At 42.0% G+C, this 64355-nt stretch overlaps 2 protein-coding genes across 2 annotated transcripts; one reads left to right on the forward strand and one right to left on the reverse strand.

Annotated features, from left to right (window-relative positions):
- Positions 1-17896: 17896 nt before the first annotated feature.
- On the forward strand, positions 17897-58693 carry LOC128014081 (uncharacterized). The gene is made up of 15 exons (XM_052597305.1): positions 17897-17988; positions 18109-18298; positions 20166-20258; positions 20867-20959; positions 38162-38254; positions 38655-38747; positions 39687-39779; positions 40617-40709; positions 42221-42313; positions 43089-43181; positions 44248-44340; positions 45106-45198; positions 45758-45826; positions 57472-57555; positions 57944-58693. The coding sequence occupies exons 1-15, from the start codon at positions 17897-17899 to the stop codon at positions 58001-58003; spliced, it is 1425 nt and encodes a 474-aa protein (XP_052453265.1). The 3' UTR covers positions 58004-58693.
- Positions 23516-33097, reverse strand: LOC128014498 (uncharacterized). The gene is made up of 2 exons (XM_052598116.1): positions 32616-33097; positions 23516-25170 (listed from the first exon to the last, which is right to left on the reverse strand). The coding sequence occupies exons 1-2, from the start codon at positions 33056-33058 to the stop codon at positions 24354-24356; spliced, it is 1260 nt and encodes a 419-aa protein (XP_052454076.1). The 5' UTR covers positions 33059-33097; the 3' UTR covers positions 23516-24353.
- Positions 58694-64355: the final 5662 nt, after the last annotated feature.

The following is a 64355-nucleotide window of genomic DNA, read 5'->3' on the forward strand; positions in this document are numbered from 1 at the left end:
TCTGGATCTAATCATCAGTAGGGCTCTAAACATTTCATCCATTGTTATTAAGGACGTAGCACTATCTGATCACTTCTGTATTTTCTTTGATATATTGATCTCTGCTACCACTGAATCTAGATCTGTCTCTGTCAGAAGGAGATGCATAAACGAGAACACAAGTGTACTATTTATGGAGGCTATATCTTTAACACCAAGCATTTCAGCAGACTCTGTTGATACTCTCCTTGATTCCTTCAACTCAAAAGTTAAGAATATTATTGATGATATTGCACCAATAATAGTCAGTAAGAAAACAGACAGAAATCAGTTTGGAGAAGATCAACAGCAGTTCAGACTATGAAAAGACAATGCAGAAAAGCCGAGCGGATGTGGAGGAAGACGAAACTTGAAATTCACTATAGCATCTATAAAGAGAGCCTTCATGCTTTTAATGTGAAACTAGCCACAGCTAGACAGAATTTCTTCTCAAACCTTATAAACAGTAACTTAAATAACACTCGTACTCTTTTTGCCACTGTTGAGAGACTGACAAACCCCCCAAGTCATCAATCTGGTTTTCGACCGCATCACAGCACAGAGACAGCACTCATTAAGATAATAAATGATATTCACTTAAATTGTGACTGGTAAAATATCGGTGCTGGTATTGCTAGATCTCAGTGCTGCGTTTGACACTGTCGATCATAACATACTACTAGAGAGACTGGAAAACTGGGTCGGGCTTTCTGGGATGGTACTTAAATGGTTCAGATCATACTTAGAAGGGAGAGGCTATTATGTGAGTCTAGGAGAGCATAAGTCTAAGTGGACGTCCATGACATGCGGAGTCCCACAAGGGTCAATTCTTGCACCTCTCTTGTTTAGCCTGTATACACTTACTAGACATCCAAAACGCCGCTTTTACCGCCACTCCTACCGCTGCCGCAGCGGTGTAAAGTGCATGTGCAGCCTTTTTACCGCTGAGTGGCGCTTTAACCACAAGTTATAAAACAAGCGCATCAAAGCACATTTTCGCAAATAGACGTCAGTTTTGTCTCGCTGATGTGTTACATTTGACTGCTTCAGTCGCGGAAAATGAAAGAAAAACACTATAGTTTAAATATTTAATATTTAATACTCACAGAAGAAAGTTTGGTATTTATGAAGTTATATGCATTTCTTAGAACGAGAAAGAGAAAGAGTCTGTGCTTATATTTTCTAATCTACATGGTATTAAACCATATTTTAGATTGGACACATTTAAAAGGTGTGCAGTACTATTTATATTATATTAATTATGCGTTATATTATTCGAAATGAATTGTGGTTTACTTTGCATCCGAGCATTAAAAGTGGTAGCCTATTTTAAGGGGTAGGCTACATGGATTAATATGCAAAATGTCTAATTTTAATTTATATTTTAAATATAAATATATTTTTTCCTTTAATAAAACAACATGCATTTTTGTTATTCGTTACCTGCCCTTTATTTTGACATAACCTATTGGGAAAAAGACATTTGTCTGTTAACTGATTAAGAAATTGTTGCATGTTTAAATGTGAAGCACTGTATAATTCCGTTCCCATTATTTAGGCCTAATTTGCCTAAAACAAGAAACGAATAAAATTAAACCTGCACGATTAAATCTTTGAAACTCTAAAGAATTAATAAAACGTCCTCACAATTAAACGCAAGTTCTCTCATTATAATCAGCAACATTCACACGGTGTAAAAAAAAAAGCTTTAGTAATTGATAACTAAAGTAATTTTAAAGGGAACCTTCTTTACTTGCTTTTAAAGTAGGGTAATATCATATGGCCTAAAAAAAAATCCCAGTTTTTTTTTTTTTTTTTTTTTTTAGAAAAATCAGATTTATGATTTAAACCGATTTTTAAATCAATATTCAAATGACAAAGAAATTTTACAAAACAAGTTTTAATATAGTTCTTTATCATTCATTTAGCAGTCAAATTTATAACTGCAACAAGATGATTAATTTAATACTAGCCCATCATGCATTTAACCATCCACTCAGCTTTAAGAGCTGTTCAGATTAAAACTGGCAGCTCAGCAGTGAGTCAGTGTCATGGATGGAGGACCTGTTAATATTTTTTCTAGTTTATATTTCCATCTTGTTATGCCGCTGGTTTAGTTGTCATCTGTGCCCCAAAGCAAATAGTGTGTCTAAACTTGATGACATCACACTATAGTGTCAAATCATTTGAACGCAGTTTCAGAACATTTCATCATAAACAGAACGAGCATCAGTTCACTGATGGGGATCGTGTCCAGTGTATCCATCACTGTGTTCTGCTGTATTTGGTTCGATCGTTCCACTCCAGACCGGTGTAGCTAGACCTGGCATGCGTTTTTTATTGTTTTTTTTTTTTCTTACAGCCCTGCTTGTTTTAACATTTTTATTAAATACCTGTATTGACTGCATGGTCATATTATCGAATTATTTACTGCCATGCGACCTACAAAAGTAAAGCTTGGCGAGTCGATGCAGGAGCATTGCTGCAGGTTGATTTTTGGCGGATGTTCGTTTCGTCAGGTGAAACATCTCTCTCACTCGCAGCAGAGTCTGTGAGCAGCAACAACTTCCCCTCCGCGCGCACTGATACCAGAAACACGCTCCGCCTTCACCAGTGAATAAAGTATTTCAGTATGTTTGAAATGTTATGTTCATAACAAAGCATATAAAATAAAAATAATAATAATAATTAAAAAATAACAGGAGAGTTTCAAAGTGGCTTATGCTATGTGTAAACTTTTTCCCTATATCACATGCCAAACTAATAACATTGTAAGCATTAGCTACATCTTTAATTGCTGCTTTCTGCTGTGAAAATTTTGTTTGTGATGAAAATAACATCTTTGTCAGTTATTTTATCTAATAACATCTTTGTCAGTTATTTTATCTTCAAGATTTAACTTCTTCAAGATTTCAAAATCAGATAGCATGCTGATAATGTAGCACTGTAAGCAGTGTTGTGCCTGAACGCGTTCATTGAACGATAGTTCATGAACTCGTTCGTATTTTGGGCAAACGTGAACTGAACGTGCTGAATTAATGCCCGATGAACGTTACTGTCAACTGTTCATTCTGGTGTCTGTGAACGGCACTCTCTCTCAGGTTAACTTCGTTCAATAGGGTGCCAGATTTCTATAGAGCCTTCCAGACGAAAAACCGGCTAAAACACACCGTAAACGGGTCTTAATATGTAGCGGAAAAACACCCAATCTGGCAACAACGTCCGCCGCATGCGTGACGCGTCATCAAAAAAAAAAAAAAGGCATCGAGGCGACAGCAGCATGTAGAAAGAAGGCGTATGATCATTATAAAGAATTTTATGATGTTTATGACAAGGTCGGTGAGAATGGGAGACAAAGCATTAAAGCAACAAGGGGGAAGTGCTGTCCCCTCAATGCTAATGTAAACCCTTGGATAAGGATTCAAAATTGGATATGAAGATGAAATCTGACGCATAGTTTCATTGTTAAAACTGATAAAATAATTGCTGTCTGTGATTCTATATGGGCTGTTGCAATAATTTTGAAAAATAATAGCTCGCAGCAACATATGGAAAAAAAAGAACTATGAACTAGTTCATTTTTGGAACTGTGTGAACTTAGTTCAACATTTTGTGGTTTGAACTATGAACTGAACTAGTTCATTTTAAAATTTGTGAATTGAACTTTGAACTAGTTCATGTAGAAAGTGAACTTTCCCAACACTGACTGTAAGATTACATTTGTTTGAACGCATTATTGCGAAAGCGATTGAGTGTGAATCTGTTTAAATCATGCTGTAACCCGAAAATAATCAGTAAAAGAAACAGACTAACTCTTAACATCCCGCTCGACTCTTGCAGTCAACCTTCTGATCAAGCTAAATATGTTGGCTATTGGCATTAATTTTACTCGTGATAAGAAGCTCATATTCAAGTGTTTGTGCAAAAATTATTAATGTGCATTAATGACAGGGAGGTGCTGTCTCATCACTTTAATTTTTCATGATAATGATAATTTTTTAATTAACATTATATCGTGGTGTCTCACATAGGTACATTAAAAATATATCTACAGAAAGCTTGAAATGTTTTTAATGGAAAATGAATAATGTAATGTGTGAATGTTGCATTTCTCTCGTCAGAGAGAGCCAGCACTGTGAATATAACCAAAACAACAGTCCTATATAAACCGGTTCAGCAAGTGAAAGCCTCATGACACTATCCATATGAAAGAGCAATTCACACCTTTATCTCGATCCCACAAGCCATGAATAACTATCCAAAATCCAACCCCCTCCAGCTGAACAGAATTCGGTCTGTGTTTTGGCTCTGAGGAACGGTGTGTTACTGAAACATGCCTGCACTCAGCAGCACTACTATTTGTATTCATAATTTTCTCGCAGCCCATATTATTATTTTCACAAGACCATAATGATAATAACAAATCAACAATTAATAATTCATCATTATTTTACGAAAATCATTGTTATTTGTGATCGTGGATGTTTGCGGGAGGCTTTAAGACCAAGCGGAATCCTCTGTTCTCGCCTCACAGCGCGCGGGTCTCCGAGGCTTCACTGTCTGCGGTTTGACTTTACTGAATCAGATTGAGGCAAACTTATTGATCATGAGCCCAACATTTAGTAAGGCAGGAGAAGTCTAACGGAAGGAAGACGTATATCATTGAGCTAATGCTGTTAAAGAGAGTGTTACGCGCATAAGCGATTTGAATAGTTTGAGCATTGCGAATGAAAGAACTCGAGCTGAAGGCTCGTGAGGCTGGTGCTCTATTCAACGCAGATCAAGTTGACATAACCCGTAACATTCGCCTTGTTCCACCTTTTAATGAGAACAAAGTTGATAAGTTTTTTGCACATTTCGAACGTGTAGCGACAACATTTAAATGGCCCAAAGAGATTTGGACCATGATGTTACAATGCGTTTTCACTGGAAAAGCGCAGGAGGCTTATTCCTCGTTAACTCTTGAAGATGCAGCTGATTATGAAAAAGTTAAACATGCTGTTTTACGCATTTATGCTCTTGTGCCAGAGGCTTATCGACAAAAGTTTCGCAGTTATCAGAAACCTGACGATCTCACATTTGTCGAGTATGTTAGAGAAAAAGAAATGTTATTTGATCGATGGCTTAGCTCTCAAGAAGTAAAAACTTTTCAATCTCTTCGTGATTTGATAATTCTTGAAGATTTTAAAAACGGTCTTCCTCAAACAATCGCTACTCATGTTAGTGAGCATAAGAATTTAACTCCTGCTCGTGCAGCTGTGCTTGCCGATGAGTATGTACTCACTCATAAGCGTGTTCCTTCTAATTCTAAATTCGCACAAAACGCTTCAAGTCATCCAAATGTGTCCAAGATGTCTAGAGAAACCGTGCCTGTTTCTGCCCGCCCTCTAGATCGGCGTCCGTCGGTACCTAATGTTACAGCTCCAACCTGTGCTTATTGTAAGAAACGTGGTCATGTTTTGTCTGAGTGTTATTCGCTACAGCGTAAAAATAAGGCAGCGAGTCAATCCGCTTCTTCTAGATCAGAGGTGGGTTTGTGTGTTTCGAACTTGCCTGTGAGTAGGGATGACACCCATACTAACAATCATAGTTTTGCGCCTTTTATAATGGATGGCTTTGTTTCTTTGCCAGGTGAGCACTTAAAAATTCCCGTAAAAATTTTGTGTGATACTGGTGCTTCACAGAGTTTTATTTTGCAAGATGTGTTGTCTTTCAGTGATAAGACTTTTACTGGTGATAGTATTCTTGTACGTGGATTTGAAATGGGTTATGTTAGTGTCCCTCTGCATGAGATTTCTCTTATGTCTGACTTGGTTACTGGCAATGTTACCGTGGGTGTACGCCCCTCCTTGCCTATTGAAAACGTAGCTGTTCTACTTGGTAACGACTTGTGTGGTGGAAAGGTCTTGCCTTGTCCCATAGTGTCTCATGTAGCTCCAAAAACCTGTACTGATGACCTGTCAATTAACTTCCCCAAGGTTTTTTCGTCTAGCGTGGTTACTCGTGCTATGGTGAGAAATGAGAAAAGGATGAAATTGAGGATCAACTTAATCTTAGTGACACTTTTATTGCTCAACCTCCACTCTTTAACGATAGTGATTTACCTTTGAATTCTGCTTCAGTATCGTTCCCTTCTGATGTTCTTAAATTTTCTATGAGTCTAGAGCAGCTTATTAAGGAACAGAAAATTGACCCATCTCTTGCTGCTTTCTTTTCAGAAGCTATGTCTGAAGAAGACATTGAGCATTCGCTGCATGGCTATTTTTTACGAGATGGTGTCTTAATGCGCAAGTGGAGACCTCTTATGGCCTCAGCACAAGATGAGTGGAGAGTTTTCTTACAAATTGTTGTCCCAGTCTCCTTTCGTGATAAAGTCTTGGGTTTAGCTCATGACCATCACTTTGCGGGTCATCTTGGCATAAATAAGACCACTGACAGAATTTTACGCCATTTTTTTTTTTTGGCCAGGTATTAAAAGAGATGTCGTGAGATATTGTAGAACATGTCACTTATGTCAGGTAATTGGCAAACCTAACCAGGTGATTCCACCTGCACCTTTACAGCCGATTCCGGTTACGTCTGAGCCTTTTGAAAATGTTATCTTAGACCGTGTTGGCCCATTGCCCCGAACAAAGTCTGGGAATCAATGGTTACTCACCATAATGTGTAGCGTGACTCGTTTTCCAGAAGCTATTCCGCTCCGTAAAATCACAGCTCCTGTCATCGTTAAGGCCCTGATGGGTTTTTTCTCTCTTTTTGGTCTTCCGAAAACCATTCAGACTGATCGCGGTACTAATTTTCTGTCCAGTGTATTTGCTCAAGCTATGCGCCAGCTCGCTGTCCACCATGTTACGTCCAGCCCGTATCATCCGCAAACTCAAGGTGCACTTGAGAGGTTCCATCAGACTTTGAAAAGTATGCTCAAGTGTTTTTGCCTCGAGTTTCAACGTGATTGGGATGAAGGTGTACCGTTTGCGTGAGGTAGTACAAGAGAGTTTGAGTTTTAGCCCATCAGAACTTGTTTTCGGTCACATGGTTCGTGGGCCTATGAAGCTGTTGAAAGAGTCATGGCTAGTTGAGCCTAAGGAGCCTAAGGAGTCAGTTTGTGTGATTACGTGTCCAACATGCGTAATAGGCTCAGTCGTGCATGCCAGTTGGCTAAAGAGAATTTAGGTCTCTGTAAAAAAACGAATGAAGCAGAGGTTTGATCAGAAGGCTGTTTTTCAAAGTTTCAGTCCTGGTGATAAAGTTCTTGTGTTGATTCCTGTGATTGGTTCTGCTTTGCAGGCTCGTTACACTGGGCTTTATTGTGTTGAACGGCGGGTGAGTAATTTGAATTATGTCATTTCGACTCCTGATCGAAAGAGAAAGACCACACTATGTCATATTAACCGTTTGAAGTTGTATTGTGGTCGAGAAGATTCAATTTCTGAGCTCAAATCTCCTTGCTCTCCAACTGTCAGAAATAGTGAGGCCTGCGTAACGACCGTGCCACCATCCAAGAAGTGTGACACTGGAGTTGTTTCCTCGTTGGTAGTTGAGGCACAACCTGAAAGTGCATTTTCGTCGGTACAACCGGGTGCTGTGGTCAGTGCTTTGTTTGAAGATGAGGGTCGTATTCCATCGATGGAGGTAATTGAAGGGAGAATGAAGAATTCTGAGGTTCTTAATAGGGGTGTAACGATATTTCGCAGTACGATATTTCGCGATGCAAAAATGTTACGATATGTATCGTAAAATGGTGGCGATACTTTAACGATATGACGGCAGTCTAATCCTATTGGTTGAGCTGCTGACGTGACTTACTCTGCAACAGCGCCATGTGTGGTTTCCTCAAAGTTGAAGAACTCGCTCAAGCTGAACATTAGTTGAGAAACATGAGTTCGGTTGAAACTGAAATTGAAGATGCCCCATCTTCTTATAAATCCGAAGTCTGGCAGCATTTTGGCTTTCCAGTCACGCGACAGGACGACGGTAAAAAAATTACAGACAAAACACAAACTGTTTGTAAACACTTTAAAACAAGACTGCCATACACAACGTCAAACACTTCGAATATGATGTGCCATTTAAAACGGCATCACAACAACAAACTTCTGCAAACTCCTTCGACAAAAAGAGTAAAAGAAGGCCAAACATCTATACAAAGCAGTTTTGCTGCAACATGGTCTCAGTCAAGTGCGAAAGCTCAAGAAATAACTAGGTGCATCGGAGTTTTTATTGTAAAAGACATGAGACCATTTTCCGTTGTCGACAATGTTGGATTTCGTGAATTGGTCAGGGTACTGGAGCCCAGGTATCATATTCCGTCACGCCCGCACTTCAGTCAAGAGATAGTTCCAGCCCTGTACTGCGAAGCTAAAGCAAAGGTGGTCGACGGTCTGAAAAAAGCAGAGAATGTGGCAATAACAATGGACGGGTGGACTTCGCGGGCTTGTCAGAGCTATATTACAGTCACTGCGCATGTTATTACAGCGGAGTGGGAAATGAAAAGTTTTGTGCTTCAGACTCGCCCACTTTTTGAGTCACACACTGGAACTAACATAGCCGGAGTTCCCTTTCGATACTTCACTCATACTGCGTATGGGAAAAGCTCCTTTTTTCCTCGATACTGAAGCCTTTTTTCAATAACGCAGTGCAACTGCACTGCCATTGGTTTAATCTGTAAACTTTTTTAAACCAATGACAGCGCTGCGTAGCTGCGCGAGCCTGTGGCGATGCAGCGCGCCAAAGCCCGCCAGAATGGGCGGGGCGAATGGCTATATAAGCAGGCAATCGCCAGAGGAAATCAGATCTTACTCCTTCAGCGACGACTTCACTTCGTTGGATCTCTGCTGAACGCCTTCGCCTGGAACGAGCTCTCGCCGTCGAAGAGGCACCGCAGCGGACCAGCTGAGACCGCCGACCGCCTGCAGCGCCGGCGTACTCGCAGACAGCCGCTCTCAGCGCCGATCTCGGGCCGCCCGCTTCCCGCTTCCGGCCGCTTCTCAGCGATCTCCTGCCGCCATCCGGCGATCCTAAAAGAGCTTTTTCCAGCGGTTTTCACCGCTCTAAAAGAGCGTTTCTAACGCCGTTTTAACGGCGACGGCCATGCCGCGCCACAGCTGTGGCACATGCAGAGCCCCTCTGCATGAGGACGACGGCCATGGTGAGTGTGTTTTCTGCCTGGGTAAACCCCATGCTGAGGCTGCACTCACTGAGACTTCATGCTGCTTTTGTGAAAGCATGAGTCTCGCCTCTCTGCGCTCGCGGATTGCTTTCTTTAATGAAAGTAATCCCGCCCCTCGCGCCCTCCCGTCTTTTTCCTCCCGCGAGCCGGCCAGGAAAAGACAACGGGGAAGAGGGGCCCAGCGCCCGGATTTGGGTGAGCTCACGCCGGCTCAGCGCCCGCGTGCCTCACCCTCTCCAATGAGAGAGCCGTCCCCTGTCCTCTTCTCACGCCCAGAGCAGCGTCCCTCGGCTGAAGCGAGCGACCTCGTCTCTTTTGGCGGATCGGAGGACGAGCCGCTTGACGACTCCATGTCACTCGCGGCTTCTGAAACGGAGGACTGGGCCGGCGATTCTGACCCCGCCCACCTGCCGTCACTGGAGCCCATCGACGCCAGAGCTGGGATGGATGCCGAGCTTCTCCGCATCCTCTCCAAGGCCGTTGAGGAACTCCATTTGGAGTGGGCCCCCCCTGAAGAGCCGACACGCAGCAGGCTGGACGAGTGGTACCTGCCAGGACGCCGCCAGGCCCCCCGCCAGCGACCTGCCCCATTCTTCCCTGAGGTTCATGACGAGCTGACAAAGTCGCCCCCTACTCGGCCCGCCTACGCACTTCCTCTGCAGCTCTCAGCTCAGTAGATGGCTCTCAGGAGAAGGGCTATGAGCAATTGCCGCCCCTGGATGAGGCCGTGGCTGCTCACCTCTGTCCCCCCGCGGCTGTGGGGTGGAAAAATAAGAGAGCCCTTCCTTCCAAGCCCTGCAGGACGACCTCTGCCATGGCTGGCAGGGCCTACACTTCTGCGGGCCAAGCCGCTTCATCTCTGCACACCATGGCCATATTGCAGGTGTTCCAGGCAAAGCTTCTCCGTTCCCTGGATGAGTCTAGCTCTAGTGAACCTGCTTTCCGTGACCTCCGCAGCGCCACTGATTTGGCTCTGCGCGCCACGAAAGCCCCGGCCCAGGCCATCGGACGATCCATGGCCAACCTGGTTGTGCTGGAGCGCCACCTCTGGCTCAACCTAACAGAGATTAAGGAGAGCGACAAAGTGGCCTTTCTCGATGCCCCAGTCTCTCCATGCGGCCTCTTCGGACCAGCGGTAGAAGGGTTTACAGAACGCTTCACTGCAGCACAGAAGTCGTCCCAAGCCATGCGACACTTCCTGCCCAAGCGCTCCACCTCTGCCCCGAGTCGCCCCAGGACTGCGCCGACTCAGCACCAGAGCAAACCTGCCCCTTCTACCCCCCAGGCGGCACCCCCTAAGGAGCAGCACCCAGCTCGCCCCACTAGGCGCGCTAAACCGCCTAGACGTCAGGGCCCCCGGCAAAGGATTGTGCTGGACCCGACGCCCTCTAAATCCTCCTGATCGTTGGGGAAGAAAGAGGAAGGGGCAAAGTCCCGCCGCGGCCGGACCACCCCAGAAGTTCTCTCGCCTGTCTGCTGTGCGACCTGGGCCCACTGTTGTTGCGTCCACGCAAAGCGCCGTTGTTATGGCGAACACAATAAATATTTCACATTTTCAAAAAGAGAGCACTTTTCCTCTTCCACACTCGTCAGTGTTCAGGCCCCTGATCAGCGGTCTGCCATCCGACACTATCCAGCCCCTTGTCACGCGGGCCGAGGCCTGGCAGGCCATCCCCGGAGTGTCCAAGTGGGTGTTGGGGATAATAAAACACGGATACTCACTGCAGTTCGCCCGAAGACCCCCGCGTTTTCGCGGAGTGATTCCCACCTCGGTAGAGCCGGACGATGCTCAGGTCCTCCGCACCGAAGTGATGATGCTGTTAAGGAAGGGAGCCATAGAGATAGTTCCTCCCTCAGACAGCGGGTCGGGGTTCTACAGCCGTTATTTCCTTGTCCCCAAGAAAGATGGCGGTCTCAGACCCATCTTAGACCTCAGACACCTGAACCTTTCCCTCATGAAACGGAAGTTCAAGATGTTGACACTGAAGCAGATCCTCACGCAGATTTGCCCCGAGGACTGGTTCTTCTCGCTGGACCTGAAAGATGCTTACTTTCACATCCAGATAGCCCCCCATCACAGACGATTCTTTAGGTTCGCGTTCGAGGGTGTGGCTTACCAATATACAGTCCTTCCCTTTGGGCTGTCTCTAGCTCCCCGCACTTTCACGAAGTGCATGAACGAGGCGCTCTCCCCTCTGAGACAGATGGGAATTCGCATTCTGAACTATCTCGACGACTGGCTCATTCTAGCCCAGTCACGAACCGAGCTAGACCACAACAGATCCATGCTCCTGAGCCACTTACAGTGCCTAGGACTCAGGGTCAATTTCGCCAAGAGCTCACTGCTCCCCAGCCAACGTATTACGTTCCTGGGAGCAGTTTTCGACTCCGTCAATATGAGGGCGGTCATATCACCAGAGCGCGCTCTTGTACTTCAGCAGCTCGCGGCCTCTGTCTAGAACAAAGCCTGTTTCCCTCTGAAGTTCTTTCAGAGGATGCTAGGGCTGATGGCTTCCGCCTCCCCAGTTTTACAGCTCGGCCTCCTACGAATGCGGCCCTTGCAGTACTGGCTGAAACTCCGGGTCCCACCTCATGCTTGGCGGCACGGCCGCTTTCGCATCAGGGTCAACCAGGCCTGTCTAGCAGCCCTGGAGCCTTGGATGAACCCTGTTTGGTTCAGTCGTGGAGTACCCCTACAGGCGGTTTCCAGAAGGACGGTACTCTCAACAGATGCGTCCAACCTGGGTTGGGGTGCTCTGTGCGAGGGCAGACCAGCCTTCGGCTCGTGGTCGCACGAAGAAAGCCATCTTCATATCAACTGCCTCGAGATGCTGGCAGTAGAACGAGCCCTTCAATCCTTTCAGGCAATCTTGGAAGGGCGCCACATCCTAGTCCAGTCGGACAGCATGACAGTGGTGTCCTACATAAATCACCAAGGCGGCCTTTCGTCCAGCCGCCTCTGCGCACTGGCAAAGCGCCTCTTGGAATGGGCATTACCCAGGTTGCGATCGCTCAAGGCGACACACATACCTGGCAAGACGAATCTGGGAGCAGACATGCTTTCACGGAGCAATGTCCCCTCGGACGAGTGGATGCTCCATCCCCAGACAGTTCTCAAAATCTGGGAGTGTGGCGAGTGGGGCGGGGCCGAGAGGCGTGGGAACGAGGAGTGAGGCCAGGTGTAGTGATTGGAGATGAGCTACACCTGCGCCCCACCGCCGGTTTTGAGTCCCACGTAGGAGATGGAAGGATATAAAACTGGAGTGACGACCGTGATGGACGAGAGAGGACCAGGCCTGGGACATTATTTTATGTTTGCTTTTTATTTATGCGCACCAGTCGTCCGTGAGGGGCTGGTGCGCCGTTTTGTATTTACTTTTGAATATTAAAATGAGTTTTGATTGTGCGCCGGTTCCCGCCTCCTTCTTCCCGATGAATATGGAGATTTGCATATCGTTACAGTGGTGTCGAAGCCCGGGAGAAGGAGGGACGCGCTGCTGAAGATCCCTCGCAGCTGTGGTGAATCCGCGGTGCCCTCGAGCAGGCGAAGTATGTGCCGCCAGGGACGCTCGAGGCGGTGGGCTGGAGCGAGTTGCCGGGGACGGGCGAGCTCGCTGCCGACCGCCCACGATATGGAGGGGCGGCTGCCGTCCGTGAGGGAGCGGAGGAGTCGGCGCCGTTCGCCAGGGGGCCGGAGCCTGCCGCCTCCGTGACGGAATCCGGAGGGGCAGGGAACGGGGGACTCCTGCCGCTGCCCAAAATCGGAGGAGCCGTCGCCGTCCACCGGGCGGCGGAGGAGTGTCGTGCCGTCCGCCGAGGGCCGTCCAGTGCCACCGCCGGGCACCGCGGAGGAGATCACCCAGCCGGTGGAGGGCCGAGCAGCAGTGCGTCCGGGAACCGGATTTTTTTTTTTTTTTTTTTTTTTTTCCTCTCTCCCCTCTCTCGTCCCTGTCGCTCCTCCTTCCATCTCCTTTTCTCTCGCCTCGTCTGTCCTACCCCCAGGTTCCCGCAGGTCCCCGTGAGCGGTCCTGCGAGGGGCGATGGGGGTATGTGGCGAGTGGGGCGGGGCCGAGAGGCGTGGGCACGAGGAGTGAGGCCAGGTGTAGTGATTGGAGATGAGCTACACCTGAGCCCCACCGTCGGTATCGAGTCCCACGTAGGAGATGGAAGGATATAAAACTGGAGTGACGACCGTGAAGGACGAGAGAGGACCAGGCCTGGGACATTATTTTATGTTTTGGTTTTTATTTGTGCGCGTCAGTCGCCGTGAGGGGCTGACGCGCTGTTTTGTTTATTTTGAATATTAAAGTGGTTTTGATTGTGCGCCGGTTCCCGCCTCCTTCTTCCCGATGATTACAAAGATTGTATGTTACAGGGAGATTTTCGGGAAGGCAGAGGTCGACCTCTTCGCCTCAGAAAGCAACTCTCATTGCCCAACTTATTTTTCAAAGGAAACAGATGCACTGGCCCACAACTGGCCCAGCCTCCTTCTTTATGCTTTTCCCCCGATTGCTCTGATCCCTCAGGTCATCAGACGAGTCAGGGAAGACAGACACAGAGTCCTCCTAGTGGCCCCACTCTGGAGGACCCAAGTTTGGTCCTCGGAGCTTTTCAGGCTTTCCATGAAAGCCCCATGGCCGATCCCCCTGAGGCGGGACCTCCTCTCTCAGGCGAACAGGACAATCTGGCATCCACAGCCAGAACTCTGGGCTCTGCATGTATGGTCCCTCGATGGGAGCCTCTGAGCCTCCCCGGGGACGTACTACACACCATTGCTCAGGCAAGAGCCCCGTCTACAAGACGCCTCTATGCCCAAAAATGGTCAGTCTTTGTTGACTGGTGCTTAGCACAAAACAAAGACCCTGTTGAGTGTGATGTATCTCCGATACTGTCATTTCTCCAGGAGCGTCTAGAAAAGGGTCTCACCCCTTCCACACTCAAAGTGTATGTAGCAGCCATTGCAGCATTTCATGCTCCTATTGCTGGCCAATCAGTGGGTCGACACAGCCTCATTGTGCGTTTCCTGAGAGGTGCTAGGCGGTTGAAGCCCCCACGCCCTCTTACCGTTCCCACTTGGGACCTTCACACGGTCCTTGGAGCACTCAAAGGACCTCCCTTTGAACCGCTGCGGTCAGCTGACCTTCGGCCCCTAACGCTCAAAACCGCTCTGCTACTTGCTCTAGCATCGGTCAAGCGTGTTGGCGATTTGCAGGCCCTCTCGGTGAGCCCTGCATGCCTTGAGTTTGGGCCCAATGACTCTAAGGTCATTTTAAAACCCAGGCATGGCTACGTACCTAAAGTGCTCTCGACGCCATTCAGAGCACAGGTAATTTCCCTCTCAGCTCTGCCTCCGTTGTCAGGTGAGCGAGAGCTGGATTTACTCTGCCCAGTGAGGGCTTTGAGAATTTACATTGAGCGGTCTCAGCCGTTCAGGCAATCTGACCAGCTTTTTGTCTGCTTTGGTGACCGCACCAAAGGGTCTTCGGTCTCAAAGCAACGCCTCTCGCGTTGGGTAGTTGAAGCTATCGCTCTATGTTACTCCTCTATGGGCCTTGAGTGCCCCATAGGAGTTAGAGCCCACTCTACTAGAGGGATGGCCTCTTCATGGGCCTGGTCTAGTGGTGTCTCTATCAAGGACATCTGTGAGGCGGCCGGCTGGTCCTCGCCGTCCACTTTTGTCAGGTTCTATAACTTGGATATCCCGACCTTGGATATCTCGGGTTCTTTCGGTTTGATACGACAGCCTCTAGCAGACTCTGTCATCATACCACCTCCAGGGAGCTAGCTCCCTCTCAGCAGTGTAGCGTCAAGGGTTCGATGGCTCCGGCCCTCTCACTTATCCTCTGGACCCCAGGGTGTTCAAGTTAAGTCTTGTCGTTCCCTACCGTGGCACGGCGCGGTTGAATTCGTTCCCCATACGCAGTATGAGTGAAGTATCGAAAGGGAACGTACTCGGTTACGAACGTAACCTCGGTTCCCTGAGATACGGAACGAGTACTGCGTTATATGCCGTGCCACGAGGCTGCGGGTTCAGTGTCGTCGCTTCAGTCGTATGACCTGATTTCCTCTGGCGATTGCCTGCTTATATAGCCATTCGCCCCGCCCATTCTGGCGGGCTTTGGCGCGCTGCATCGCCACAGGCTCGCGCAGCTACGCAGCGCTGTCATTGGTTTAAAAAAGTTTACAGATTAAACCAATGGCAGTGCAGTTGCACTGCGTTATTGAAAAAAGGCTTCAGTATCGAGGAAAAAAGGAGCTTTTCCCATACGCAGTACTCGTTCCGTATCTCAGGGAACCGAGGTTACGTTCGTAACCGAGTACGTTTTAAAAGCGGCTATACAAGAGTGGGGGCTTGAAAAGGCTCCTCATAGTACTGCTGTTGTTACTGACAACGCACGCAACATGGAGGTGGCAGTGAGAGAAGCCGGGTTGTCACCGCATATTAAGTGTTTCGCGCACACACTGAATCTCGCGTCGCAAGCAGGTTTAAATGTTTCTCGCGTGAGTCGCCTGCTTGGTCGCGTGAGAAAAGTCGTGACTTTCTTTCACCGCAGTGCCACAGCAACAGCTGTGCTCGCTGAAAAGCAAAAGATGCTTGAGATTGCATCACATAAGCTTATCATGGATGTTGTAACACGTTGGAACAGCTCCATGGATATGCTGGAACGCTATCTCGAGCAACAAGCGGCTATAACTGCATCTCTCTTGAGCACAGAGGTGCGCAAAAATGCCCGTCAACTTGATACTCTGGATAGCAACGACATCACTGATGCAGAAGAAATAGTAACCCTTCTTAAACCTTTAAAAAAAGCCACCAGTGTTCTGTCTGATGAAAAGAGCGCCACCCTGTCACTCATTGTGCCCTTGAAATCCATGATCGAGCAGAGCATGACACTGGATGAGAAGGACTCCACAACTATAGCTAACATGAAAGCAGCCATCCTGCAAAACCTCTCAGGCAGATACTCAGAAGTACACGATTATCTGCTAGAGAGCACTGCACTAGACCCCAGATTTCGATCGTTGCCCCATCTGCTCCCTGAACAACGTGAAGAGGTTTTCCACAGGTTGATGGACAAATCAAACCAGTTACAGCAGGTATGTCTCTGCATTACTAATTATTTGAGAATCTGTATTTGCATTTCCATGTTTTGGTTAGCCTTCTTTGTGATGTGGGTGTGTGTGTGTGTGTGTGTGTGTGTGTGTGTGTGTTTGTTTATATTAAATAGTGGGGTCCACAACACGTTAGCACACTCACATAGTGGGGACCGAAAACATAGTGGGGACCAAATCCCCGGTCCCCACAATGTTTTGCTTTTAATCGGCTCAGGAGGCGGTGCTGATATGACTAGTGCAGTTTTTTTCTTGATCCCCTCCATGAACAAAAACCGGATTTCTGTGTGTGAGTGTGTGTGGCCGCGCTGCTCTACAGCGCCCCTGTAGCCAGGTCGCGGAACTGCACCTCTATACACACATGTGACGTAATATATGAAGGTACACATTTTTTAAACCGCTCATGCCAAAGTCGCTTAATTAAACGACAAAAACAACTTTAAACAGTGTCTGTCAACGGGGAAAGTACATTCTTACAGGTAATTAACCTACTTGTAAATATTATATTACATAATTCAATAAATATACATCACAAATTCGAATTATTTTTAAGAATGTTTATGTGATGGAGTTTTCTAATGAGATTAATTAATTAACGTTAAAGTTTTTATCAGAATCATAATCTTTGAATAAGGCGAATGAATTATTGCTTAACTTAAATTTAATGCTGTTATACAATTTAAAGTGTTTACTTGTGCGTGTTACTGCGTATTGTAAAGTGTTATAAACTGCGGTGTGGCGGGAGATTGTGAGACCGCGTGACCTCTCTGAATTACTGGAACCCGAGGAGCGACGTGAGACGGCCTGTTGAAATGAAACGGAGAAGAATAAAACCGTTAAAAGAAGCGGAAGATCATGTTCTCCGTTGCATCGACAAGACCGACGCACTGGAGGCCAAACACATAAACGATTATAAAGGTAGGTTTGTAAATCACTTCGATGTTGTTGTGACTGATTGTGATTAGCACTATGGCGCTCCCCACATGACGCGGGAAATGGCTATGAATTGGATGTCTTCCACGAATTAATTATGAAACTGCTAACACCAGGGAATAAAATAGGAATTCCTGGCCACGAATAAACAAGGCAGCGAAAGATTTCTTATTTTTGCTTCCACTATATAGCAAAGAGCCTATAGTACTGTATAGTAAGGCCTAGGTATTGCTAGCAGCACTGGGTTTCTTAATTGGTAACGTTATGTGTGAGTCAATACGTTTTAAATATGATTTAAGTGGTTCAAAAATACTAAATAAGTAACCATGATTATTTTATGGGATCTGGGTCCATTGGGATATAAAGGATAATGTTAGTGTTGTTTGTTTTAGCAGTTTTAAATTGCTCTTTGTGATAGTATATGTAAATTAATGAAAGAAATACGCATGAGCTATGAAAGAATGTTGAATACATTGGTTAAACTAATACAAAGCATAAAAGTTGTTTACAGTTGGCTAACCATCAACATATTAGTTACATGTCTACAATGAATTTTATTAACAATTGTATTTACCCCCCTCCCCCCACCTTTTTTCAGGTCGTGGAGTCTTTGCCTTAATTCCTTTTATTAAAGGAGATTTTGTTGTCGAATATAGGGGAGAAATGATTGGCTTAATTGAAGCCGAACAAAGAAGAGAGGCCAATCAAGACACTTTTTTTATGTTTGACTTCATCTGGCAGAACAAGAAATGGAGGTAGTTGTTTTTTGTTTTTGTTTTTTTTGTTTAACGAATACATTAAAAAATTTACAGTAAAGAAAAAATTTAAATTTGTAGTTTGTTAGGTTAAATTATACATTTGTTTTTTTCCTGAAGCATTGATGCAACTCATGAGGATGGCACCCTTGGCCGCCTTATAAATGATGATCACATAAACCCAAATTGTACAATGAAAAGGATTATCGTTGAGGGAAAACCCTGTTTGTGCCTATTCGCTGCAAGAGATATCATTCCTGGAGAGGAACTCACATATGACTATGGAGGAAGTCACTGGCCTTGGAGAAAGGTTTGGCAAAATTTTACTACTTACATAATTTGTACAGTAGAGGAAATGGAAAGTTTTTAATTAAAGACCCAGTATGTGCCTTTTTTTTAGATTAAAATATATAAATAAATTACTATAACAATGCTATATTTTTTTTTGACCTCCATACATTATCCCAAATGTTTCCAAGAATGTTTGAAACCAAAGAAATCAGCTATTTTTACCGGTGTAGCGGTGTCATTGCATCACCTGTCAACAATGTCATACCCGCATGGAAACGTCAAATAAATAACTTTTTCTTTTTTTGGTAATACAAATTTATCTAAGGGAATAAAAGTCTTTACAATGGCTTAAAATACATATATAATAGCAATGAGGCAATAATAATTTTGATTCAAAGCAAGCACACCTTGTTTGTTATCTTTATTTTATAAGTTCACAAAGGTTTGTTGTTATTATGTCTGTAGCCAAAAAAAAATAGACCCTTTAAAGATTAGATTGATGTGTTGCTCTTATCTGTATGATTAAAACTGAAAGTGTAATTTAAGTTCTTTTCGGGGTTATCAGGAAAAAATTATTCATAACGCGTATCCGCGTTAATCGACTCCAGAGGGTTAAATGGTTTTATTGAACAAAAATGTTAAAATACATAATGTAATATTTAAAAAATATATACTCCTAACTTAAAGGGATACTCCTCCTCAAAATGAAAATTTTGTCATTACCATTGGTACCATGTCGTTCCAAACCTTTAAAAGCTTTGTTCATCTTCAGAACACAATTTAAGATATATTTTATAATAAATCTAGGAGCCTTGTGACTGTCCCATGGAATGCCTGGTAAATAACAGCATCACGGTCCAGAAAAGTTTGAAAGACATCGTCAGAGTACTCCATCTGCCATCAGTAGTTCAATCTGAATGCTAGGAAGTGACAAGGATTTCCTCTAAAATGTCTTAAATTTTGTTCCAAAGACGAACAAAGCTTTTATAAGTCTAGAATGGCATGGGGGTAATTGATTAATTACTAAATGTTCTTTTTGGGGTGGAGTATCCCTTAAAGTACATTTATTTATCCCCCAGTTTCACAGACGAGGTTTAAGCCTATAGTAACAGAAATAAGATAAGGAATTTCTTTAAAGTACTTGTTTTGCGAGTACATGTTCGGTGCTGTATGTAGGGCTTGCAGCCAAAGTCCTTTAATAGTCATTGTTGCAGCGCTTAAGTTAAAATACTGAGATTATATATATATATATATATATATATATATATATATATATATATATATATACACACACACACAGGCAACGTTGTCCGCACGCACAGCTCCTTTATTCACGTAAACCTCACCCCTTTCTGACGGGAAAATGGATATTCAAATTAGTGAGACTGTGTGAGTTAAATTGTCGTTTATGAAACCGCTTTAGTCCCGCTTTAGTCCACAATAACACTTTGCTAAAGTAAGAGTTTGAAATGGTTGAAATGCATAGTGCAGCCTTAGGAAGAGGATTAATGCGTTTCATGGATTCTCATCTGGGTTAATCTACAGTTAAAATAGTAATCATACATTTTTTAAATATAGTACTCCTTAATGGAATCATGGAATCATGACACCCCTTCTGTATGCCATTCTGTCTATCAGTCTATCTTTTCTTTTCTTTTGTTGTTGTCCATCGATTTGTCTGTCTATTAATTTGTTATATTTGGTATTGACTTGAGAAAGTTTTACACACTGTTTTCAGTGTAATGTACATAGTGGGGACCTGTAGTCTTAGGAAAGCCATATAAACCCATTGGAACCAAATACACACATTTCACAGGTTTAGCATAGTGGGGACCATGTCTAATAAGTGATGACTTGTAACTATATTTTAAATAACTTTCTTATAGCCTCCATGCAAGGATGATGACAACATGACAGCAATAGAGAACTGCTCTGATGATTCTGTAACTACTGAAGGCACTTCACGATTCACAGCTGAGGTATGTGTATTTATTATCTCTGCCTGTGTCAGTCTCTTTGTCTGCCTGTGTCAGTCTTTGTCTGCCTGTGTCAGTCTCTTTCTCTTTGTCTGTGCCTGTGTCAGTCTCTTTCTCTGTGTCAGTCTCTTTCTCTTTGTCTGTGCCTGTGTCAGTCTCTTTCTCTGTGTCAGTCTCTTTCTCTGTCTGTGTCAGTGTCTTTCTCCGTCTGTGTTAGTCTCTTTCTCTGTCTGTGTCTGTGTCAGTCTCTTTCTCTGTCTTTGTCAGTCCCAGTCTCTTTCTCTGTCTGTGTCAGTCTCTTTCTCTTTGTCTGTGCCTGTGCCAGTCTCTTTCTCTGTCTCTGTCAGTCTCTTTCTTTGTCTCTGTCTGTGTCAGTCTCTTTCTCTGTGTCAGCCTCTTTCTCTGTCTATTAATTTGTTATATTTGGTATTGACTTGAGAAAGTCTTACACACTGTTTCCAGTGTAATGTACATAGTGGGGACCAGTAGTCTTAGGAAAGCCATACAAACCCATTGGAACCTAATACACACATTTCACATGTTTAGCATAGTGGGGACCTTGTTTAATAAGTGATGACTTGTAACTATATTTTTAAATAACTTTCTTATAGCCTCCATGCAAGGATGATGACAACATGACAGCAATAGAGAACTGCTCTGAGGATTCTGTAAATACTGAAGGCACTTCACGATTCACAGCTGAGGTATGTGTATTTATTATCTCTGTCTGTGTCAGTCTCTTTCTCTGTCTGTGTCAGTCTCTTTCTCTGTCTCTGTGTCAGTCTCTTTCTCTGTCTGTGCCAGTCTCTTTCTCTGTCTGTGTCTGTGCCAGTCTCTTTCTCTGTCTGTGTCTGTGCCAGTCTCTTTCTCTGTCTGTCTCAGTCTCTTTCTCTGTCTGTGTCTGTGCCAGTCTCTTTCTCTGTTTGTTTCTCTGTCTGTGTCAGTCTCTTTCTTTGTCTGTGTCTGTCTCTTTCTCTGTCTCTGTCTGTGTCAGTCTCTTTCTCTGTGTAAGGGAAACAGGTCAATTTAGCTCAAAGGGAATCATTTAAGATTTTAAAGGGAATTTGAACAGAATCACTGTTTCACGGCTGGTCACGGAGACGCCCTGCGATTCAGTGAACTAGCCGTTTAACATCAAATCTGCGCTGGATACTAATATCCAAACTATAGTGAAACACTATCAATTAGCACAGTAACAAGATCGGCAGTTTAAGACATTAACTTGTAAGCACAAAACACAAGATACTTCTCTTTTCAATATGAATAAGGCTTTATTAGATAAATCTAAGACATATAAACTAATCTAACATATAAACGCACGCACACACACATTCACACAAGTTGCAGGAAGGTCGAAAGTTAGGGAAAGATGAGTTTAAGAGAATGGAAATATGGAATCCCAAGTTTACAGCAATACGTTAAATTGCATAGACATGAACAACCATCAATCACGTAATTAGCCCTTGCATTGAGTTCCTCAATGTGACTAAAATTATATTAGATACACCAGCACAACAAATATCTGGGGATACGTTGCCTTAGTTTCCTGTGAAAGGGACTCCCGTTGAAAGGGGTATCCCGGTGTCGCTGATTGGCTGGAAGTTCAGTTGGCTGAAGTGACGTCTTGGGGAGCCCGTGCTTGGGCGTTGGCTGAAGCTGGAGTTGTGTGGCTGGTCGGAGTTCAAACGCGCAGACGAGGTCGACGTTACAAAACTTAACTCAGAACACGAAACTCTCAAACGGAAAAGAAAAGAAATAAAGTTTGACGAGACTAGGTTGTGTTCCTTCTCATTGTGGCATAAGTAGCAGCAGGCAGGCACGCTGGAACCGCGCTCGAAGAACCATGATGACTAACCACATGGCTAGATGCTACAAGCTAAAGCTAGGTAGCAAAGCTACAAGCTAAGAGCAGGCATGACTGATAGCACGAGCAAGGCTGGAACTAAAAGCAGACTAAAAGCCGACATGGCTAATAGCAGCAGGCAGACTAGAACTAAAAGCAGACTAAAAGCAAAATTTCATGGGATCCAAAGTATTTAAAACTTCCTTGTTGGCCACCCCTCAAATGTTGCCTTGACCAATCAGATATGTTCTTGGGGTGGGTATCATAAATCATTTGTTTATCTTACCAAGCATGTGGTTCTTGCCTCACAGGGTCTAATTTTGGACATGATTCCTATAACATGATTATGATATATTTTACAAATAAATGATTGTCAGGACAATATCAAGCAAGAAAATGCGATTATTTCAATACTAGACATGACTAGGTATCCTATAGTTATCAAAAGACATACACAATAAGTGATTATACATGATAGTCAAATGTGTGGGTTACACGTAAATGAATATGGAGTTAAGCAATGGAATGATTCATTCATAAGTCTTTTTTGAGTTCATTCTGGTCCATATATAATGTATAAAAAGGGTTTCTTTGCCATTCTCTGGCAAAGGACTTTTCTGTGAGACAAAGGTTTAAAGCCCTTCCCCCTTAGGAATTTCAGTCTGGTTTCACTGGCTGGGTGGGGGAAGTCAATGCAAGTATTTAACTTGATCTCCTGGGTTTACATGTGATGTCCAGCGTTGCATTCCAATCACGAACAATAAATTTGACAATCTCTTCTTCGAATTAAAATTGTCAATAATTGTTATATTGGTGTTAATGTTGAAAGCTGTTGTGTGAACAAGTTGGTTGGTTGGTTATCTTGCTTGGTTCTTGTGGCACTAGAACTGATTTATGACTTCCTGAGGAATTCGGCTCTCGTTTCAATGCACACAGCTCTGATAGACTCTTTGATTTGTCTGATTCGACTCATTTCTGCTACATATATCCCCCTTTCGATCGGCGAGGTGTTTAGGTGAAGACATCGTCGATCGCTGGAGAAACAAAGGCAGAAGAAGCAGACAAACACAGCAAACAGCAAGACAACACCTCCATGACAGTTACTGTACTGGTGCAGGCATCAGGTTATTTAGGTACACGTGGTTAAGTTCAATTAGTCAATGTAGTTTAGCACATTGAGGATAGTTTAGATCGTCTTGGAAATTGTTTTTATTTTGATTCATCAATCAAATTTGTGGTTAACTTTGTTTGGTTCTTCTAGGTTGTCTTACTTTACACATTTACCGTTAGTTTTCTAGTAATTTCATTTTCAATTCAATGAATTGACCTATCATGCATGGAGCTCTCTGGCTTCCATTCAGTTTAGAGTGGCTGGCGGATATTAGGTGTTGCGAGTCAAGCCTAATATCAGACCTTCGACCCTCACAGGGTGTCTAGGCATTTCACCTACTCAGGAAAGAGGGGAAGGAGAAGGATAGGTAGAAGAAGAACAAAACAAAACAAGGCTGCTGTGGGTTTTCCTAGCATGGGTTACAACGACTATTGAGCTAGGATGTCAGGTGCAGCTAGTGTGTCATGAACCTTAACTTAGTGTCAGGTGTTCTACCTATTGTGAGGATGGCTGCACTTTTCTTCATGGTGGGTATGTGTAACTTTGTTACACTAAAAGTTGGATATTCTACCTATGGGAAGAATATGTTTGTTGACTGTGTTATCAGTAGATGTGTTTACCTCTGGGTGTAGGTAATGTTGTGTGTTACTGGTGTAGTGCATGTGTGGTCAGATCTGTTCAAGTCTGTGTTGTCTCCCCCTTTTTCTAGCATGTCACTGAAGACTGGCTCTCTGCATCCTTGGCTTGGATGAGGGCGTGTCCATGGTCTAATGAGGGGTCAGTCCAGCAAGGCAGGAAGTTCTTTGGCAGACAGTCGGAGGCAGTTTGGCATGGCTGTGTGAAGCTGGGTTGCAAAACTTTGTCTCCTATGTTGCATTCTTCTTGTGATGCCTTCTGGCTGTAGCAGACTTTCTGACCTTCTGTGCTCTGGTGGTTGCTGTTGCACAGACAGGGAATTTGGAACTTGGAGTTGGCGTTCATTTGACAGTTTGTTAGTGACTGAGGTGATGTCCTTTAGTACCTCAGATTTTTCATCAACAGTTGGCCGTTAAAGACTTGTTCATTCTGGGTTGTTGTTGAACAGGTGCTTGTCATCTCTGATGTGGTGCACCAGGTGATCACCGGCCTTCCGTTCTGTCGCTGGTCACAGCGAGCATGACTCAACTTTGTGGTCACCTGCATGTAAATTGTCTTGAAGGAACTCTCTTAGTTGTTCCATGACTTGTTCCGTGTCTTCTAATGGTAAGCGGTTATGTTCTTGTGAGTACTCAGCACTGTGCATGTCTGAGTGGTGCTGAGGTGGGTTTTGTTGTCGCTTACCCACACGAGTTGCTCTTGGATGAGTCAGGTGATTACCTTTGGATATCTGGTTAGGTTTCCAGATGTTATCCTTTTGGTTTCTTGAGAAGCGTGGCTGGTCCCATGGATTTTTCCAGCAGTTGGGCTGAAAGCGGTCGTGGATATGGGCGTCACGTTCTCTGTGCTCTTGATGGAAGACTCTGGTGTTGTGATGCCACTGGGTGTCGTCCAGTGCAAGGCTTGAGTCTTTGTTGACAGAGTTCAAGAGTGTGGATGTTTTGTTACCTTTCTTTGAGGCCAACTTCTGCTTGTTATAGGCCTTCTGTGTTAGGTCACGCAACTGTTGGATGGTCATGGAGTTCGGACAGGCCATGACACCTAGATGGTGACTGACTCCAGGGTGCAGATTCTTTAGGAAGAGGGTTTTGAAGTTCACATCCTCTTCAAGGTCAGAGTTGTTGTGTGCACCAAAGTAGGATTGTCGGAGTCGGTTGTAGTAAGCTTGTGGAGTCTCTTGACGACCTTGTTTGGTTTCCAAGGCAGTTAACAGTCCATGTTCAGACTCTGGGTCTGTAAACTCTTTAATCAGGACCTCACGAAGTCGCTGGTAGTTTGACTTGGTTTGACTGGGCTGTCGATCTAGAAAGTTTCGTACCTCGGAACTGGACGTGGCTCTAAGGAGGTATAACCAGTCTCTGTCAGTCACATGAGGTCTCACTTCCAGATGGAATTCGATATCTCGCAGGTAAGCTTGGATGTCGGGGCTCTCTGTGGAGTTCGGGTTGAACCTGCTGATGTTTTTAGACAGCTCGTTGAGGTCTTTGATGGTCATCCCGTGTGCAGCTTCAAGGCCTTGGACGGGAGGTTTTCTTTCGTTGGCAGGAAAGGGTTGTGTAGCGAAGGCAGGTGAGGTTTTGGGTTGTGGCCCTTCGCTCCTTTCGTCATATGCCAGTTCTTGGACGTGGGACTCTGCTCTGCTCAGCAGTGATGAGGCTAAGAGATGTTTCTCTTTTCTTGGCTCTAGTTTGTGCTTGTAAGCATTTTGGAGTTCTTTTCTGACCATGTAGAGCTCATCGTTGGTATTGTCTAGTTGTTGGGTCAGATTGTCCATTTCAGTTCTGTACCTTTCAAGGTGGTCTTTCAAAGCACTATTTTCAAAATTCTTTTTTCTGATGTCTAGCTTGGCTTTCTCTAGTAGCTGTTCGGCACATTGCAGTCTGTTTACCAGGTCTTTCTGAGCAGCCGTTGTATGTTGCTGGTCGAGCTGAGCTGCTGCCAGGGCTGCTTGGAGCTTCATAACTTGTTCTGTTGTATTCTGCTCCCTCTCGCTGGGTGCTTTGAGTTGATTTTGAACTTTCACTTCCAGCTTGTCTATGCGACGTTGAGCACGTGTCAGCTCCTCTTGAAGGTGGGTGATGTGCTTGTCGCTCAGTTTCAGCTGGGTTGTGAAGTCATAGCTTAGTGAGCTCGTGATCTTGACTAGCTCCTCGTGGTTGTTGTTCTGGCTTGAATCTTGTGTCAGGAATCTTCTCAGGATTAGGATTATTATTAAAAATAATAACAGTTCAAATGTCTTTGGAGTGAGGCTGTCTGTCATGCCTCTCAGCCAAATGTTCACATCTTCCCCATGGGAAATGGGGTCTGCAGTCTGCGGCATGTTGGCACGCTGGGGAGAAGAGAGACTGACACAGATCTGTGTGGTGTAAAAGCCTATGTGTGGTGGGACAACTAAGTGTTGTATCAGTGATTGTGAACCACTAGTGAAATGTGGTGATGACTGTGTTGGTCTCAGGGTGTCTAAGTAGACTAGAGATGCGAAGACTTTGTCATTCTAATGAGGAAGAGGAAAAGAGAGACAGAGGTGAAAAACAAATTCAAATGACAAGCAAAATTTCTGTTTTTCAAATGAGGAAAATTATTTTTTCCAATTAAATGTTATCAAAAACGTAAACAATATTATTATATTTCTTGCTTAGGACAAAAGAATACAATAATAATTCTGATATCTCTTTTCTTAGTCTGACAGGATTGACACAGTACACCTTTCAGTTGGACCGCTCACCAGGGAGTCAGCGAAGGCGACAGTTGCTCAACACGTATCTCTATTAAATTGATCTCAACGTTGGATGAGATGCTAAAACTTGGATTGCGTTTCCAAATGTAGGGAGGTTAGGAAGAACAAATGAGAGGATGATTACAATCAAATTCATAAGGATGATTCGTCGTCTTTGGCACGATTGTGTATTTACTTCACTTAGAATTGATTGATGGTTCTTACATGTCCTACAAATGTAAAAAGAGAAGAGGAAAGTAAAGGAGAGAGAGGACGGAGATGGTAAGTCTCAGTAGCGGTTATCTCAACTACAAGGAGAGCGTTGTGTTAGTTGCTGCACAACTTATCAAACAAAATAAACTTTAAGTGAAAGAGAGTTGTCTTTCTAATTTATTTGAACTCGTAGTGAGGGATAACAATGTCTCCTTTTAGGGCTCAGGTTTGTCGTTCCCAGGCTAGGATACACAAAAGAAATGGTAAGAAATAGGAAAATTAAAAAAATAATAATAAATGGGCAAAATATGCAAAAATGAAATTAAAAAGAGGAAATCAATACGTAAAACAATAGTGGTTAAGTGTATAACCAAAACAGGAAGAGGGGTAAAACGCATTCAAATAAGTAAAGGTCTGAATAGCATATATTCAGATGGGTAATAAATAAATTAGGAAGAATAAGTTTACTTTAACTTCCAAAGTTCAAGGCTTATTCATTCCTAAAATAATTAGACCCAAAAGAGAATACTAGAAATAAAAGATCATATGAAATGATCTGAAAGGGAAATTTTAAATGATTCAAAATAAATTTAATGTTTCAATTAAATTTCAATTTGACAATTAATAATTGTGAGTCAGTATTTCCTTTTCTAGTAAAATGAAAATAAGTGGTCTAGTGAGAAAAGAGAGCGATAAAAAGAAAGAGACTAACAAGTGTTAGTTAAGATGTTTAAAATGGTTAAATCACGTCAGCGTTGCCCAAACACACATTATTCTACCACTGGATGGTAATGCTAACGGCTAACCTTCGAGGCTAGTGGCTTTAGTATAGACTTCAATGTAAATGCAATGGTTTCGTTAGCTTAGCGAAACCGCGGAGTTTGTGCGCTGCGCGTGCACAGTTCAGAGTTGCTCCGGAAGTACGTTAGGCTTCCGGGTCACGGTCGTCACTATGGCAACCAAAACACATTCTAGTGGATTAGCACATGAATCGTTGCATTGTTGCAAATACAGTTAAGCATGTTACATGAAATGTCGGCTCATTTCAACACTGTACAAATAACAACACCGCCTTTCAGTTGGTTTTGCGATGTGGCACTTAAACTCTCAGTTTGTATAGAGTTAAATTTATCTTAATTCAAATAGCAGCTTCCTGCTGTAGTTATTATATCAATCTCAGCAATTTGATTCTTCGTGCCAGTTTTTCTGGACACAAACATAAAAGTTTTCCTTCGCTGTTGGTACACAGTTAAAATTTACTTGATCAAGCTTTTAAAACACTCCCATTCAAATTACTCTCGGACACACGCCGTGTTACGCGAGATTGCATTCACTTTGTGAACGGATACAAATGGGCAAACATTGTTCTCTAATGTTTAACGTTAACTTAGGGGAGTCGAATATCAAATTTGATTCGGCAGTGGAACACGCACTGGCAATCAAACTATATGAAATATGAATACGGGGACTTTGATAAATAGATTGAGGAACCCGCTCAAAACTATTCTTTATTCACCGATTTATATCCCTTTTGAAACACTAACAGTTTAGCTCCGTTCAGCAAACAGTGACTGAGATAGCGTTTGAGACACTGGAACACGCAGTGAAATCAAATCAGCTATAAAACAAGGCATTACACAAATGAGGAACACGCTCAATTTCTACCTTATTGTACGTTCTCAGATGTTTACTTTTAAGTTCACTTACTGCTGTTAACAACGGGGAGACGGACTCGAGTTAAAGTCTCCTCTAGCTCCTTTCATTCAAGCGGGAGGGCGCGCGCTGCTTACGTCACGCGTCACACACACATACTCAGGTCTCGCATGCTTCTCATCTTTCATTCCTTTAGCAAAATCAAAGATTAAATAACTTGGTTTATGCTCACAATTTAGATTAAACTGCCCGAATTTTCTCCACCATTATAAATGTAAGGGAAACAGGTCAATTTAGCTCAAAGGGAATCATTTAAGATTTTAAAGGGAATTTGAACAGAATCACTGTTTCACGGCTGGTCACGGAGACGCCCTGCGATTCAGTGAACTAGCCGTTTAACATCAAATCTGCGCTGGATACTAATATCCAAACTATAGTGAAACACTATCAATTAGCACAGTAACAAGATCGGCAGTTTAAGACATTAACTTGTAAGCACAAAACACAAGATACTTCTCTTTTCAATATGAATAAGGCTTTATTAGATAAATCTAAGACATATAAACTAATCTAACATATAAACGCACGCACACACACATTCACACAAGTTGCAGGAAGGTCGAAAGTTAGGGAAAGATGAGTTTAAGAGAATGGAAATATGGAATCCCAAGTTTACAGCAATACGTTAAATTGCATAGACATGAACAACCATCAATCACGTAATTAGCCCTTGCATTGAGTTCCTCAATGTGACTAAAATTATATTAGATACACCAGCACAACAAATATCTGGGGATACGTTGCCTTAGTTTCCTGTGAAAGGGACTCCCGTTGAAAGGGGTATCCCGGTGTCGCTGATTGGCTGGAAGTTCAGTTGGCTGAAGTGACGTCTTGGGGAGCCCGTGCTTGGGCGTTGGCTGAAGCTGGAGTTGTGTGGCTGGTCGGAGTTCAAACGCGCAGACGAGGTCGACGTTACAAAACTTAACTCAGAACACGAAACTCTCAAACGGAAAAGAAAAGAAATAAAGTTTGACGAGACTAGGTTGTGTTCCTTCTCATTGTGGCATAAGTAGCAGCAGGCAGGCACGCTGGAACCGCGCTCGAAGAACCATGATGACTAACCACATGGCTAGATGCTACAAGCTAAAGCTAGGTAGCAAAGCTACAAGCTAAGAGCAGGCATGACTGATAGCACGAGCAAGGCTGGAACTAAAAGCAGACTAAAAGCCGACATGGCTAATAGCAGCAGGCAGACTAGAACTAAAAGCAGACTAAAAGCAAAATTTCATGGGATCCAAAGTATTTAAAACTTCCTTGTTGGCCACCCCTCAAATGTTGCCTTGACCAATCAGATATGTTCTTGGGGTGGGTATCATAAATCATTTGTTTATCTTACCAAGCATGTGGTTCTTGCCTCACAGGGTCTAATTTTGGACATGATTCCTATAACATGATTATGATATATTTTACAAATAAATGATTGTCAGGACAATATCAAGCAAGAAAATGCGATTATTTCAATACTAGACATGACTAGGTATCCTATAGTTATCAAAAGACATACACAATAAGTGATTATACATGATAGTCAAATGTGTGGGTTACACGTAAATGAATATGGAGTTAAGCAATGGAATGATTCATTCATAAGTCTTTTTTGAGTTCATTCTGGTCCATATATAATGTATAAAAAGGGTTTCTTTGCCATTCTCTGGCAAAGGACTTTTCTGTGAGACAAAGGTTTAAAGCCCTTCCCCCTTAGGAATTTCAGTCTGGTTTCACTGGCTGGGTGGGGGAAGTCAATGCAAGTATTTAACTTGATCTCCTGGGTTTACATGTGATGTCCAGCGTTGCATTCCAATCACGAACAATAAATTTGACAATCTCTTCTTCGAATTAAAATTGTCAATAATTGTTATATTGGTGTTAATGTTGAAAGCTGTTGTGTGAACAAGTTGGTTGGTTGGTTATCTTGCTTGGTTCTTGTGGCACTAGAACTGATTTATGACTTCCTGAGGAATTCGGCTCTCGTTTCAATGCACACAGCTCTGATAGACTCTTTGATTTGTCTGATTCGACTCATTTCTGCTACATATATCCCCCTTTCGATCGGCGAGGTGTTTAGGTGAAGACATCGTCGATCGCTGGAGAAACAAAGGCAGAAGAAGCAGACAAACACAGCAAACAGCAAGACAACACCTCCATGACAGTTACTGTACTGGTGCAGGCATCAGGTTATTTAGGTACACGTGGTTAAGTTCAATTAGTCAATGTAGTTTAGCACATTGAGGATAGTTTAGATCGTCTTGGAAATTGTTTTTATTTTGATTCATCAATCAAATTTGTGGTTAACTTTGTTTGGTTCTTCTAGGTTGTCTTACTTTACACATTTACCGTTAGTTTTCTAGTAATTTCATTTTCAATTCAATGAATTGACCTATCATGCATGGAGCTCTCTGGCTTCCATTCAGTTTAGAGTGGCTGGCGGATATTAGGTGTTGCGAGTCAAGCCTAATATCAGACCTTCGACCCTCACAGGGTGTCTAGGCATTTCACCTACTCAGGAAAGAGGGGAAGGAGAAGGATAGGTAGAAGAAGAACAAAACAAAACAAGGCTGCTGTGGGTTTTCCTAGCATGGGTTACAACGACTATTGAGCTAGGATGTCAGGTGCAGCTAGTGTGTCATGAACCTTAACTTAGTGTCAGGTGTTCTACCTATTGTGAGGATGGCTGCACTTTTCTTCATGGTGGGTATGTGTAACTTTGTTACACTAAAAGTTGGATATTCTACCTATGGGAAGAATATGTTTGTTGACTGTGTTATCAGTAGATGTGTTTACCTCTGGGTGTAGGTAATGTTGTGTGTTACTGGTGTAGTGCATGTGTGGTCAGATCTGTTCAAGTCTGTGTTGTCTCCCCCTTTTTCTAGCATGTCACTGAAGACTGGCTCTCTGCATCCTTGGCTTGGATGAGGGCGTGTCCATGGTCTAATGAGGGGTCAGTCCAGCAAGGCAGGAAGTTCTTTGGCAGACAGTCGGAGGCAGTTTGGCATGGCTGTGTGAAGCTGGGTTGCAAAACTTTGTCTCCTATGTTGCATTCTTCTTGTGATGCCTTCTGGCTGTAGCAGACTTTCTGACCTTCTGTGCTCTGGTGGTTGCTGTTGCACAGACAGGGAATTTGGAACTTGGAGTTGGCGTTCATTTGACAGTTTGTTAGTGACTGAGGTGATGTCCTTTAGTACCTCAGATTTTTCATCAACAGTTGGCCGTTAAAGACTTGTTCATTCTGGGTTGTTGTTGAACAGGTGCTTGTCATCTCTGATGTGGTGCACCAGGTGATCACCGGCCTTCCGTTCTGTCGCTGGTCACAGCGAGCATGACTCAACTTTGTGGTCACCTGCATGTAAATTGTCTTGAAGGAACTCTCTTAGTTGTTCCATGACTTGTTCCGTGTCTTCTAATGGTAAGCGGTTATGTTCTTGTGAGTACTCAGCACTGTGCATGTCTGAGTGGTGCTGAGGTGGGTTTTGTTGTCGCTTACCCACACGAGTTGCTCTTGGATGAGTCAGGTGATTACCTTTGGATATCTGGTTAGGTTTCCAGATGTTATCCTTTTGGTTTCTTGAGAAGCGTGGCTGGTCCCATGGATTTTTCCAGCAGTTGGGCTGAAAGCGGTCGTGGATATGGGCGTCACGTTCTCTGTGCTCTTGATGGAAGACTCTGGTGTTGTGATGCCACTGGGTGTCGTCCAGTGCAAGGCTTGAGTCTTTGTTGACAGAGTTCAAGAGTGTGGATGTTTTGTTACCTTTCTTTGAGGCCAACTTCTGCTTGTTATAGGCCTTCTGTGTTAGGTCACGCAACTGTTGGATGGTCATGGAGTTCGGACAGGCCATGACACCTAGATGGTGACTGACTCCAGGGTGCAGATTCTTTAGGAAGAGGGTTTTGAAGTTCACATCCTCTTCAAGGTCAGAGTTGTTGTGTGCACCAAAGTAGGATTGTCGGAGTCGGTTGTAGTAAGCTTGTGGAGTCTCTTGACGACCTTGTTTGGTTTCCAAGGCAGTTAACAGTCCATGTTCAGACTCTGGGTCTGTAAACTCTTTAATCAGGACCTCACGAAGTCGCTGGTAGTTTGACTTGGTTTGACTGGGCTGTCGATCTAGAAAGTTTCGTACCTCGGAACTGGACGTGGCTCTAAGGAGGTATAACCAGTCTCTGTCAGTCACATGAGGTCTCACTTCCAGATGGAATTCGATATCTCGCAGGTAAGCTTGGATGTCGGGGCTCTCTGTGGAGTTCGGGTTGAACCTGCTGATGTTTTTAGACAGCTCGTTGAGGTCTTTGATGGTCATCCCGTGTGCAGCTTCAAGGCCTTGGACGGGAGGTTTTCTTTCGTTGGCAGGAAAGGGTTGTGTAGCGAAGGCAGGTGAGGTTTTGGGTTGTGGCCCTTCGCTCCTTTCGTCATATGCCAGTTCTTGGACGTGGGACTCTGCTCTGCTCAGCAGTGATGAGGCTAAGAGATGTTTCTCTTTTCTTGGCTCTAGTTTGTGCTTGTAAGCATTTTGGAGTTCTTTTCTGACCATGTAGAGCTCATCGTTGGTATTGTCTAGTTGTTGGGTCAGATTGTCCATTTCAGTTCTGTACCTTTCAAGGTGGTCTTTCAAAGCACTATTTTCAAAATTCTTTTTTCTGATGTCTAGCTTGGCTTTCTCTAGTAGCTGTTCGGCACATTGCAGTCTGTTTACCAGGTCTTTCTGAGCAGCCGTTGTATGTTGCTGGTCGAGCTGAGCTGCTGCCAGGGCTGCTTGGAGCTTCATAACTTGTTCTGTTGTATTCTGCTCCCTCTCGCTGGGTGCTTTGAGTTGATTTTGAACTTTCACTTCCAGCTTGTCTATGCGACGTTGAGCACGTGTCAGCTCCTCTTGAAGGTGGGTGATGTGCTTGTCGCTCAGTTTCAGCTGGGTTGTGAAGTCATAGCTTAGTGAGCTCGTGATCTTGACTAGCTCCTCGTGGTTGTTGTTCTGGCTTGAATCTTGTGTCAGGAATCTTCTCAGGATTAGGATTATTATTAAAAATAATAACAGTTCAAATGTCTTTGGAGTGAGGCTGTCTGTCATGCCTCTCAGCCAAATGTTCACATCTTCCCCATGGGAAATGGGGTCTGCAGTCTGCGGCATGTTGGCACGCTGGGGAGAAGAGAGACTGACACAGATCTGTGTGGTGTAAAAGCCTATGTGTGGTGGGACAACTAAGTGTTGTATCAGTGATTGTGAACCACTAGTGAAATGTGGTGATGACTGTGTTGGTCTCAGGGTGTCTAAGTAGACTAGAGATGCGAAGACTTTGTCATTCTAATGAGGAAGAGGAAAAGAGAGACAGAGGTGAAAAACAAATTCAAATGACAAGCAAAATTTCTGTTTTTCAAATGAGGAAAATTATTTTTTCCAATTAAATGTTATCAAAAACGTAAACAATATTATTATATTTCTTGCTTAGGACAAAAGAATACAATAATAATTCTGATATCTCTTTTCTTAGTCTGACAGGATTGACACAGTACACCTTTCAGTTGGACCGCTCACCAGGGAGTCAGCGAAGGCGACAGTTGCTCAACACGTATCTCTATTAAATTGATCTCAACGTTGGATGAGATGCTAAAACTTGGATTGCGTTTCCAAATGTAGGGAGGTTAGGAAGAACAAATGAGAGGATGATTACAATCAAATTCATAAGGATGATTCGTCGTCTTTGGCACGATTGTGTATTTACTTCACTTAGAATTGATTGATGGTTCTTACATGTCCTACAAATGTAAAAAGAGAAGAGGAAAGTAAAGGAGAGAGAGGACGGAGATGGTAAGTCTCAGTAGCGGTTATCTCAACTACAAGGAGAGCGTTGTGTTAGTTGCTGCACAACTTATCAAACAAAATAAACTTTAAGTGAAAGAGAGTTGTCTTTCTAATTTATTTGAACTCGTAGTGAGGGATAACAATGTCTCCTTTTAGGGCTCAGGTTTGTCGTTCCCAGGCTAGGATACACAAAAGAAATGGTAAGAAATAGGAAAATTAAAAAAATAATAATAAATGGGCAAAATATGCAAAAATGAAATTAAAAAGAGGAAATCAATACGTAAAACAATAGTGGTTAAGTGTATAACCAAAACAGGAAGAGGGGTAAAACGCATTCAAATAAGTAAAGGTCTGAATAGCATATATTCAGATGGGTAATAAATAAATTAGGAAGAATAAGTTTACTTTAACTTCCAAAGTTCAAGGCTTATTCATTCCTAAAATAATTAGACCCAAAAGAGAATACTAGAAATAAAAGATCATATGAAATGATCTGAAAGGGAAATTTTAAATGATTCAAAATAAATTTAATGTTTCAATTAAATTTCAATTTGACAATTAATAATTGTGAGTCAGTATTTCCTTTTCTAGTAAAATGAAAATAAGTGGTCTAGTGAGAAAAGAGAGCGATAAAAAGAAAGAGACTAACAAGTGTTAGTTAAGATGTTTAAAATGGTTAAATCACGTCAGCGTTGCCCAAACACACATTATTCTACCACTGGATGGTAATGCTAACGGCTAACCTTCGAGGCTAGTGGCTTTAGTATAGACTTCAATGTAAATGCAATGGTTTCGTTAGCTTAGCGAAACCGCGGAGTTTGTGCGCTGCGCGTGCACAGTTCAGAGTTGCTCCGGAAGTACGTTAGGCTTCCGGGTCACGGTCGTCACTATGGCAACCAAAACACATTCTAGTGGATTAGCACATGAATCGTTGCATTGTTGCAAATACAGTTAAGCATGTTACATGAAATGTCGGCTCATTTCAACACTGTACAAATAACAACACCGCCTTTCAGTTGGTTTTGCGATGTGGCACTTAAACTCTCAGTTTGTATAGAGTTAAATTTATCTTAATTCAAATAGCAGCTTCCTGCTGTAGTTATTATATCAATCTCAGCAATTTGATTCTTCGTGCCAGTTTTTCTGGACACAAACATAAAAGTTTTCCTTCGCTGTTGGTACACAGTTAAAATTTACTTGATCAAGCTTTTAAAACACTCCCATTCAAATTACTCTCGGACACACGCCGTGTTACGCGAGATTGCATTCACTTTGTGAACGGATACAAATGGGCAAACATTGTTCTCTAATGTTTAACGTTAACTTAGGGGAGTCGAATATCAAATTTGATTCGGCAGTGGAACACGCACTGGCAATCAAACTATATGAAATATGAATACGGGGACTTTGATAAATAGATTGAGGAACCCGCTCAAAACTATTCTTTATTCACCGATTTATATCCCTTTTGAAACACTAACAGTTTAGCTCCGTTCAGCAAACAGTGACTGAGATAGCGTTTGAGACACTGGAACACGCAGTGAAATCAAATCAGCTATAAAACAAGGCATTACACAAATGAGGAACACGCTCAATTTCTACCTTATTGTACGTTCTCAGATGTTTACTTTTAAGTTCACTTACTGCTGTTAACAACGGGGAGACGGACTCGAGTTAAAGTCTCCTCTAGCTCCTTTCATTCAAGCGGGAGGGCGCGCGCTGCTTACGTCACGCGTCACACACACATACTCAGGTCTCGCATGCTTCTCATCTTTCATTCCTTTAGCAAAATCAAAGATTAAATAACTTGGTTTATGCTCACAATTTAGATTAAACTGCCCGAATTTTCTCCACCATTATAAATGTAAGGGAAACAGGTCAATTTAGCTCAAAGGGAATCATTTAAGATTTTAAAGGGAATTTGAACAGAATCACTGTTTCACGGCTGGTCACGGAGACGCCCTGCGATTCAGTGAACTAGCCGTTTAACATCAAATCTGCGCTGGATACTAATATCCAAACTATAGTGAAACACTATCAATTAGCACAGTAACAAGATCGGCAGTTTAAGACATTAACTTGTAAGCACAAAACACAAGATACTTCTCTTTTCAATATGAATAAGGCTTTATTAGATAAATCTAAGACATATAAACTAATCTAACATATAAACGCACACACACACACATTCACACAAGTTGCAGGAAGGTCGAAAGTTAGGGAAAGATGAGTTTAAGAGAATGGAAATATGGAATCCCAAGTTTACAGCAATACGTTAAATTGCATAGACATGAACAACCATCAATCACGTAATTAGCCCTTGCATTGAGTTCCTCAATGTGACTAAAATTATATTAGATACACCAGCACAACAAATATCTGGGGATACGTTGCCTTAGTTTCCTGTGAAAGGGACTCCCGTTGAAAGGGGTATCCCGGTGTCGCTGATTGGCTGGAAGTTCAGTTGGCTGAAGTGACGTCTTGGGGAGCCCGTGCTTGGGCGTTGGCTGAAGCTGGAGTTGTGTGGCTGGTCGGAGTTCAAACGCGCAGACGAGGTCGACGTTACAAAACTTAACTCAGAACACGAAACTCTCAAACGGAAAAGAAAAGAAATAAAGTTTGACGAGACTAGGTTGTGTTCCTTCTCATTGTGGCATAAGTAGCAGCAGGCAGGCACGCTGGAACCGCGCTCGAAGAACCATGATGACTAACCACATGGCTAGATGCTACAAGCTAAAGCTAGGTAGCAAAGCTACAAGCTAAGAGCAGGCATGACTGATAGCACGAGCAAGGCTGGAACTAAAAGCAGACTAAAAGCCGACATGGCTAATAGCAGCAGGCAGACTAGAACTAAAAGCAGACTAAAAGCAAAATTTCATGGGATCCAAAGTATTTAAAACTTCCTTGTTGGCCACCCCTCAAATGTTGCCTTGACCAATAAGATATGTTCTTGGGGTGGGTATCATAAATCATTTGTTTATCTTACCAAGCATGTGGTTCTTGCCTCACAGGGTCTAATTTTGGACATGATTCCTATAACATGATTATGATATATTTTACAAATAAATGATTGTCAGGACAATATCAAGCAAGAAAATGCGATTATTTCAATACTAGACATGACTAGGTATCCTATAGTTATCAAAAGACATACACAATAAGTGATTATACATGATAGTCAAATGTGTGGGTTACACGTAAATGAATATGGAGTTAAGCAATGGAATGATTCATTCATAAGTCTTTTTTGAGTTCATTCTGGTCCATATATAATGTATAAAAAGGGTTTCTTTGCCATTCTCTGGCAAAGGACTTTTCTGTGAGACAAAGGTTTAAAGCCCTTCCCCCTTAGGAATTTCAGTCTGGTTTCACTGGCTGGGTGGGGGAAGTCAATGCAAGTATTTAACTTGATCTCCTGGGTTTACATGTGATGTCCAGCGTTGCATTCCAATCACGAACAATAAATTTGACAATCTCTTCTTCGAATTAAAATTGTCAATAATTGTTATATTGGTGTTAATGTTGAAAGCTGTTGTGTGAACAAGTTGGTTGGTTGGTTATCTTGCTTGGTTCTTGTGGCACTAGAACTGATTTATGACTTCCTGAGGAATTCGGCTCTCGTTTCAATGCACACAGCTCTGATAGACTCTTTGATTTGTCTGATTCGACTCATTTCTGCTACATCTGTCTGTCTATTAATTTGTTATATTTGGTATTGACTTGAGAAAGTCTTACACACTATTTCCAGTGTAATGTACATATAGTCTTAGGAAAGCCATACAAACCCATTGGAACCTAATACACACATTTCACAGGTTTAGCATAGTGGGGACCTTGTCTAATAAGTGATGACTTGTAACTATTTTTTAAATAACTTTCTTAAAGCCTCCATGCAAGGATGATGAGAACATGACAGCTATAGAGAACTGCTCTGAGGATTCTGTAAATACTGAAGGCACTTCACGATTCACAGCTGAGGTATGTGTATTTATTATCTCCGTGTCAGTCTCTTTCTCTGTCTGTGTCAGTGTCTTTCTCCGTCTGTGTTAGTCTCTTTCTCTGTCTGTGTCTGTGTCAGTCTCTTTCTCTGTCTGTGCCTGTGCCAGTCTCTTTCTTTGTCTCTGTCTGTGTCAGTGTCTTTCTCTGTCTGTGTCAGTCTCTTTCTCTGTCTGTCTATTAATTTGTTATATTTGGTATTGACTTGAGAAAGTCTTACACACTGTTTTCAGTGTAATGTACATAGTGGGGACCAGTAGTCTTAGGAAAGCCATACAAACCCATTGGAACCTAATACACACATTTCACATGTTTAGCATAGTGGGGACCTTGTTTAATAAGTGATGACTTGTAACTATATTTTTAAATAACTTTCTTATAGCCTCCATGCAAGGATGATGACAACATGACTGCAATAGATAACTGCTCTGAGGATTCTGTAACTACTGAAGGCACTTCACGATTCACAGCTGAGGTATGTGTATTTATTATCTCTGTCTGTGTCAGTCTCTGTCTCTGTCTGTGCCTGTGTCAGTCTCTGTCTCTGTCTGTCTCAGTCTCTTTATCTGTCTGTGCCAGTCTCTGTCTGTGTCTCTTTCTCTGTCTGTGTCAGTGTCTTTCTCTGTCTGTGTCAGTCTCTTTATCTGTCTATTAACTTGTTATATTTGGTATTGACTTGAGAAAGTCTTACACACTATTTCCAGTGTAATGTACATAGTGGGGACCAGTAGTCTTAGGAAAGCCATACAAACCCATTGGAACCAAATACACACATTTCACAGGTTTAGCATCGTGGGGACCTTGTCTAATAAGTGATGACTTGTAACTATTTTTTAAATAACTTTCTTATAGCCTCCATGCAAGATTGATGAGAACATGACAGCAATAGAGAACTGCTCTGAGGATTCTGTAATTACTGAAGGCACTTCACGATTCACAGCTGAGGTATGTGTATTTATTATCTCTGTCTGTGTCAGTCTCTTTCTCTGTCTGTGTCAGTCTCTTTCTCTGTCTGTGTCAGTCTCTTTCTCTGTCTGTGTCTGTGCCAGTCTCTTTCTCTGTCTGTCTCAGTCTCTTTCTCTGTCTGTCTCAGTCTCTTTCTCTGTCTGTGCCAGTCTCTTTCTCTGTCTGTGTCAGTCTCTTTCTCTGTCTCTGTCAGTCTCTTTCTTTGTCTCTGTCTGTGTCTGTGTCTGTCTCTTTCTCTGTCTGTCTATTAATGTGTTATATTTGGTATTGACTTGAGAAAGTCTTACACACTGTTTTCAGTGTAATGTACATAGTGGGGACCTGTAGTCTTAGGAAAGCCATACAAACCCGTTGGTACCAAATACACACATTTCACAGGTTTAGCATAGTGGGGACCTTGTCTAATAAGTGATGACTTGTAACTATATTTTTAATAACTTTCTTATAGCCTCCATGCAAGGATGATGACAACATGACAGCAATAGAGAACTGCTCTGATGATTCTGTAACTACTGAAGGCACTTCACGATTCACAGCTGAGGTATGTGTATTTATTATCTCTGTGTCAGTCTTTTTCTCTGTATGTCTGTGTCAGTTTCTTTCTCTGTCTGTATGTTTGTGTCTCTGTGTTAGACTCTTTCTGTGCCAGTCTCTGTCTTTGTCTGTTTCAGTCTCTTTCTCTGTCTGTGCCTGTGTCCGTCTCTGTCTGTGCCAGTCTCTTTCTCTGTCTGTGCCTGTGTCCGTCTCTGTCTTTGCCAGTCTCTTTCTCTGTCTGTGTCTGTGCCAGTCTCTTTCCCTGTCTGTTTCTCTGTCTGTGCCAGTCTCTTTCTCTGTCTGTGCCTGTGTCCGTCTCTGTCTTTGCCAGTCTCTTTCTCTGTCTGTGTCTGTGCCAGTCTCTTTCTGTCTGTTTCTCTGTCTGTGTCTGTCTCTTTCTCTGCCTGTGCTTGTGTCAGTCTTTTTCTCTTTGTCTGTGCCTGTGTCTTTCTCTTTGTCTGTGCCTGTGTCAGTCTCTGTCTGTGCCAGTCTCTTTCTGTCTGTTTCTCTGTCTGTGCCTGTCTCTTTCTGTCTGTTTCTCTGTCTGTGTCAGTCTCTTTCTCTTTGTCTGTGCCAGTCTCTTTCTCTGTCTGTGTCAGTCTCTTTCTCTGTCTGTGCCTGTGTCAGTCTCTTTCTCTGTCTATTAATTTGTTATATTTGGTATTGACTTGAGAAAGTCTTACACACTATTTCCAGTGTAATGTACATAGTGGGGACCAGTAGTCTTAGGAAAGCCATACAAACCCATTGGAACCAAATACACACATTTCACAGGTTTAACATAGTGGGGACCTTGTCTAATAAGTGATGACTTGTAGCTATTTTTTAAATAACTTTCTTATAGCCTCCATGCAAGGATGATGACAACATGACAGCTATAGAGAACTGCTCTGAGGATTCTGTAACTACTGAAGGCACTTCACGATTCACAGCTGAGGTATGTGTATTTATTATCTCTGTCTGTGTCAGTCTTTTTTCTGTCAGTCCTTTTCTCTGTCTCTGTCTGTGCCAGTCTCTTTCTCCGTCTGTGCCTGTGTCAGTCTCTTTCTCTGTCTGTATGTTTGTGTTTCTGTGCCAGTCTCTTTCTTTGTCTGTGCCTGTGTCAGTCTCTGTCTCTGCCTGTGTCAGTCTCTGTCTCTGCCTGTGTCAGTCTCTGTCTCTGCCTGTGTCCGTCTCTGTCTCTGCCTGTGTCCGTCTCTGTCTCTGCCTGTGTCCGTCTCTTTCTCTGTCTGTGCCAGTTTCTTTCTCTGTGTCCGTCTCTTTCTCTGTCTGTGCCAGTCTCTTTCTCTGCCTGTGCCTGTGTCTGTATCTGTCTGTTTCAGTCTCTTTCTCTGTCTGTGCCTGTGCCAGTCTCTTTCTCTGTCTGTGTCTGTGCCAGTCTCTTTCTGTCTGTTTCTCTGTCTGTGCCAGTCTCTTTCTATGCCTGTGCTTGTGTCAGTCTCTTTCTCTTTGTCTGTGCCTGTGTCAGTCTCTGTCTGTGCCAGTTTCTTTCTCTCTGTTTCTCTGTCTGTGTCAGTCTCTTTCTCTGTCTGTGCCTTTCTCTGTCTGTGTCATTCTCTTTCTCTGTCAGTCTCTTTCTGTGTCTGTGCCAGTCTCTGTGTCTGTCTGTGCCTGTGCCAGTCTCTTTCTGTGCCAGTCTCTTTCTGTTTGTGCCAGTCTCTTTCTGTGTCTGTGCCAGTCTCTGTGTCTGTCTGTGCCTGTGTCAGTCTCTGTCTGTGCCAGTCTCTTTCTCTGTCTGTGCCAGTCTCTTTCTGTCTGTTTCTCTGCCTGTGTCAGTCTCTTTGTCTGTGCCTGTGTCGGTCTCTGTCTCTGTCTGTGTCGGTCTCTGTCTGTGCCTGTGTCAGTGTCAGTCTCTGTCTGTGCCAGTCTCTTTCTCTGTCTGTGTCTGTGCCAGTCTCTTTCTCTGTGTCTGTGCCAGTCTCTGTCTCTGTCTGTGCCTGTGTCAGTGTCAGTCTCTGTCTGTGCCAGTCTCTTTCTCTGTCTGTGTCTGTGCCAGTCTCTTTCTCTGTCTGTGTCTGTGCCAGTCTCTTTCTCTGTCTGTGTCTGTGCCAGTCTCTGTCTCTGTCTGTGCCTGTGTCAGTCTCTGTCTGTGCCAGTCTCTTTCTCTGTCTATGTCTCTGTCTGTGCCAGTCTCTTTCTGTCTGTTTCTCTGTCTGTAACCATTTCTCTGTCTCTGTCATTCTCTTTCTTTGTCTCTGTCTGTGTCAGTGTCTTTCTCTGTCTGTGTCAGTCTCTTTCTCTGTCTGTCTATTAATTTGTTATATTTGGTATTGACTTGAGAAAGTCTTACACACTGTTTTCAGTGTAATGTACATAGTGGGGACCAGTAGTTTTAGGAAAGCCATACAAACCCATTGGTACCAAATACACACATTTCACATGTTTAGCATAGTGGGGACCTTGTTTAATAAGTGATGACTTGTAACTATTTTTTAAATTTTCTTAAAGCCTCCATGCAAGGATGATGACAACATGACAGCAATAGATAACTGCTCTGAGGATTCTGTAAATACTGAAGGCACTTCACGATTCACAGCTGAGGTATGTGTATTTATTATCTCTGTCTGTGTCAGTCTCTTTCTCTGTCTGTCAGTCTTTTTTCTGTCAGTCTCTTTCTCTGTCTGTGTCTGTGCCAGTCTCTTTCTCTGTCTGTGTCTGTGCCAGTCTCTTTCTCTGTCTGTGTCTGTGCCAGTCTCTTTCTGTCTGTTTCTCTGTCTGTGCCAGTCTCTTTCTGTCTGTTTCTCTGTCTGTGCCAGTCTCTTTCTGTCTGTTTCTCTGTCTGTGCCCGTCTCTTTCTCTGCCTGTGCCTGTGTCTGTCTCTGTGCCAGTCTCTTTCTATGCCTGTGCCTGTGTCAGTCTCTGTCTGTGCCAGTTTCTTTCTCTCTGTTTTCTCTGTCTGTGTCAGTCTTTTTCTCTGTCTGTCTCTTTCTTTGCCTGTGTCAGTCTCTGTCTGTCTCTTTCTCTGCCTGTGTCAGTCTCTTTCTCTTTGTCTGTGCCTGTGTCAGTCTCTTTCTCTGTCTGTGTCAGTCTCTTTATCTGTCTGTGCCTGTGTCAGTCTCTTTCTCTGTCTGTGTCAGTCTCTTTATCTGTCTGTGCCTGTGTCAGTCTCTGTCTATTAATTTGTTATATTTGGTATTGACTTGAGAAAGTCTTACACACTGTTTTCAGTGTAGTGTACATAGTGGGGACCTGTAGTCTTAGGAAAGCCATACAAACCCATTGGAACCAAATACACACATTTCACAGGTTTAGCATCGTGGGGACCTTGTCTAATAAGTGATGACTTGTAGCTATTTTTTAAATAACTTTCTTATAGCCTCCATGCAAGGATGATGACAACATGACAGCAATAGAGAACTGTTCTGAGGATTCTGTAACTACTGAAGGCACTTCACGATTCACAGCTGAGGTATGTGTATTTATTATCTCTGTCTGTGTCAGTCTCTTTATCTGCCTGTGTTAGTCTCTTTCTCTGCCTGTGTCAGTCTCTTTATCTGTCTCTGTGTCTTTCTCTGTCTGTGTCTTTCTCTGTCTGTGTCTTTCTCTGTCTGTGTCAGTCTCTTTCTCTCTGTGTGTCTGTGCCAGTCTCTTTCTCTGTGTGTGTCTGTGCCAGTCTCTGTGTCTGTCTGTTTCTCTGTCTGTGCCAGTCTCTGTCTGTCTGTTTGTTTCTCTGTCTGTGCCAGTCTCTTTCTGTCTGTTCCTCTGTCTGTGCCAGTCTCTTTCTGTCTGTTCCTCTGTTTGTGCCAGTTTCTTTCTCTTTGTCTGTGCTTGTGTCAGTCTCTGTCTGTGCCAGTCTCTTTCTCTCTGTTTCTCTGTCTGTGTCAGTCTCTTTCTCTTTGTCTGTGCCTGTGTCAGTCTCTGTTTGTGCCAGTCTCTTTCTGTCTGTTTCTCTGTCTGTGTCAGTCTCTTTCTCTTTGTCTGTGCCTGTGTCAGTCTCTGTCTGTGCCAGTCTCTTTCTCTGTCTGTTTCTCTGTCTATGCCAGTCTCTTTCTGTCTGTTTCTCTGTCTGTGTCAGTCTCTTTCTCTTTGACTGTGCCTGTGTCAGTCTCTGTCTGTGTCTGTGTCTTTCTGTCTGTGTCTGTGCCAGTCTCTGTCTCTGTCTGTGCCTGTGTCAGTCTCTGTCTGTGCCAGTCTCTTTCTCTGTCTGTGTCAGTCTGTGTCTGTGCCAGTCTCTGTCTGTGTCCATTTCTCTGTCTCTGTCAGTCTCTTTCTTTGTCTGTGTCTGTCTCTTTCTTTGTCTCTGTCTGTGTCAGTCTCTTTCTCTGTCTGTCTATTAATTTGTTATATTTGGTATTGACTTGAGAAAGTCTTACACACTGTTTTCAGTGTAATGTACATAGTGGGGACCAGTAGTTTTAGGAAAGCCATACAAACCCATTGGTACCAAATACACACATTTCACATGTTTAGCATAGTGGGGACCTTGTTTAATAAGTGATGACTTGTAACTATTTTTTAAATAACTTTTCTTATAGCCTCCATGCAAGGATGATGACAACATGACAGCAATAGATAACTGCTCTGAGGATTCTGTAAATACTGAAGGCACTTCACGATTCACAGCTGAGGTATGTGTATTTATTATCTCTGCCTGTGTCAGTCTCTTTCTCTGCCTGTGTCTGTGTCAGTCTCTTTCTCTGTCTGTGTCTGTGTCAGTCTCTTTCTCTGTCTGTGTCTGTGTCAGTCTCTTTCTCTGTCTGTGTCAGTCTCTTTCTCTGTCTGTGTGTCAGTCTCTTTCTCTGTCTGTGTGTCAGTCTCTTTCTCTGTCTGTGTGTCAGTCTCTTTCTCTGTCTGTCTGTGTCAGTCTTTTTTCTGTCTCTCTTTCTCTGTCTGTGTCTGTTCCAGTCTCTTTCTCTGTCTGTGTGTCAGTCTCTTTCTATGTCTGTGCCAGTCTCTTTCTCTGTCTGTGTCTGTTCCAGTCTCTTTCTCTGTCTGTGTCTGTTCCAGTCTCTTTCTCTGTCTGTGTCTGTGTCTGTCTTTTTTCTGTCTGTCTCTGTCTGTGTCTGTGCCAGTCTCTTTCTCTGTCTGTTTCAGTGTCTTTCTCTGTCTCTGTCAGTCTCTTTCTCTGTCTGTTTCAGTGTCTTTCTCTGTCTCTGTCAGTCTCTTTCTCTGTCTCTTTATCTGTCTATTAATTTGTTATATTTGGTATTGACTTGAGAAAGTCTTACACACTATTTCCAGTGTAATGTGTATATAATGGGGACCTGTAGTCTTAGGAAAGCCATATAAACCCATTGGAACCTAATACACACATTTCACAGGTTTAGCATCGTGGGGACCTTGTCTAATAAGTGATGACTTGTAACTATTTTTTTTAAATAACTTTCTTATAGCCTCCATGCAAGGATGATGACAACATGACAGCAATAGAGAACTGCTCTGAGGATTCTGTAATTACTGAAGGCACTTCACGATTCACAGCTGAGGTATGTGTATTTATTATCTCTGTCTGTGTCAGTCTTTTTTCTGTCAGTCTCTTTCTCTGTCTGTGTCTGTGCCAGTCTCTTTCTGTCTGTTTCTCTGTCTGTGTCAGTCTTTCTCTGTCTTTTTCTCTGTCTGTGTCAGTCTTTCTCTGTCTTTTTCTCTGTCTGTGTCAGTCTCTTTCTCTGTCTTTTTCTCTGTCTGTGTCAGTCTCTTTCTCTGTCTTTTTCTCTGTCTGTGTCAGTCTCTTTCTCTGTCTGTATGTCTGTGTCTATCTGTGTCAGTTTCTTTCTCTCTGTGTTTCAGTCTCTTTCTCTGTCTGTTTCGGTCTCTTTCTCTCTGTTTCTCTGTCTGTGCCAGTCTCTTTCTCTGTCTCTTTCTCTGTCTCTTTCTCTGTCTGTGTGTCAGTCTTTTTCTCTGTCTGTATGTCTGTCTATCTGTGTCAGTCTCTTTATCCGTCTGTATGTCTGTCTCTGTATCCGTCTGTATGTCTGTCTCTGTTTGACAGATTTTCTCTCTTTCACTTCATTTTCATATTTATCTTTCTTTTTTTGTCTTTAACAGCCTTTGGTTGATTACTCGGACACCGAAGATGAAGTTTTGTGTTCTAAAATTAAGACATCTTATAAAAAGGTATATTTTACATTTACTTAATTTGTTTTTACCTGCCTCACAACTAAATTGAATTATTTTTAGCTGAATAGTGTGAAGTAAATTTAAAAGGATAAATAAACATTGAAAGACCACCATCTTTTGGACCACCTAAAAATCTTTTTTCTATATGCAAGTTACTATTGTGAATATCGTTTCACAACCATAAGTCGTTTGTTAATCTTCAGAACATAAAAATATTTTTGATATCTTTCCCTCCATCTGGAGTTAGAATGGCAGGCAAAAGCTCAGATTTAATCTGTTTTCTGAAGATGAATAAGGGTCTTATGGGTTTGCAACAACATGAGGATATGTAATGTTAATGATAGAATTTTTGGGGGAGCTATCCCTTTAAATCAGGGTTCCTCAAATCTGGACCTCAAGATCCACTTTCCTGCAGAGTTTAGATCTAACTCTAATCAAACACACCTGAGCATGCTAATCAATGCCAATGAATGCAGACCTGCCAACATGTACGCATTTTTCGTACTCTGCACGCATTTTGACCCATAAGTACACTAGTACGATTCGCTGCTCTCTAGGTACGCATTTTGTTGCGTCTCGCATTTTGCCGATTTCAGTTTCTATGCAATCTATGACGCTGATTCTGCCGCTGATCCACAGCGTGTAAGTGGAGTGAAAAGCTTTCGGCCAATCAGAGTGGTGCATGTTAACCCACCGCCCACCTGCCCCTCCTATCCACAAGCTTAGTTGGCAGTTAAGTGGTGGAATGGCTTGAAATCTAGAAGGTTTTAGACAGGCCAGGTGCTGATTAACGTAAGATAAAGGTAACAGTTAGGCTATGTTTAGCCTAATTGAATTTATGGACATTAAAAATGACCTTGACATGACATCATAACAAGCAGTCCAGCTGTGACGAGCTCAGTTCAGTTCACGCGTTCATGTAGGCTAACATGAAAGGGTGGCCCTTCCAATAACGCACCTAAAAGCTGTCACAAAGAACCGGCAAAAGTAATGATTATGAATATTTTATGAATATAATTACTAATAAACAAGTGTTTTCTGTATCAATGTCGTGTCGACTGCAAAGATAGTTGACGAAAAAGTCGCAGTAGTGAACGCGCCAGAGAAATGCACATTTCATACGGATTAACGGTAGATAAGCAGAGAGCAGTCTGTTTTCTTTCGTTTTGAAGTGTTCTGTTCAACCCTCTTGAGTCGTTTAACGCGTATACGCGTTATGAGTCATTTTCTCCTGATAACCCCGAAAAGAACTTAAATTACGCAAAATCGAATCTGTAAAGGGTCTACTTTTATTTGTATACAGACATAATAACAACAAAACTTGTGCACATAAAATAAAGATAACAAACAAGGTGTGCTGTCTTCAGTCTTTGTCTGCTGTGATCTTCATGTACAAACACGTCATTAAAATGAACTGTAACTCCGTGAATACTCAACGAAGAGACACGAGAGAGATATCTATAGAAAGCCTGAAATGTCTACTTTTAAACTAAACAAGTACCGCCGAAAACAAATATTATGTGATAAAATAATCCATATGAAAACAATGCGATGTCTTGTCCGTTTTTCACATCTCCCATTATCTTCTAATTCGACCACGCCCCCGCGCTGAATGCTCTATTCAGATTCTAATGTTAAATAAAGTTTTTATTTTACTATTTGCTTCGCGATGAGAGGAATAAGATATAAGTCACCCCAAAATGTGATGTGGTTGAGCATTTGAGATTTGGATTTCCTCAGAAAAAAAAGAATGAAGCACTTTATTCAGCAGAGATCATAAACATGAGTAAGTCTCTTACTTTTTATTTATATACTTGTACTAGTTTTCATATAACGTATAAACATTTTACTAGTTAGACTTTTTCCAAACTATAATTCCTGACTAAATGTATAATCAAGTGAAACATTATGAAGTTTCAATAACAATATGCAATACTATACCATTCAAAAGCTTGATGTAAATTATATAAATGTAACAAATAAATGTAACTGTAACAAATGTAACAAACAATGCTGTTCTTTCAATTAATTCCCCTGTAAAAACCTGAAAAAAATATTCTCAGCTCTTTTCAACATTAATAATAATCTATTAATATGAGCACAGAGATGTTTAGTTCTCTGGTGACAAGAAAAGTCATGATTGCCTCCAAAGACAGCATTTGTTACAAAGAGACTTTCACTGATGCACTACTTAAAAAAAGCCAAATCTGCAACCTTTAACAAGTTAAACAATGCAAAAGTTTAAACACTTTGCATGAAAAATTATTTTAAAAAATGTTGTTTGTTTTTAGCAAACTGATTTTGATATTGATAACTGCTGGTTTTGCACATTTATTAAATTTTTTGATTGATTTATTTAGAAAGAATGTCCTCAGTTTACTTTTATTTCTGACAATATTTTCAGGTGGAAGAAGTTTCCATGGCCTATGCCTCCAGTACAAAATGTTCGGAGTGATTGCAGAAATTGTATAACATTTATGGTCTACTTGTATATGTTATGGAGTAAATAATAAATCTTAATTGGTGAAAGGATATTATGTGTATAATATGTATTATAGTGTTAGGTATCTCATAGGTTTCTCACAGATGTGTGTGCAATGGTGGAGCATACATTGGCGGTGGGCTGTAAGGTTCACGCGGTGTTTTTTGGGGGGGGGGGAGTGTAGTACTCATAAAATTTCTTCAAGGTTGGCAGGTATGCGAATGTCTTTGGGATCATTAGAAAATCACAGGCAGGTGACTTTGATCAGGGTTGGAGCTAAACTCTGCAGCGCATTGGACCTTCAGGGCAAGATTTGAGGAAGGGGGCTTTAAATTAATAGACATTGATCGAGCATTTAACATGTTGATTTAATAGATACAGATTTTACACATTAAAGTGTAAAAAAAGGCAAAAGTTATTTTTCATTATGATAAACACACTTTTTCTAGAACATTTGTAACTTGTCATTCTGATGTTTTTGTTTGTTTTATTAGAGATCTGTGATTCATGATGACTCGGATGATCTCTTTGAAAATTCGAGTGTAAATGGTAAAGATGACCAAGACATTCAACGTGACGTCAGACGGAATCATGCATCATTTGCAATGAGTGAACAACATTCCGCTTGTACCACAGCATCCAAAAGAGCAAAAAACACAAGAGTAAGTGTTAATTATTTAAATAGCTTAAATAAAGGGTTTCCGCGGGGTCATAAAAAGTCATAAATTTAACCATAAGAATTTAAGGCCATAAAAGTCATAAAAACGTCCGGATTTTCCATACAATGTCATAAAAAACATTTAGCCACGTCTTAAATTGATATGCTAGTCCATTAATTTGTTCTTCCATCAAAATACGCTCGCAGCAGCAATGGCATTCATTTGTTTGACCTGTTGTAGTTCTGTATGAGGAATCTGGGTGGTATCACACTGGTATCACAGCGTTCCAGAACTACAAGGTCCATGCGGCAGCATACAGACTTGTCAGAAGGACTTTCACAGAAACCCGCGCGAACTCCGAACATACTGTCAGACTGAGTCACTGCTTAGCTTAATTGAAATCATCCTGGCTATCACAATGGTAAAATGTACCTTTAATGATCCATGGTTCGGAGACGGTGCATTTAGCAGCTGGCTCAAGCCCGTCACTAACAATCGGTATCAAGCATCGATCCATACACAAGACGCGGAAAAGGTTAACCGATTAGCTGGTAACTATCGCGCTGTGTTCGGTGCAGAGAGAGAGAGCCGCGTATCACGGACAGTCCCTCCTTGCACATGAACCAACAAATACTAATCACAGTTTTGAACAAACAAAAGGACGTGAAAGAGCCAAATTCAGTACCACGGTGTTCAGGGGTTCAGGGTTCACGCTGAGAAAGGCGTCTAAAAACACTTGTACACCGAATTTGCTTCTTTTTGCTCTTGTGCCGACAAATACATAGCCTACAAAATATATCAAAATACCCGCCTTGGAAAGTATGCTCAAAAACTTTTTTTTTTTTCAGTTATTTGTATATTCAATTATAATATATTCAGTTATTTGTGTGTGTGTATATATATATATATATATATATATATATATATATGTCAAAGTAAACAGTTGAGGAAAAAGATGCGTTCATCGTCTCTTAAAGTGACCACGCCTAATTTAGCTATTAGCTGCTGTAATGTTAATCCAAGAAAATGAAAGAAAAATCACTCACTCTCCTTGACTGCATTACTTTGTAGTTTTAATAAGAATTTTAAGCAAACTGTGACATATTAGACCCAAATAATCTTCACAGTGAACTACTAGTGAAATAGATATAAATGTTTTATCTATCTATCTATATATAAAATTGGGAACAAAAATTATTCAGCACCTTATAAAGCACCATGCATTTTTTTCTGAATTGCTAATGCAACCTTTTCACACCACAGTCTGAACAAAATGCATTGGTTGGTAATTGGTCAACAAAGTATTGATAGTTGTGTAAATATTATCAGTAACAGTTGTCTGTAGTTTTGGTTGATTGTAATCCATTACGTACATTTCTATCAAAGTTATGACATTATCAAGACGAATTTAACTCTAAAGTCTTGTCGTATTTTATAACCATTTTAGAAGCAATAGCAATTAAACTGTCTGAATAAATTTTGGTTTGATTGTATATTTAATTTTTACATTGAAGACTATCCAGTGCTATTTTAAATTGAATTATTCGGTTTCTGTACCTGGACACCTACAAACTTGAAAAAAAAAAAAACTTAAACATTGTGTAAATAGCAAAAATAAATAAAAATAAACAAACATACATACAAATTAGACAATTTCAAACAGGGCGCACTGGTACAACCTTCACCGCTGACCCCAAATATACCCTGCCTCTGGGTGTTGAATACTGTGACCAAACACCAATAACACTTTTTATTTTGGAAAGTAATGCCATAAAATAATTGTTAATTTACAATGTTACTTTACAATGTTACAATTGTTAAGTGTTCCTGTGTTCTTGATACTCAAGAAAAAGAAGGCGAAGGCTTCAGTTTCTTAATCTTAAGACATAATAGAATAACTCTTCAAATAATAAAACTTGTTACTTTCAATGAAAAGTCAATAATAAATACTTTTGAAAGGAATTTTAATGACTGAATTTATTTATCGTAATTCGTGTAGGTCATAAATTCAAATCCTAATAGTCATGAAAAGGTCTTAAAAAGTCTTAAATTTGACTGATTAAACCCTGCAGAAACCCTGTAAATAGAATAGAATGGAGAATAGCCTATGATAGAGGATTAAATTAACTGAATGGTCATTGTCTTTCAAGGCTAGAGGGAAGATCGCGGAGTACCCGGATGTTTCGAGCGAAGATGAGTTATCTGTTAGTGAGGAAGAGTACATTCCTGATACATCAGAGAGTTACACATCAGATAGTAGCATGAGCTTTACTGCTTCACCAAAGGGTAAAGAAAAAAAGTTACAGACTTTGCCAGTCCGGAGCAGTTCAGCTGTGAACAGAATCAAAAAGTTCAGTATTCAAAGCAGCGGTGACTTAGGGAGCTCCCAGAACCACGACATAGCCAAAGTTCCTGACACATCTTCCATTCTTGACAGCGCAACATCAGTAGTTATCCCAGCTGTAATTAAAAAGAGAGGTGGATTGAGAATGTACAGCAAAAAACAACAGTGCTTTTTTTGTGAAGGTGCTTTTACAAAAATTTCTAGACACCTGGAACGAAAGCATAGAAATGAGGTAGAGGTAGCAAAAGCGTTAAGTCATCCAAAGGGCTCAAAAGAAAGGAGGATGCAACTTGAGTATCTACGTAACAAAGGGAACTTTGCTTACAATAGTACTGTTATTAATACAGGTGCAGGACTGATGATTCCGCGGAAACTGCCCAAAAAGAACCTGGAGGGGGAAAGTTTTATGCACTGCATTTACTGCAAAGGACTCTTCTTAAAAAAAACTTTGTGGCGACATGTCAAGGTTTGCAAATTCAAGCCTGGTGATGAGAAGCCGAAACCTGGAAAAACCCGTGTCCAGGTTCTTTGTGGCTTTGCACAACCTCCCCCACCAGGAGTAACTCATGGTGTTTGGAAGCTGTTAAATTCCATGAACCAGGACCAAGTGGCACTTGAAACTAGAAATGACTGGTGCATTTTAGAGTTAGGAAAGCATCTTTACAACAAGTATGGATCAAGAGTTAAAATGCATGAACACATCCGCCAAAAGATGAGGGAGCTTGGAAGACTCCTAATATGTGCAAGAGAGGTATCCCCCCTTACATCTATTAAAGAGCTCATTCATCCCACAAACTTCATGCATACCATCAATGCAGTTAAAAGGGCTGCTGGCTACAATGAAGAGACCAATGTATTTGAAAAGGCTAGTGTGGCTGTGAAACTTGGACAGAGTCTGAACAAAATCGCAATGCTCATTGAGAGCCACTCTACTATTAGAGGAGACGAAAAGACAGGAAAAATTGCGAACAGTTTTCAACAGCTTTATAAGTCCAGATGGCCCGAATACATTTCTACAACAGCCCGGCGAACACTGGAGGAAGCAAAATGGAATTCCCCACAATTACTTCCATTCACAGAAGATGTTAAGCTCCTTCATATATATCTTGACGAGCAAGAGAAGACCCATCGCAAACTCTTGTTAACACAGCCATCATCTCAGCACTGGGCAAAACTGGCCAAGATCACGTTAACTCAGGTTATGCTTTTCAATCGTAGACGAGAAGGGGAAGTGTCACAAATGCCATTGTCTGCATACATCTCCAGCAACCAATCGGATGCTCATCCAGATATTAGCATGGCCCTCACAGATTTAGAAAATAAACTGTGTCAGTACTTCAAGCGTGTAGAAATTAGAGGCAAAAGAGGCAGAAAGGTTCCCGTGCTTCTCACACCTTCCATGCAAGAATCAATCAGCCTGCTTCTTGAAAATCGGAATACCTGTGGAATTCCAAATGAAAATCCTTTTCTCTTTGCACGCCCGTATGCAATGACATTTTTCAGAGGCTCTGATTGCATTCGCGAATTTGCTGTTGCATGTAGTGCAAAAAATCCTCAGACTCTTACATCAACAAAGTTGAGAAAACAGATCGGGACACTTTCTGAAGTTCTTAATCTTAGCAACACAGAGTTAGATCAGTTGGCAGACTTTCTAGGCCATGACATTCGAGTTCATCGTCAATTTTACAGGTTACCTGAAGGCACCCTCCAACTGGCCAAAATTAGTAAAATTCTTCTGGCCCTCGAAAAAGGACGCTTGGCAGACTTTAAAGGGCGAAATCTTAATGAAATCAACATAGATCCAGAAGGTACTATACACCGTACACAACATGGGTTCAGATTTTGGGAATGCTTTGAATAACATTACCTTGTATTTTAAATAATATATTTCTGTTAGGGGTGCACTGATCAATATCGGCCAATCATTAATGCGCATCTCGTCAGTAAAGCCGGTTCTCTTATCAGCTGTAAATTCCACCAGGCCGTTGTTAACTGACTAGCTGCGCAAATAAACGCTGTATCAAAATATCACGCACGTGCAATTTACAGCTGATTAGAGAACCGGCTTTACTGACGAGATATGCATTAATGATTGGCCAATCTTGATCGGTGCACCCGTAATTTCTGTATTTTCTACCTTTTAGAGGAAGTTACAGTGGACAGTGATTTGGAGGAGTCCACTTCTAGTCCAAAAGGTAATGATTACATAATGTCAGTTTCAATTTATGTTTGCCTAAATAATGGGACATCGGATGCCCATTTTCCGGAGTTGGACTGATTCTTTAGGGTCTTCATATAATGTCTGCAAAATACCCGTCTGCCAACTCTGAAACCCGGCAGCAGTTCAAGCGGATGATGTAGCACGTCGGCATTGCGTGATTACTGAGAGCACAGAGAGAGAACAAAACAAAATGCTGTTCACGAATTATATATATATATTTGCTTGTTTGTTTGTTTGTTTTAGTGTTTATAGCTCTTTTGAAGCCAAGAACTCCACCATCTGGAGTCCATTGATCAGCCTGTTTCTTCCTCTTCTTATCACAGCACTCGCCTAAACCTGGCTCCTGGTCAGGTACACTTGTCCCCATTAGCACTCCAATTAACTCACTCATCAAGCCCCACATAAAAGCACACACCTGAGAATCATTCACTGTCCGGTCTCATAAACTGTTTTTATCCTCCATGAAGTCCGAGATCTAGATGATTTTGTGCAGGAGTTTGTGAATTATGGTCAACTCGCCGCATGTGATGACCTTACCTTAATGAAGGGATTCTGGTGCGGTTTGGAGGAAGATATCCATCTCATCATGCTGAGAGCTTATCCATGCTGGTCATTGAAGAATTATATCAACTTCGCGCTGTGGTTTGCCAGATTAGACTTCACCGTGGATGAGGCGAAGTCCCGTCCACAGTCGTCACGTGGATGCTGTTGCACTCTGTTCCACTTGCTGTTCCCCAGCTGAGCTTGCATTTGCCAGCCGCCGGTGCCTCAAGTCCTGAATCACTCTCCATGGCTCTGCTGTTCAGCCCGCGCTCATGCCCAACACCACCATCCGCGGCCAACACAAATCTGTAGCCGTCAACGGTTTACTCAAGCTGAGTGCCATCTGTGGCAAAGCCTGTGCCGCTGCCCAAAGCAAGATTAATGCCGCCATAAGGTCCTATGGCAAGGCCTTATAACATTAAGATGCCCGCACCTTACAAATGCCCTCCCCTGTGTCAGATTCCCCAGAGCTCAGCCTAGTGCCTGTTTCTCTTGAGCACCCATTAGTTCCTGTAGGCAAACAGGTAGGTATTCTGGATTTGACACTTCTCCCTGAGTTCTCAGCTCCTCTCCTCACCCCAGAGCCTTCATTTCCGTTGGAATCCATTGGTTCTGTCCAGTTCTCCTCCTCCAGAGCCTCCGCGGGTCCCGTCCAGTTCCGCTCCTCTAGAGGGTCCTTAAGTGCCATCTTCTCCTTAAGTGTCATCTTCGCCCACTAGAGCCCACTCCTCCTCAGCGCCCCCATGAACCTAAGACCCTGGACTTTCCCAATTATTTTTTTGGGGGGCTATATAGCCATGGCTGAGTTAAGGGTGGGTGGGCTGTGGGCCAAGATTATCATCGTCGAGCTGCCTGCTCTGCCATGGCCCCCCAGTAACCTGATCCACCATGGCCTCCTGGGTCTCCTACTCCGTCATGGCTCCCCGACTTACCTGGAGGTCCTCCTTTACTCCATCCTATTCCTGCCCTGCACCAGCCCCGGAGCTTATTACAGCTTGGGACGAGCCTTCCGGGAGGGGGAAGTACTGTCACAAGATTAGCATCTTTCTTCCGCATCTCATCACAGCACTCAACTGGCTCCTGATCATGCACACCTGCAGCCCATGAGCACTTTGCTGAACATAAAAGCACATACCTCAGAATCATTCACTATCCAGTCTCATAAACTCGATGTGGACTAGGCAAGCTATTACCTGCCTGTGATACTTGCCACCTGTCTCCTTCCTCAGTGATCCCTTCCGTCTCCAGCTCAATTCTCTAGTCGAGGTGTCTGTTTCCCGTCAGTCCTGGTCTCCACTCTCCGTCTCTACGAGTCTCCTGTAAAGCAAGAAAGATCAGATTATTTCCTGGATCATCCTCTAGACAAATCTCAGTGCTGGCATACTCACCTGAACAATCTCCACTCAGCTCCTTTGCTCTCCTGTTGTTAAATAAACTTCGCCGTTGTTTACTTACCTCGCTCTCTGACCAGTAACTGTTACAGAAATATTTCCATCAAAAACCTAAATTTCTTTTCGACTGAAGACCGAAGTACATACACATCCTAGATGAAATTGGGGTGAGTAAAGTGTCATGAAATGGTTATGTTTGAAAGTGGTCCTAGAACATTGATCCTCAAATCTGGCTCACGAGATTCATTTTCCTGCAAAGTTTAGCTCGATCCCAAATCAAACACGCATGAGTTTGCTAATCGGTGTCTTCAGGATCATTAGAAAATCACAGGCAGGTGTGTTTTAATTAGAGTCGGAGCTAAACTCTGCAGGAAACTGGATTTCGCGAGCCAGATTTGAGGATCACTGTCCTAGAATAACTTTTATAATTTTCCTTTTCTCTTTGGAGTATTACAAGCTCTTGGTGCATAAAAAACATCTTTTAAGTTACGAAGACTAAAGTCTTAAATCCAAAGAGATATTCTTTATTAAAGTTAGGAGTCTGCCACACACCCCTAAAATGGACCGTTCTAACACACCCCCACATCTCTACGCAAACATGTGGGGGTGATTTGCACCGAACCGCCCAAATGTATACGCAGAGAAAGTTATCATCATTTCTTCACTGTATGTTGTCATGTGCGCCGGTGACACGGACTGTTTTCTGAAAATGGGAGAGAGAAAGGCAGGTTGTGCATTTAACCGCTCTCCAACTCGCACTGCTCTGAGCGGGCCGCAAACCCTCATCATTCTGTGATCAGTCAAGTGAGGTATATTTACACTGTTGATGGACAACAAGGACATTACAGAGAGTCTGGCGCTTCTTACAGCCTGGCAGGAAGTTACATTTTATAATGTGCTACCTAACTTTACTATTTAAACGCGAAGTGCTTGTGGTTTGTTTCTCCAATTACAAATGCCGATATGGTGTTATGTTTACGTCACGACGTGTAAAAAGACAATATAAGTCATAAACAGTAATTATGTTCCCGCTTAACACAACAAAAGCCTCATTTGAAATGGCTTTTAATGTTTTTTGCGGGGATGTTTTTTGTAAGGGGCATAACATTTCCGTCAAACGCTTGACTTTGGGCAATCACAATGTACTGGATTGTTGGCCAATCGAAGCATACCTCGGTGTCTTGCAGCTCTGAATTTAGACCAAATCCACCAGTATCAGAAAGGCGGGGCTTACAGGAGATAAAATAATATAAAATATGTGGAAAATAATGCTGTTTATTTTTTATTTAAACCCAGTAAACACATTGCATGATACCAAATAAACACAAAAATGATCTTTATATATACATATGACAAAATGCTGGTGAGGACCGTAAAGAGAAAAGAATAACTTAACTGGCAGGTTCCAGGTCTGGATATGCATGGGAAAAAATAATTTAGTATGGAAAGAATTTGTTTCCAGACTATTTCACCTATTCAGTTTTTTTTTTTTTTTTTTTGTAATATAAAATTGAGTTGAATCTGCTGATTTAAATGGTGATATGTCTATAACACCTAAAACTTCTAGTAGATGGGTCCCCAGGACTGAAATTGAGAAACGCTATACTCAGGGCTGGACAATAATTCAATTTCTATCTATGAATCTATCTATCTATCTATATATATGTATGTGGTTTTTTTTTTTTTTTTTCAGTAAAATTGATTTGATTTATTAAACACATTTACAATATTTTGGTACAGGCTGCGTTATCCCATACATTTATTTATTTGCGTGGTTGAATTTGTTGAATAAACATGAGCACTGCACATTTCAAAATCAATATAGATATTGGAATTATATCTTATAGACCGAAATTAAGAAATGTATTGCGACGTAAATTTTGGCAATATTGTTCTGCCCTGATCCTGATTGCACCTCAGGAACTTTGTGTTCTTGAGATGACTGTCTTTTTGGCTGCAGAGATTTGTCAATACTCAAGACTGGCTTAATTTTTACTTTCAGAGTGCACCACAGTATCATCATCACAGCACACGGTTTGTGAGAACGGCACACTTCCAGCAGACCCAGTCTCCAAAAAAAAGAGAGGTATGATAATTTTACTTCACTTAATGCCGATTGTCCTGAAAAAAAGTGAATTTTACCGTAGTACAGTGCTGACTTCGTAGCCTACTTTGACTGAATTCTTTGCTTGCTTTATTTATTTCTTCTTGTATATGACTCTATACTTTGTACCTATACCTTTATAGTGGCTATTATTGTTCATTAAAACTGACGTTAACAAAAGTTAGGTTTGTGCCTATTTCATGCTTTCCCACATACACCACGCCTAACAAGTAAGGTCAGTGAAAACACAAGCCTGATCAGGTTTACCTGTACCGAGCTGAACTGTACCATACCACTCAGGTTGATGCAAGTGTTTCTCATGGGTAAAATGCTAATGTGTCTCCCCCCCCCCCCCCCCCCCCCCCCACAGGTTACGTTAAGAAGACGGCCTGGAACAAACTTGAGATACAGGCTGTGGAGAAGCATATGATGAGGTTTATTAACAATCACAAAATTCCAGGAAAGGCAGACTGCATGAGGTGTAAAGAGGCGGAACCACTTGCACTTAAAAATAGAGAGTGGTCTACACTTAAATTTTACATCAAAAATCGAATCTCCGCTCTAAACAGAAAATATCTGCCAAATTAATTGACACACTGTCAGACTGAATTGTTCATTGGTAGAAACAAGCTTTTATAGTTTTAAAACAAGCTTCCATAGTCAAATGGTTAGCGCAATAGACCATCAGTTCCATATTATTGTTTGGAAATGTAGATTGTTCTTTCGAAAATTAAGGCATTTTAAATAACTTTTAGACTGGAGTCTTTTTTTTCATCCTTGTCTGCTTCAAATGTAGAATTGTTTTTCTATAAATGCAGACATGGTAGATTTTCATTCTATTGTACTTGTTTTCAAAAACTTGAGAATGCAGTGTTTGTCATGAAGGGTTTTATTAATATATTTTTTTTAATTCAACTAGTGTTTACTGTGAACATCTTTATGAAATATTTCTGCAAATTTTTGTGGACGACTGAAACTTATGCTAATGTTTCTGACCCTGACTGTTGACGTACTAATGTTATGAGTTTTGAAAATGTATGTCATAAACTGTATAACACTTTTTTTTTTTACTAAACCTTTAAAAGTACTAAGTTAATTTTGTTTCTACATCTAAAACAAACATCTCCAAAATCAATTAAAGCATGGAGCAGATTGTAGCTCCTTTTCTGTCTAAAGTACGCAGATTCTCTTTTGTGTGTGTTTAAAGTCCCCACAATGACCAAAAACTGGTGTTGAGTGTGTTTAGATACGATCCCCACAATGACCAAAAACTGGTGTTGAGTGTGTGTTTATAGTCCCCACAATGACCAAAAACTGGTGTTGAGTGTGTTTAGATACGATCCCCACAATGACCAAAAACTGGTGTTGAGTGTGTTTAGATACGATCCCCACAATGACCAAAAACTGGTGTTGAGTGTGTTTAGATACGATCCCCACAATGACCAAAAACTGGTGTTGAGTGTGTTTAGATACGATCCCCACAATGACCAAAAACTGGTGTTGAGTGTGTTTAGATACGATCCCCACAATGACCAAAAACTGGTGTTGAGTGTGTTTAGATACGATCCCCACAATGACCAAAAACTGGTGTTGAGTGTGTTTAGATACGATCCCCACAATGACCAAAAACTGGTGTTGAGTGTGTTTAGATACGATCCCCACAATGACCAAAAACTGGTGTTGAGTGTGTTTAGATACGATCCCCACAATGACCAAAAACTGGTGTTGAGTGTGTTTAGATACGATCCCCACAATGACCAAAAACTGGTTGTGTGTTAGCCGGACCCCAGATATACTCAATACCTGAAAGGTCCCCACAAGTGACCACTGTGTCAGGTTTGTAATTTTTTTAGTGAAATATTTGTAATCTACAGTGATCCTTTGAAACAGGCTTTTTAGCTTTTGTCAAATAATTTTTTTTAGGTCTGTAAGATCATAGGAATGGGTGGTCCCCACTATGTAGCAATACTGACAGGTGACCCCCACAATGCACAAAAACAAGTATGTGTGTGTGTGTGTGTGTGTGTGTGTGTGTGTGTGTGTGTGTAACTATGCAACTATGCTATACCTCCCCACTCCTTAATAGTGTGTTTAAATATTTTTTGAGGCTGGCACTGTGGAGCAAGCAGATAAGAGGGAGGGAGGTGCCAGTGATGGAGATCCCACTGATGCAGCAGAGAAGAGAGAGATAACACAGAGAGTTGAGCAAGAGCAGCCACCACCTAGCAAAAAGACAGCACTGGAAGATCTCCTTGGTGCAACATTTGCTAAACCAACAGTCTCTCAGTCTAGATGTAGGATAGAAGTAGAGATTGAAATGTACAAAAAAGACACTTCTATTCCCCTCACTAGCTGTCCACTGAAATGGTGGAAAGAAAATGCTCAAGCGTACCCACTTCTTTCCTCTCTTTCCAAGGCTTACCTAACAGTTCCAGCAACTTCTGTTCCCAGTGAACGTGTTTTTTCTACAGCAGGGGATATTGTGAATGCTCAAAGATCCCAGCTTCTGCCAGAAAATGTAGATATGTTGGTTTTTCTGCAAAAAAACCTGTAGGTAAACTAAACAAACCTAGTGTCTATGTTTGAACTTATTTGAACAGAAAACCATTGAACCTTTTTTTTTATACTGCTTTCAGAAGTTCTGTCTTAGGTTTCTTAATTCTAAGTTCATGTTAAATAAAAAAAATTAAACAAATCAGTGACAGACAGACCTATTCAGTTGGTAATTTGAGTACAGAAAGGTTTTTATTAAACCTTGAAATTTGATATTTTATGTACAACACAGAAAGTTGTTGAAATTTGTTTGTTTTTGAAATAAATCTGTTATTGAAATTTCAGTTTCATTTTTTTAAATTTTGTTCAAAATATCGTGATATGCATCGTATCGTGAACCCAGTATCGAGATACATACCGTATCGTGACCCAAGCATATCGTTACACCCCTAGTTCTTAATGATCTAGATTCATTTTTGTCTAGTTTATCCACATTGGAACGTAATGACTTAATCTCCTTGATTAAACAACATGAGAATTTGTTTCCTGATGTGCCTCGTCGAACAACGGCAATAGAACATGACATTGATGTGGGGGCCTCATTTCCAATTAAACAGCATCCTTATCGTACAAACCCACACAAAAGGTTGTTGCTTCAGAATGAGGTAAAGATTCTGGCATTGCAGAATCTAGTAATAGTCCATGGAGTTCGCCCTGTTTACTCATTCCAAAAAGTGATGGTTCCATGCGTTTTTGCACAGATTTTAGAAGGGTGAATGCAGTTACAAAACCTGACAGCTACCCATTACCGCGTATCGACGATTGTGTTGATCGCCTGGGTTCAGCTGTATTTGTCAGTGAAATTGACCTGTTGAAGGGTTACTGGCAAGTTCCGTTGACCCTTCGTGCCAAAGAGATTTCAGCCTTTGTAACACCAGATCATTTTTTACAGTATACCGCCATGGCCTTTGGCCTTCGAAACGCTCCCGCCACTTTTCAAAGGCTCATCAATGGCGTGCTGGATGGTGTGCCTAACTGCGCAGCCTATCTGGATGATTTGGTGGTCTATAGTGCCACCTGGCCTTCTCATATGGCCCATCTTTCCACGGTGTTTCGTAGGTTATCGGAGGCTAATTTAACCATTAACCTGGCTAAATGTGAGTTTGGCCAGGCTACTGTCGTATATCTGGGTAAAGTGGTTGGTCGTGGGCAGGTGCGTCCTGTCCAGTCTTAAGTTGAAGCGATTTTAAATTATCCTCCTCCAACCACTCGTCGCGAACTTCGTCGCTCCCTTGGCATGGTAGGTTACTACCGGTCATTTTGCAAAAATTTCTCTGCTTTTGCCTCGCCCCTCACTGATTTGCTCAGTCCGAAAGTGACCTACAATTGGACTCCACAGAGTCAGGCTGCTTTCGAGTCTGTTAAAGCACTGCTGACTACTGCGCCTGTGTTAGCCGCTCCTGATTTTTCTCGGCCTTTTTCTATTGCTGTTGATGCGAGTGATTTAGGAGCAGGAGCTGTTCTTCTACAACAAGACAGGGATGGTCTTGAACACCCGGTCTGTTTTTTTTCGCGCAAATTTAACTGTCATCAGCGTGCTTATTCGACCATAGAGAAGGAAGCCCTTGCTCTTGTGCTTGCCTTTCAGCACTTTGAGGTCTATGTGGGAGGTGCTGCATGTCCGGTTGTGGTATACACAGATCACAACCCCTTGGTTTTTCTTGATCGCATGCGCAATTCTAACCAGCGCTTAATGCGGTGGAGTTTGATACTGCAAGGTTACAACTTGGAGATCAGGCATATTCGAGGACGCGACAATGTAGTTGCAGATGCATTGTCTCGTGCTTGATTGGGATAAACTTGAAAATAAATTGTAAAAAAAAAAAATTGCACTAATTTAGTTTTTTTCGTTTAGCAGGGTTTCGGTGCCATTGCTGAATGTTAATGGGTTTGTAAATATTTATTTGTAAGTATTAATTATTGATTTCAACCCCAACTTTTTTCTTAAGGGTGGGGGTGTTACGCTATTAAGCGATTTGAATAGTTTGAGCTGCTTAATTGCGGTTATGCTCCCGTTATTTATTTTTTCTCCTCTAGGTCAATGATGTCCAGGTGTTTGCTGTTAGTGGGTGGGGCAACCCACTTTAAAGACGCCTTGTTTGATGTACAGGGGGGCGGGCTCTCCTTTCATTCTCATCTGCTCCCGCTGGCAGACGGAGCGCAGCTCCGTGGTGTCTCGCTGGGCTCGCACGGCTCAGCTTATGATCTTTGTGGAGGTTTTTTTGTGTTGAGTTAATATTTCTGTTTCCACAAGCACGTGTTCCGGTATGGGATTGATGTTTGTGTTTATAGTTGATTTTTAGAGCGGTGGTGGTGTAGATTCTGGTGATTGGTGTTTTCATGTTATTTAGTTTAGATTAGTTAGTGCAGCAGTTAGAGGACCCGGAAGACTCACGGTAAACATTGTATTTTGTTTTTGGTCGGGAGATAGGTAAGTTTTATCTTGTGCTGTAGTTATGTGAGATCAGGATTTTCTTTCTGTTTGTTTTGTTATTTTTACCACCACGCTCGGTTTATGTAAAAATCATTATTTCATTAAATTAAATTTATTTTTGCAATGTCACTGCGTCTATGGTTTTTGTATGTTATGTTGTACCAGTTTGGTTTATTACCATGGTCACGTAACAGAGAGAGAGAAGTCTAGGACTATTCTTAAACTTGGAGCTCATTATATTGAAGTACATATCCAAACACCAGAAACGTTATGCATTTTATGAATAATGAAATGTTATGAAAATTATGAATTTTATTTATTCACATGCTGTATGGTTGAAATAATATTTTAGTTCACAACTCTAAGTTCCGTTGTTTAAAAAAAATGCTTTATTGGCTAATGTTTCATAAACTTTCAGTTGTTATGCTCTAAAATCCATGCCATTATTAATTTCACAGTATTTTTACCACCTAAATGACTAATCTTCAAAGTCACAATTCTATAATGGTCAAAATTACTCAGGCCAATGGTATTTTTAATGACATTATTTTATTATTATTATTTGAATAATTGTAGCTTACATAAATAGGTAAAGCAAAACAAATATTCGGATTGTCCCTTATTTTTCCCCTTGTTTTCCTAAAGAATAAACACGTATTTTTTACAAGAATAAACATGACATATTATTAATTAATAAAAATAATTTAACCAATTAAAACCTTTTTTTAAAACTTGAATTTAAATACTATTAAACTAACTTTAAATTCTCAAGGAGTTTATAAGTAAAAGTTCTAAATGAACTTGTGTTAACAATATAATTAGAACTAACAATATAATTCGATTTTTTAAAATGAACAATTCCTGTATAAAATGGGACAGCAACCTTTATATCAGTGGTTCTCAACCTTTTTTCCAGCGAGCCGCACTATGGTCTAAGTGCAAGTCTACGCATATAATTTACATATTACGTCAGCAATACAAACCAACCTGATTTATAATATTATAGCCTAACTATTATGATAATCTATTACATTCATTGAAATAAACAATTCTACTCCCCATAAATAACACACCTGATGCTGTCGGGAGCTGACCAATTTTGTGAGATTCAGTTTGAAAGGAGTAACACAAAGAAGTTGTGATTGTAACGCCTGTTATACTTTCCGCATGAGCAATCCAGACGCGTACACGGCCAGCGCGGACGCAGACTTCTTCAATTTATACTTCTGAATGCGCAGGCTGATGGCCAGCTCTGCAGTTGCCCAGAATTATTGCACATCTCACTGTCTTTATATTCTTTTACTGACGGATTGCACAGGTTCGAGTAGCAATGAGCTCTTCACACTGCCTGCATGTGCAATTTTGTTTTTGATCCTCCTGACCAGGCGCACCTGTCCACGCGGTCGTCTGCTAGAGTCTCTGCACACACTCTCCAATCACGATTTTTACTTCACGCCTACCTAGCGGTCCATAGCGGACTCACGGACACAGAAAGTTCGACAGAGGGTTTAAGATGCAGGCTTGCATCACCTGACGCGCAACATTTCAGAAAATGTGCATTCACAAATATGGAAAGCACTATTGAATTTAATAATATGAGGTTCTCTCTTGAGATATTTGCCACATTTCTTCAATTAAGGATTGTTACATAGTGTATGGTGTTTCCATTTATCTGAACTTCTTCAAGTGAGTTGCGGGGCAAAAAAAAAAAAAAAAAAACGAAAATCCAGCACTTCTCCTTCAATACTGATACTGCGACTGTTGACAGTTTGTACATGTTCATTCGCTGGCATTT

The sequence above is a fragment of the Carassius gibelio genome, chromosome B25 (assembly GCF_023724105.1).
Source record: "Carassius gibelio isolate Cgi1373 ecotype wild population from Czech Republic chromosome B25, carGib1.2-hapl.c, whole genome shotgun sequence".
NCBI lineage: Eukaryota > Metazoa > Chordata > Actinopteri > Cypriniformes > Cyprinidae > Carassius > Carassius gibelio.

Bases quoted from the DNA above. Each gene is read 5' to 3' on its own strand.
- LOC128014081 (XM_052597305.1), top strand. From the start codon at position 17,897: ATGATTGGCTTAATTGAAGCCGAACAAAGAAGAGAGGCCAATCAAGAC. The intron at 20,960-38,161 runs GTATGTGTATTT...ACTTTCTTAAAG, and splicing joins CTTCACGATTCACAGCTGAG to CCTCCATGCAAGGATGATGA. The intron at 39,780-40,616 runs GTATGTGTATTT...ACTTTCTTATAG, and splicing joins CTTCACGATTCACAGCTGAG to CCTCCATGCAAGGATGATGA.
- LOC128014498 (XM_052598116.1), bottom strand. From the start codon at position 33,058: ATGGACAATCTGACCCAACAACTAGACAATACCAACGATGAGCTCTAC. The intron at 25,171-32,615 runs GTCCAGTTCCGA...AGCCACGTCCAG, and splicing joins TTATACCTCCTTAGAGCCAC to TTCCGAGGTACGAAACTTTC.